The sequence below is a fragment of the Nicotiana tomentosiformis genome, chromosome 11 (assembly GCF_000390325.3).
Source record: "Nicotiana tomentosiformis chromosome 11, ASM39032v3, whole genome shotgun sequence".
Lineage (NCBI taxonomy): Eukaryota > Viridiplantae > Streptophyta > Magnoliopsida > Solanales > Solanaceae > Nicotiana > Nicotiana tomentosiformis.
Genome location: NC_090822.1, coordinates 102,007,105 through 102,078,617, shown reverse-complemented (window position 1 = coordinate 102,078,617; position 71,513 = coordinate 102,007,105). Strand labels below are relative to the sequence as shown.

Below are 71,513 nucleotides of genomic sequence, written 5' to 3'. Positions count from 1 at the left end.
TTTTTTCAGTCTATTCAGTATATGCATAGATTACAAGTACCCCCTTTTATAATAGAGGGTCATTACTTTATTTATAACAAAATAATAAAATAAAGTATGTAGTGGAAGACCCATGATGATTTATCTCTTCCTCAATTCCCGACAAGATTCTCTCTCTTGGTGCGGTTGTAACGGCTCTTGTCTGTGAGCTCGATACTGGATCGAACTTGTTACTGGGTCGGCCCTCCGGTCTTGGCTTGAATTCGACTTTCGGGATAGTCGTGGCGCATTTCCGGCCTCGAAGCAATGCCTTACGGATCGATTTGGTCACGGACTCGATAAGATTATCGAGCCATTCCTAGAGCAGCTTTCGGACTCGAGGCTCGTTTGTACTGTCTTCGGAGCTCACTCCCAAAATTCTACTCCGGTTTCTTGCCACTCGAACTCGATCAAACGTAGGATGGTCAAAATCTATTTTGACCGTATACAGATAGTCCCCTCGATTCTCATGAAGGATGCGGTGAGAATCGATATGATTTTTGACAGTTCGATCGGGTTATAAGTTGACGTTTTAACAGGGATCGATTATGACGTATGTGATAATTGTCCCATCGATTTAGTCTTTCAAGGTATTTAATGCTTGTCAGATGGCGGTCGGCCACCTCTGTTATTGAACCGTCATGATGCGAGCCTATAAATAACCCTTCTATCTAACATTTACCATTTTTACGCCTTCACTCTTCCAAACTTTCTTATTTTTTCTCTCTATTTCTTCGCTTGCAGAGCCATCTACACCAGAGTTTTGGTGCCGTAAATTTTTCACTTTCCTTTGCCTTTCTTCCTCTCATATCAATGGCCAAAACATCGAAAACTGTACCTCAGAAGGAGAAAGCTTCTTCTTCACGGCCGTCCGGCGATAAGGCACCGGTGGAGCCGTCCATCCATGACTATGTTCCCGGCCCGTGTACTCTGAAGATTGATTTTAAGGTCGAGAATCCTTCATCTATTCCGAGTTGATGCGAGCACGTGTCGATGTACATGTGCTCTATAACGGAGGATCATCTCGAGGCCGTTAGGAAAGACTGCAACTGGGGTTCCGAGGTTGTGTTACAAATTCCATCCCCCGAAGAGAGCGTCATCACCCATGTGGAGATGTTTTAAAGTGTTTACACTTATCCCTTCACGTTGGGTCCCGTCGACCCGGTAATCATTGATTTTTGCAAAAGATATCAGTTCACCCTCAGTCTAATTCATCCCTCTCTATGGCGTATAGTAATCCTACTTCGCTTTTTCTCCATCAAAGCCGGGGGCTGGATTTTTCCCTGAATCACCTCATACGATTGTATCGGCCTCAAATCTTTCGAGGATTAATTAGACTTCATTGTCGAGCATCGAAGTCTTTGATGTCGAGCACCGACGAAGACAAGGATCGGGGTTGGATGGGCTGTTATATTCGGGTGAGGACCCGTGACCTTATTCCGGAAGAGAAGATGCCATTCCCCGAGGAATGGAATTTTGACTGTAAGTGGTTCTCAAAAGACGTTGCTTTTCGTATCTTTTTCCGATTTTTTATGATGTCTTTCTCCGATATACAGCTGCCCCTTGGATGCCACAAGCGGTACCCGATCTCGAGGATTGGGTTCGGAAGTTAGCCTCGACTTCCTCTTATGCCAAACGCGCTTGGCGTGATTTGGCAAAAGGTAGATGGGAGGCCAAGAATCATGGTAAGGTTTTACTTCTCATTTCCTTCGAAGTGTTCTTTGTGCTCCATTTGTTACCGATTTCCTTTCATGCAGGTGTAACCAAGGATGCCGCTTTGAGGCCTTCGAGCGGTGAAGAAGGAACCAAGTCCCTAGTCCCGAAACCGGGGAAAGATAAGAAGCGAAAAGCCGCCTCTCGGTTAGAGGACCCCAAGCCCAAAACTTGAAGGGTGAGGAGGAAGGCAATTGCTCTTCCGATTAACTCGGTCCAACGACTGAGAGAAGAAGAAAAAGAAGAAGACGATGCCTCGGCTTTGGTGCTCCGATCTGCGAAAGCTATCGAGGTCACCAAAGCTCCTAAGCTGATGGCGGATGTACCGGTCGGGGTCGGTCCTGGAATCCCGAGTCTTGATCGGAGCACCCCGAGTGATTCGCTTGGGGCTATGACAGTGGGTCATTCGCCTTCCCTTCCAACCTTTTCTGAGGAGGTGTTAAAGGAAGCTCGAGAATTGAAGACCCCCAATATGGGCGGATGCTTTAGTGTAGGGGACCCTTTTCAGGATTGCTTTACTGGAGTCGATGATGCTTCCGATATTGGTGACGCTTCTCTTCTACTAGAGGAGGCCCAACGTTTCATTACTCGGGCAATAATTTTACTATACTTGGTTTCTTTGTTCTTTTCCAAACTTGACTTATGTTCTTTCCCTACTGTGCAGGCCATTAGTAGGTTTCGAGTCGACCTTAGCCATTGTGAGGTCGAGCTTCAGAAGGTCTCGGGGGAGAGAGACGCCATGCGGCTTCTTTGCAGCCAAAAGGACGAGGCTATAAAGGACCTCCAAGCGGATTTGGCTAAGGTTCGTGAAGAAGAGGTCGAACTCGATAAGCAGGTAAGCCTCGTTCTGTTAAAGTATGGGTTTGACTCAACTGTGGAAGTTAACCCTTCATTATCTCAGTTGCAGCAAAAGATTGAAAAGATCGGGTTACTTCGGGAAGAAGTTGATCAAATCAAAGCTGAATGTAATCGGTGGAAGGAGACTATCGACCGCGTGGCTGCGGAAAAAGAAACCATTTTGACCAAATTATTATCGGTCGATGTTCAGCTTCGAAGCGTTAAGCAAAAGGGTTCGGCTCAAGCTAAGAGGATCGAGGAGCTTGAAGCACGGCTTGCTGAGGCCAAGGCGGAGGTTGAGTCATCAAAATTCATGGCGGATAAGTCTAATATCGTGTATCAGGCTGATGCCGAGGCTGCTCATATGGAGGCACGAGAGGCCACGGATACTGCCGACACTCGAGCTCATTGGGTTGCCGAACTTGCTAAATATAGGTCTCAGAGGGAGACCCTCGAGGATATACACGCTCGAGGTTTCGACCTTACTGAAGAGATAAAAAAGGCTAAAGAGCTCGAAGCTAAAGCCTTGGCTTCTTATGGCGATGATGATGGTAGCAAGAGCGGATCCGAAGACGGGGAAGAGCCTGACAGAGAAGCAAACACCCCTGAGGATGACCAGGAAGCTTAGTTCTTAATTTTTTACATTTGTAATCAATTATGTAGACAATTTTGTATATAGACAACTTGGCCGACTTGCTTCTATTTCGTGAAGACTTTTATACGTGCCTTACAAATGTTTTCACAAGGAACTTAATAATTTAATCAAATTTGGACTTCGTAGTCTCTATGATTGATTGTTTTTTCAGACTCAAAGTGACATAGTCCTTAGGCTTACTAGTTGAGTCAATGATTCGAACTCAAAAAAATATAGCCCGTAGGAGTAATGGTCCAGTGAGTGCTTGCTCGAACTCGAAATAAAAGTAGCCCGTAGGCTTAGTAGTTGAGTGAATGATTCGAACTCGAAGTAATGTAGCCCGTAGGCGTAATGATCGAGTGAGTGCCTGCTTGAACTCGAAATGAAGGTAGCCCGTAGGATTAGTTGTTGAGTGATTGATTCAAACTCGAAGTAATGTAGCCCGTAGGCGTAATGGTTGAGTGATTGCTTGCTCGAACTTGTAATAATAGTAGCCCATAGGCTTAGTCGTCGAGTGAATGATTCGAACTCGAAGTAATGTAGCATGTAGGCATAATGGTCGAGTGAGTGCCTGATCCAACTCAAAATGAAGGTAGCCCATACGCTTAGTTGTCGAGTGATTGATTCGAACTCGAAGTAATGTAGCCCGTAGGCATAATGATCGAGTGAGTGCTTACTCAAACTCGTAAAAATAGTAGCCCATAGGCTTAGTCGTCGAGTGAATGATTCGAACTCAAAGTAATGTAGCCTGTAGGCATAAAGGTCGAGTGAGTGCTTGCTCGAACTCGAAATGAAGGTAGCACGTAGTCTTAGTTGTCGAGTGATTGATTCGAACTTGAAGTAATGTAGCCCGTAGGCGTAATGGTCGAGTGAGTGCTTGCTCGAACTCGTAATAATAGTAGCCCATAGGCTTAGTTGTCGAGTGAATGATTCGAACTCGAAGTAATGTAGCCTGTAGGCGTAATGGTCGAGTGAGTGCCTGCTCGAACTCATAATAATAGTAGCCTATAGGCTTAGTTGTCGAGTGATTGATTCGAACTCGAAGAAATATAGCTCGTAGGCATAATGGTCGAGTGAGTGCTTGCTCGTACTCATAATAATAGTAGCCCATAGGCTTAGTCGTCGAGTGAATGATTTGAACTCGAAGTAATGTAGCCCGTAGACGTAATAGTCGAGTGAGTGCTTGCTCGAACTCGTAATAATAGTAGCCCATAGGCTTAGTCGTCGAGTGAATGATTCGAACTCGAAGTAATGTAGCCCGTAGGCGTAATGGTCGAGTGAGTGCTTGCTCGAACTCGTAATAATAGTAGCCCGTAGGCTTAGTGATCGAGTTTATCTTAATTCTGATTGCATAATAAATCTCCAAATAGAGGAATTTTTCTTGGATATAAGATATCGGTAAAGAGGAGGACTTTCTTTGCAAGTCATTATACATGTGTTCATGTTTCGCGTCTGGGTTCGGGCCAACTACATGAGCATGGTTCGGTTTGACCATTCTGGCTCTTACAACTTTTCCTACTGGAACCCCGTTGCTGCGAAATAACTTTCTTGCATCAGAACTTGATATATTTGAGGGCCTAATGCCCCTCCCCCCAGTATTCGAGGTCGATTGTACAAAGGCCTCAGATATTATTGTAAGTCTAGCACGATCATTGGTTGCCTAATTAAAAACCTTACCGAAAAACCCATTTGGGATAAAACCGGTCTAAGGGAAAAAGAGTGCAACGCGTGCTTTCAAGCGAAGGATCCATCTTAGCTCTTGTTCGTACTTCTGCATGGGTCAGTTTTGAAATGTAAATGAATATGGAAGGGTAATACCTTAGCAGTAGTATCATTTTAGATGTGACACATTCCAACTGCTTGATAGTTATTTGCCGTTTATAATGTCGAGCTTATACGATCCTTTTCCGACGTTCTTGAGAACCTGATATGGTCCTTCCTAATTTGGTCCTAGTTTTCCTTCGTTCGGATTTTGGGTATTGATGGTGACTTTTCTTAACACTAAGTCCCCGGGCTTGAAATGGCGGAGCTTGGTTCTTCGATTATAATATCTTTTGATTCGCTGCTTTTGGGCGGCCAATTGGACGAGAGCAGCTTCTCGTCTTTCGTCTGATAATTTGAGGCTGGTATTCGTAGCCTCGCTATTTGATTCTTCCATCATGAATCGAAATATGGTGCTGGGTTCATCGACTTTAACTGGTATCAATGCTACATACCCATATACTAAGGAGAATAGGGTCGCCCCCATACTGGATTTTGACGTTGTCCGATATGCCCAAAGGACTTCGGGCAGGATTTATCTCCATTTTCCTTTAGTGTTGTTCAACCTCTTCTTTAGGTTTTGAATGATAGTTTTGTTGACTCGGCCTGTCCGTTCCCACTGGGGTGGTATGGTGTTGATAGTTTCTTTCTTATTTTGTGATCTTCGAAGAATTTTGTTACTTTGCTGCCAACGAATTATTTTTTATTATCACATACTATTTCGGCGGGTATCCCGAATCGGTATACGATATGATACCAAATAAAATCTATAACTTCTTCCTCTCTTATCTTCTCGAACGCCTGCGCTTCAACCCATTTAGAAAAATAGTCGGTCATAAATAAAATGAATTTGGCTTTACCTGGGATCGATGGCAGAGGGCCGACGATATCCATTCCCTATTTCATGAACGGCCATAGGGATAGGACTGAGTGAAGTTGCTCTCCGGGTTGATGGATCATTGATACAAACCTTTGACATTTGTCAGATTTACGAACAAATTCCTTCGCATCTTTACCCATATCGATCCAATAATACCCTGCTCTGATTATTTTTCGAACTAATGTATCGGCACCAGAGTGATTCCCACAAGTGCCCTCATGCACTTCCCGCAGGATGTAATCGGTATCTCCCGGACCCAAGCATACTGCCAACGGTCCATCAAATGTCCTTCGATATAGCGTTCTATCCGAAGCCAATGTGAATCGAGCAGCTTTAGTCCGTAGGGCCCTAGAATCTTTAGGGTCCGATGGGAGCTTTACGCTCTTTAAGTATTTAATATACTTATTTCTCCAATCCCAGGTTAAGCTTGTAGAATTTATCTCGGCGTGACCTTCTTCGATTACCGATCTTGAAAGTTGAACGATAGTCCCCGAGCTCAAGTCATCTACCTCGACCGACGATCAAAAATTCGCAAGTGCATCGGCCTCATTATTTTGTTCTCGTGGAACATGCCGTAAAGTCCATTGTTTGAAATGGTGCAAAGTGACAAGCAGTTTGTCTAAATACCTTTGCATTCTACCTTCTCGAACTTAGAAGGTTTTGTTTACTTGACTCACCACCAGCAAAGAGTCACAATTAGCTTCAATGACTTCTGCTCCCAAGTTTTTAGCTAGCTCGAGACCTGCAATCATGGCTTCATACTCGGCCTCGTTGTTAGTCAACCTGGTAGTTTTAATAGATTGCCTAATAGTGTTACCCGTGGGTGGTTTCAAAACTATGCCTAGCCCGGACACCTTCACGTTCGAAGCCCCGTCCGCAAAAAGGATCCATACCCCCGATGATGTACTCGATTTCAACAGGAGTTCTTTTTTGACTTCGGGTACGAGGGTTGGCATGAAATCGGCCACGAAGTCTGCTAAAATTTGAGACTTGATGGTCGTACGGGGTTGATATTCGATATCGTACCCATTGAGTTCGATGGCCCATTTGTCCAATCGGCCTGATAGTTCGGGCTTGTGCCAAATATTACGAAGCGGGTAAGTGGTCAATTGAAAGTACGGTCTTAACTTTCTAGAGGCGCTTATCAGTGCAAGTGCCAATTTTTCTAGGTGCGGATATCTAGTTTTCGCTTCCCCTAAGGTCCGACTTATATAATAAAGGAAAAATTGCGTACCTTGCTCTTCTCAAACTAGGACACCGCTTGCGGTGATTTCCGATACTGCCAAGTACAAGCAAAGTTTTTTGTCTGTTTTTGGAGTGTGAAGTAGTGGTGGGCCCGATAGATATCGTTTCAGTTCCTCTAATGCTTGTTGGCATTCCAGGGTCCAAGCGAAATCGTTCTTCTTTTTGAGTAGAGAGAAAAATTTGTAACTTCGATCTGATGATCTCGAAATGAATCAGCCTAAGGCTGCAATCCGTCCCGTTAGCCTTTGGACAGCTTTCATGCTGTCCACGATGGTGATGTCTTCGATGGCCTTAATTTTATCGGGGTTAATCTCGATTCCCCGATTTGACACCATGAAGTCGAGGAACTTGCCCGAACCGACCCCAAAAGCACATTTTTCGGGGTTGAGCTTCATGTTGTATTTCCTCAAAATCTCGAACGTTTCCTGCAAATGGGTCAAATGGTCCTCTACGCACATGGACTTAACTAGCATGTCATCAATATAAACTTCCATTGATTTACCTATTTATTCTTCGAACATTTTATTTACTAGGCATTGGTAAGTAGCCTTTTTTAGCCCGAAAGGCATCACATTATAACAATATGTTCCATATTTGGTGACAAATGAAGTCTTTTCCTGGTCCTCCGGGTTCATTTGGATTTGATTATACCCGGAATAGGCATCGAGAAAAGTGAGGATCTCGTTCCCAGCCGTGGCATCGATCATGCGATCGATGTTGGGCAGCGGAAAGGAATCTTTGGGGCATTATTAGTTCAAATCCTTATAGTCCATACACATTCTAAGTTTGTTCCATTTTTTAGGCACTACAACTACATTGGCTAACCATTCGGGATATTTCACCTCCCGAATGGACCCTATCTTGAGAAGTTTGGTTACCTCGTCCTTTGTGAATGCGTGCTTTTCCTCGAACTGGGGTCTTCTTTTTTGCTTCACCGATCTGAACCTAGGGTCCAAGCTTAGCCGATGTGTCGTTATGTCCGGTGGGATCCTTGTTATATCTAAATGGGACCAGGCAAAACAATCAATGTTATTGATAAGAAATTGAACGAGTTTCTTCCTGAGTTCGGGTCTCAACCCCGTTCCCAAGTATACCTTTCACTCGAGCCAGTGCTCGATTAGTGTGACTTGCTCTAGTTTCTCAATTGTTGATTTGATGGCGTCGGAGTCATCGGGAATCATGAAAGATCGAGGGACCCTTTTATCATCATCTTCTTCGATCTTATGGTTATCTGGCTGGGTCGAAGCCGACATCTGTGATTGCTATTTGGTGTCCCGTTCTCCTTCTAAGCCCGATCCCTTTATCGGCGAAGGCGAGGACATTGATTTTGCTTCCTCGACAGCGAACATTTCTTTTGCGGCCGGTTGTTCTCCGTACACTGTTTTGACACCTCTCGATGTTGGGAATTGGAGGACCTGGTGTAGGGTCGAAGGTACAGCTCTCATGTTGTGGATCCATGGCCTTCCAAAAAGGGCATTGTATCTCATATCGCCTTCGATCACGTGAAACTTTGTTTCCTGGATGGTTCCGACCACGTTTATTGGTAGGATTATCTCGCCTTTGGTGGTTTCACATACCATATTGAATCCGTTTAGAACCAGAGTTGCGGGTACGATATGGTCCTGCAGGCCGAGCTGTTCTACGACCTTCAATATGATGATGTTGGCCGAGCTACCTGGATCGATTAACACACACTTAATTTTAGTTTTATTCATGAGTACGGATATTACCAGCACATCGTTATGAGGTTGGATGACTCCTTCTGCATCTTCATCATCGAAGGACAAAGTCCTTATGGGTGCGTAATCTTGAATTCGAGATTGCTTTTTCCTCACAATCGATGTTTTAGTGCATTTAGGCACTGGTCCCTGAGGGGTATCGACGTCGCCGATGATCATGTGAATGACATGTTGCGGTTCTTCTTGCTCGTTTTGCTTGCCGAAATCCCTGTTTTTAAAATGATTTTTCGCCCTATCACTCAGAAATTCCCGAAGGTGCCCTTTGTTAAATAAGCGCGCTACTTCCTCTCTTAGTTGCCTGCAATCTTCCGTTCTGTGGCCATGGGTGCCATGATATTCGCACATTTGATTGGGATTCCTTTGTGCAGGATCAGTCTACATGGGTCGATGCCATTTAGTGTCTTTGATGCATCCGATAGCCGACATGATGGCGGATGCACCAACACTGAAGTTATACTCTGATAATCGAGGTGCTTCTATAGGATCGGCATATTTATCAAAGCCGCTCTTGCTCATAAGTCCCAGAGAATTTTGCCTTCGATCAATCCTTCGATTGTTCCGAACTGTATTACGTGCTGAACCGTTGTTCATATGATCTGCGATGTACGGTTGATATTGGTTTGTTCTCTGTCGATCTCCCTTTGATTTTTAGTAGGTGTCCTGTTCTGATGCACGGGTCCATACGGAGCTCCCAACTGGTCATCTTCGACCCTAATTTTTGATTGATATCGGTTGTGTATATCTGCCCAAGTTATTGCTGAATACTCGATCAAATTGTGTTTCAGCCGACGTGATGTTGTCGAACTTAGCTCGTTCAACCCTTCAGTGAAAGCTTGTACGGCCCAATCGTCTGTGACCGGTGGCAATTCCATGCGTTCCATTTGAAATCGGGATACGAATTCTCTTAGCATTTCATTACCCTTTTGCTTTACTTTGAAGAGGTCTGATTTTCTTGTTGCAACCTTTATGGAACCAGCATGTGCCTTTACGAACGAATCTGCTAACATGGCAAAAGAATCGATGGTATTTAGCGGTAAATTGTGATACCAGTTCATTGCTCCCTTCGAGAGGGTCTCCCCGAACTTTTTCAACAATACGGATTCGATCTCATCATCATCCAAATCGTTGCCTTTGATGGCACATGTGTAAGAGGTGACGTGTTCGTTAGAATCGGTCATACCGTTATATTTGGAAATTTCGGGCATACAAAATTTTTTGGGGATTGGTTTTGAGGCCGCACTCGAGGGGAAAAGGCTTTTGTATGAATTTTTTCGAATCAAGCCCTTTTATCATTGGTGGAACCCCCGAAATTTGATCGACCCTGGCATTGTATGTTTCCACTCTCTTGTCGTTGGCTTCGACTCGTTTTGTGAGTTCCTCGAGAAATTTAGTAATTTTGAGAGTGGTCCCCGATTCTTGCTCGTTTGATTTCACTATGGCGGGCTCCGTTCTAGGGGTGATTTCTCGAAACGGATTGGAATCCGGCCTGCTTTGTATATGAGTTTGGCTCTGTAACTAGGCTATCGCTACTTGTTGGGCTTCTAGCATCTCGAAGATCATACGTAAGCTGGCTCCGATTTCCCCCGCGTTATGGGTGTCTCGGGCTACGGATCGAGTACCGCCCTGAATGCTTTTTTTCGGTTCGGAACGCTGATTCGCCTCCAGAGCTATTTGTGAATTGACATCCAATGGCACTTCGGCTCGAATTTTGGGTACTACGATTCGAGCCTCAGTGCCATCGTCAAGTGGCCTTCCGCCCCCGGGTGCCAAGTTGTTGGTTTCATCTTGAAGGCCGGCTTCGTGGTCGATAGGTAAAGCCATTGATGATTTGAAGTTGTAAACTGGTGTGTACTACAGATTTATATCAAACAATTACTGTTATCCTTAGCCCCACAGTGGGCGCCAAACTGTTTATCCGAAAAAGCAGATAACGTTAAATTTATGTATGGTTCTAAGGATACGTGATACCCTTTGATACAAAGATAGCAATACGAGTATTCTTGACTATAAGAATGGGAATGATGAACAGAAAAAATGAGTAAGATCAAGTAAAACAAGCACAAGGAGATATCTTTGTATATGAGAAAAGATCTTTTTTTCCGGTCTATTTAGTATATGCATAGATTACAAGGACCCCCTTTTATAATAGAGGGTCATTACTTTATTTATAATAAAATAATAAAATAAAGCATGTAGTGGAGGACCCATGATGATTTGTCTTTTTTCTCGATTTCCCGTCAAGATTCTCTCTCTTGGTGCAGTTGTAACGACTCTTGTCTGTGAGCTCGATACTGGCTCGAACTTGTTACTGGGTCGGCCCTTCGGTCTTGGCTTGAGTTCGACCTTCGGGATGGTCGTGGCGCATTTCCGACCTCGAAGCAATGCCTTGCGGATCGATTTGGTCACGGGCTCGATAAGATTATCGAGCCGACTCCTCGAGCGGCCTTCGGACTCGAGGCTCGTTTGTACTGTCTTCGGAGCTCACTCCCAAAATCCTACTCCGGTTTCTTACCACTCGAACTCGATCGAACGTAGAAAGACCGAAATCTATTTTGACCGTATACAATATGTTAGTGAATAACGATCTCTAAATTATTCTATTTACAGACGACTCTTTAATTTTCAGTGATAAATTATAGTACCAAGAGTCATTTTTTTAATTTCCATACGTATAATTCCTACATGGACACACACACTCCCCATATTTGTATGTAATTTTCTAAAGTGTATTCCTCCTCCTTTTCTTTTTCTTCTTTTATATTGTCTTCCTTTCCTTCTATTTTTTTTTTTCTCTTCTCTTTCTTTCCTATCTGTTATTTGGTGGTTTTCTTTGACCTGATCAGTATTTTCAGTTTAGTGTCTGTTTTCTCCAGGAATATTCGAATGATATACTGATATGGTTTTGATTTTTGAAGACCGAGTAGATAAGAAAATGATTTGTTTTCTTTGGGCATATGTCGACGCAATTCGACACTCTCTGAAAGTCTGGGATTTGTTGTATAGTATATATATCATATATTAATAGTTTTTTATTTATTTTATATTTGTTAAACACACAACATATATAATGTAGAAATATTTTATGCATAGATGATAGAGTATTTAACCTTTTCGACCTCGACGTTGTGAAATACTCTCTTGGGATTATGCAACGAACACTATATGTTAAAAAATAAGCCAACAGTATATTTATAAGTTGATTTGCGGTGCATTATGTTTTGCAAACAAACAATGTGTCAAATAATCCAGTGCACTACTCGATATTGACACAATTTTCTCGGGTAGGTGCACAAACAATCATACTTAAGGATACTATTTCGAGATTAGTCAATACTTATTTTGTTCTAAAAATTTAATCTAAAAATCTTAATTTCAAAATAATTCAGGATAGTTTTATCCCGAAAAATTAAATTGAAACTGAAATTCGAGACGTACTATCTAATTTCTAAATAGAAACCTTTAGAAACGCATGTCATTTCTACAACTTTGGACAACCGAATTCATTGCATGCTCTATCATTTTTCAGGCTTTCATCTAGCTGCCAAATGAGGCAATGGAACTATAGAATTATATATATTCCCTTCGAGTTTAAGTTATATAATTATAACATAATGTTACAATTTAATTTTTATAGCAGATTATTGTTTAAGTATTTTCCTTTTAGGTGATCATATTAAACTTGATATGGAGATTTACCTTGTGCTGCTCTCTTCTTTTCAATTTTCCTTTAAAGCCGCTAATAAGTGGTACTTCCAAACTCCTCCTTTGTGCCTTTTTTTTTTCTCCTTTCTTTTCTCAACCCAAAAGTTAAAGGTAAATGGCGAGAGGACTCCAAGGCTTTTTTAGTTTATTTTTTTTTTTGTATTATATTAGAAAGTGAAAATGTACGAAGCTTTTTATACCTAATGAAATTATAAGACCTTTTGATTTTCTTTTGTGGGGATAATGCTAATCGCTCTTTATTTTGAAGAGTAGAAACTGTCTTAATAGAATACAAAATTATCGTGTTTAAATTCTGTTATTGCATGCGTTAAAGAAAATTTTTGAAAGATCCTATGCAGTGATGGATCGCCGGTATAGCCTGTTTAGCCAAGCTGGAAAAACTAGCTTATTGTGAGAAGTGTTTTTTTTAAAAGCGTTTTTTTCAAAAGTACTTTTGATGAAAAACAGTTTGTGTTTGGCTAATTAATTTGAAAAACACTTCTAAGCAACAATTTGTGTTTGGCCAAACTTTTAAAAAGTATTTCTAAGTGTATTTTTATCAAAAGTGCTTCGGGGAAGAAGTTACTTTTTTCTATTTCTCCAAAACTGTTTTTACTTCTACTCAAAAATATATTTTTTTTAAAAAAGTATTAACAGTCTACTAGAGCCAAAAAAGTCAAGACAAGGAATTAGGCAAATATAGGATCATGTTGTGCCTCTTGTCTAATAAAATATACTATGAAATTTGTGACTCCTCGTGATAAATGTGAACTATTAGGCTTCCTAATATATCTACTACAAATTTACGAAATGAAATAGATATGTTTTTCTCAGTTCTGGTAGAAAGTAGTAGTAACGTCTGGAAAAAGTGTGGTGTGGTGTCTATTCACCAAAAAATCACTAATATTTTATGACACAAAAAATCAATAATTTGAAGGTCTCTGTCTATAGACCTGACAGAAGTGAAGGAACACAACTTCTGCAATCAATCAAATCTCCTACGTATTTTGACTATGATCCTTTTTAAGTCAGAATTTTAATTTTATGAGTTCTGAATTTTAAAATGACGACTTCAAGTTTTAAAAATTGAGTTCTAAATTTAATATTTATACATATTTAATAAATTTTAAACACTATATATATTGTTTGAGCAAAAGTTACTAGGTTCGTCGGAACATATATCTCGACTTGTGCCTCCGCCCTGCCTCTATCTGAGCTTGGAGCTGAAAATGTAATATGCGCAAGCTCATACGTTACAACACATGTCTCTCCCCTTTTCTTTTTAGCTTTGAAAGCAATAAGTGTGATTACAGATTACGAGCATTTGAAATAGAAGATTGATCCATTTTCCTTGAAATATTATTAGTGGCAGTTAGATCTTTGAAAGATCCTGTCCAACCTTTGAAAACATTGATACATGGGAGATATCCAAGTTCCCCTGCAGCACGTTAAAGCGAAAATCCAGCCAACTATTGACTACTGAGACCAGGGTTGTTTAAAACCAAATCGTAACTCCGAACTCCAAATTTGGATTATTGATTTATTGGTATCGGATTATCGGAATAATGGTTGATGAACGGATTGAAATTTGATAACTAACGACTTAATGGTTTGAGGGCGGATTACTCAATTTCCTTATCTAATAAACCGTTAACCCGTTAAGAATTTTTATATATATACGTGAAATTCAAAAATAGCGAGATTTACAAGTGGTAATTGAAAAATAGTCATCTTTTCAAAAGTAATCGAAATTTAGCCACTTTTTATGTAAAGAAAAATCTGAACGAAAACACTGTTCAAAATCCGAAAAATATTCCAGCATAATATACTGGAGTTTCAGTATAACATATTGGACTTCCAGTATAATATACTGGAGTTCCAACATAATATACTGGAGCTCCAGTACAATATACTGATCCATCATAATATACTGGAAGTTCATACACATGTGCACCAATCTCCAGTATATTATGCTGGAACTTTTCGTGCTGTACCAAAATAGTGGTTATTTTTCAATGACTTTACAAACGATGGCTATTTTTTAATTACCAGTTCAAAAACTGACTAGTCCGTGCTATTTTCACCTTTTACCCTTATGTATACCCTAAATCCCTAATTCTCAATTCTAACACTAGCAGCAATTCAGCTCTTCAAAATTCAAACATGGATTTGGTCAGACAGGAATTGCATGTCAAGTGGATTTTTCTATGAGACAGGAAATTTGTTTGTGCATTAGTTAACTAACTCGTTTTTTTTTGTAAGAAATATTTTTTTTTTCAATTGAGTTGTCAATTTTTTTTTATCCATGCTATATACTTATTTACTCTCCCTTGTACTTGTATGTCACATGGATTAGAAAATATTATATAAATAAATCTGGACCTAAATTTTTCCTAATCTCTAGTTCTCTATTTTTTTATTATCTATTTGATTTAGCCGATAAACCGCCCGATAATCACTAATTCGATACTAATCCGCCCGATGTCTTATTAGTTGGCTAGCGGATTACTACATTTATAAACCGATAACCGATAAGTCGAACCATTAAGAGTAAATATTCGCTGATCCACCCGATAATCGCTAATCCGATACCAATCTACCCGATATCTTATTGGTTGGCTAGTGGATTACTATATTTATACACCTATAACCGATAAGCCGAACCATTAAGAGTAAATATTCGTCGATCCACCCGATAATCGATAATACGATACCAATCCGCCTGATGTCTTATGGGTTGGCTAGCAGATTACAATATTTATAAATCAATAACCGATAAGTCAAATCATTAAGCGTAAATATCCGCCGATCCATCCGATAAGCACCCCTAATTGAGATATAAAAAAATCAATTCTTTTTTTTTTCAAAATATCTCGGGACCCGGAACTCGGCCCTGTTTATTTAGTGCACATCTGAATTATTTTTAGTCCTAATTACCTTTAATTGTTACTCCCTCCATTTACTTCTATATTAAAAATACATTTTCACTTTTTCTTGTCCATTATACTAAATCAAGAGAAAGATAATATCTTTTTCCTGTTTTACCCTTATCATTAACTATTCATTTCCCATATCATATCCCAAGACTTATGGAAATGCTATCATTATTAGAGGTAAAATTGTAAAATACATACTTTATTCTTATTTTCTTAAATAGAGTACAAAATCAATTGACCTCAAAAGCAAAATAAAGCATTAGTCATTCTTCAATAGGCCAACATCACCTATAACATTTTGAATTACCACCACTTTTTTCTAACATTGAAAAGGTTGCCAATTGTGAATTGTATCATATAAAATAATACTTAAATTCATAACCTCTTTATCCTTATTTTACACTTCACTGCCTCATTTCCTTATAATAATTTTCGTTTACTTACTCCATTAGAATGTATAAATTATGAATGTAACTTGATCATTCCTTATAAGTTTTTGTTTATATTATGGCAATTATGAATTTTTAATAGTCGTTTGGTTTGAATTAAAATTGAATTTGATACCATTATAAGTAGCTACTAGGTAATTCGATATAAAACATTAATCAACTTTACAGGAGAAATACAGGGGCATGGTTCAGCAAGTAGTTTTCTCATGCCATAACCACATTAAACAAAATTCGTTTAAGTACTAATATGCAATTATGCACACTCCACCCACAATGAGCATTTAGCAATCTAATCTGCGATTCATTTAGAAAGATCATCGATCCAGTTCAGCAACTTCCAAACTACTTTTTTCCAGAACTGCTTAGTAGCTGGATGTGAAGGGGAACCTTGGCGTAACTGGTAAAGTTGTTGTCATGTGACCATGAGGTCACGAGTTCGAGCCATAAAAACAGCCTCTTGCAGAAATGCAGGTTAAGGCTGTGTACAATAAATCCTTATGATCCGGCTCGTCTCAGCGACCCCGTGCATAGAGGGAGCTTAATGCACCGGACTTAGTGGCTAGATGTGTTGGAAAGAAAACAACAAGTTGATGTGGATAAAAATGGTTATGTAATTCAGCATTCTAGTGCAGTTCGTCAAATGTATATGATCTGGACAATAACTCACATGGAATCTGGGGTTAGTTTTCACCAAGCTGGTCGCTTGAGTCTATAGGCTTCTGTTCCAATTCACTTTCCTACAAGGTCTACTTTCAGTCAAGCGTGCTAGCTGCAATCAGAAAACATAGAAACAGAAAGTGCTCTGTATGGCACCGGCGGCTACCTTCTTAGTGATAGTATTGGTAGATGTTGGCACTCAATTAGTAGTGTTGACACATCACCCGACTCCTGTAGAAATTCATCCATCAGTTGCTTACAGAACAGGAAGGAACTGCAATTAATGTAACTGTATTTTTGTACTGCCCAGCACTATCTTACTGCCTGGCAATTTAAGGTAATGAAATCCTTTTTGTATAAACTTGACCTCTGGTGGTAACTTTTTTAAGTGTTGATCTATTTGTCATAACACTTACAGGAAGCATGTCAAATAATAAAATAAGAGAAAGCGAGGAACAACAACAACAATAACAACCTAGTATAATCCCACAAGTGGGGTCTGGGGAGGGCAGTGTGTACGCATACCTTACCCCTAACCTGTGGGGTAGAGGTGTTGTTTCCGATAGACCCTCGGCACAAGAAGATGGAAAGAGACAATAGAGCAGTAACAGCAACAGAGGCCAAAAAGATTAGAAAGTTTTTGGTATGAAGATGATAAGTACAACTCTATCTTGATAGTTTATAACTGAAGTCATTAACATGAAGATACAAAGCTACAAAGATGGCAAGTGATGATCCCACCTTAGTATTATTAACATGATTTTATTGAACACTTAAAAGTGAAAATTTCAGAAGCACAAGTGGTGATTCAAATACTAGAAGTGCAGCAATTGAAAGGACGCAAACAGGGGGAAAAAAAGAGCAACAAACCTGTAGCTAATTTCTTATATACTGCATATCTGTTTTTACCATCTGAGCGATGCATTTGCAGTTCTTCACCACGGTACTGGACGATGGAAACAGAGCACCCCCTAGCTTTCAGCTGTGGCTTCTCTGAAGCACATTGCTTAGCAAAAATATGAATGTGTGCACTTTCTTGGTAAAACATTGAGCTAAAAATTTTAGCACATTAGAGTAATTCACAGTTGCAGTTAAAGTTTGTAAGAGATTCTGGAGATCCGTTAAATTGCAGCATATTAAGTTCAGGAAATCTCTCCGTTCTCATCTATTTTTCCTCGATGGAGACTTGAGTTCAGCTGGCTGCATTAATCAACAAAGGAGATTGCTGAGTGTTAATTCAGATGCAATGAACACGTCAACTATTAAAATCCTCATATCTTCCTTCCTATGAGAATGTATATCAATTTCACAAATTATTGCAATGAAAGAAAATCTGAGTTCATTGAGTTAACTTAAGATTCATAGAACCGATTAGGTACAGATTTGAAATGCCACTGAAAATTCTGAAATTCATGCAACACGAATAGAACTAATAGGGTACTGTTCTGGAATTGTGTTACTTCACTAAAAAGAAACAAGTGAAACACTGCATGATTTCCTTTACTAGACCTCTTAGCAGATAATCCAGCTAACTACTTGAAAACCAATCCTAGGATGGCCACAAGCATAGTATTAAACATGTTTGCCGAAGCCCATTATTCTATTCTTGCTAGATCTACTTGGAAATATAAAACAAGGCACAAAAACGTTGGACATAACAACCTTTTTTTTAGGTATTAGGCAAAACACTATATTCATATGGAAAAAGTGCAGCCCGATGCACGAAGCATCCCGTGTTCATGAAGGGACCGAGGAAGGGCCACACCCCAAGAAGTGTGATGTAGGCAGCTTACCCGGACGCAAGCACCAGCGGCTGATTCCACGGCTCGAACCCGTGACCTATAGGTCACACGGAGACAACTTTACCGTTGATACAAGCTCCCCTTCTATTTTCATATGGAAAGATCAAAATAAAATTGTAACGCACTATCTAGACATGGAAATCAAAATGGATGCATGAATATGGCCTTCTGCATCTACAACAGTTTTTTTGTGACAATCTCCTGCTAATTGTGAGAACCTTAGGTGATCAGATGTAAACAGGAACGAATCTCTTGAATTCAATCATGTTCCTTCATAATATACGAATTACCTATCTGACATAAATACAAGCCTTCAACTTATGCATCTAGCAGCTCTTCAAGACGACAAATTTGTTCAACCGGTTAAACCAGTGTCATTTGATTACCCGCAAATACAAAAAAATAAAAAATAAAAAATTAGAAGTACACCAATTGGCTATGCAATACGGAAGGCGGGCCAGAATAAATCAGATCCAGAAACCAAGAAACACCTCGGAAACCACTGTCTCTGCCAAAATACCCAGAGAGAGAGAGAGAGATAAGTTTCTCTTACAGGGTACTTGATGATGGAATCATATCCACCTTCTCTGGTGCCGTTGCTCTTACAGCTGCGGCATATCTAAAGCTGACTAATCAAACTGTAGAGATGGCTTAGAAACACATGGGAAAAAAAGAAAGTAGATATCTTGGGCACATTATAGCAAGTCACAGTGGCAGTGAAGGAGTGGAAAGAGACATTGATGATCTGTCAAATAGCAGCCTATTAAGTTCAAGACAGCTCTCTGCTCTTAACTTCTTCACTGCCTTATTCTTATCATCTTTTTTTCCCTCGCTGGAGACTCGGGTTTCTAGACTAGCTGCATTAGTTAACAAGAAAGATTGCTAAATGCTAATTCATATGCAAGAAACATGTCATTAACAAAGAAAAAATTCAATGAAATCCTCTCTTCCTTTACTATGGGAATAAGCATCAACTTTCACTATATAATTGCAATGAACAAAATCCCGAGTTTCATAGTACTGATTTGGCAGATTATGATATGACACGGGCAATTCTTAAGCTAACATACCCCCACCTCAATAACAAAATTACATCCTTTTATAGTTAAAAAAATAAAATGTTAGTGATTCTACCGTCATCCTCAGCTCTGAGAAAAAGTGCTCAGCACTGTATTCATCTCAAACTTGTGATTTTTTACCACAAAAAATTTCTCACATAGCAAGAACTTTGCACCAATTTGATTGACTCGGCATCTCTGCCCAGACAGTCATTCTGCTTGACTGACAACGTCAAGAGATTATAGCAATGAAACATATATAACACATGTAAGGATCGATATAAAGGCATATAATGGAGTCAGTTGTTTCCCTAGACCTAGTTGCAGTGCACAAAAACATTACACACATGACTATTTTTTAGAGGTATTAGGCAAAGCAGTTTATTAAAATAAAAAACATAAATAAGAGGTATAAAGAAAGCACTATTGCCATATGGAAGATCAACATGAAACAAGGTAAGCGCTATCTAGACATGGAAATCAAAAGGAACGAGCAAATGTAGCCTTCTGCTGTGACGTCAGTTTTGTTATGACAATTTGCTGCAACTTACGAGAATCAAACGTGATTAGGATTGTGTACAAAGAAAGTAAAAAGAATCTCTTGAATACAATAAATTGTAACTTGACAATATATGATTTGCCTTATACCCTACTTCTGTTTAATCACGGTGGTGTTCGGGCTAACTTGCACCACACTAATTCATCGGGTACTTGCTACCTTCTACCAGCACATGCACTAGGTAACTCTACCTGCCAAGGCTTAGCAGAAGGAAAGAAACCTAGTATTTTTTGTCTCTGTTGGGATTTGAACCAATTGCCTTATACCCTCCTAGTTTAATCCATGCTTTCAATTTAGGCATCTCGATTAGTTAAAACTACACATTTCCTCTTCCATTTAAGAAGCTGTAATTGATTACTCATAAGTACAAAAATAGAATTACACCGATTGTCTATGCCATACAAAAGGAGAGACAGATTAAGTCAGATCTAGAAACCAAGAGGCACCTCGCAAAAACCTCTCTGCCCCGAGAGAGAGAGAGAGAGAGAGAGAGAGAGAGAGAGAGAGAGAGAGAGAGAGAGAGAGAGAGAAGGAACAGTAACCCACACCAATCATTGGAATGAAGAAGATAAAATCTCAACGAATGTGCTGTACCAGAGGAATCTACAAGGTCATTCTAGAGCTACTTTATATTTATGTTTTTCACCCACCACTATACACATCAAAGAGCTAGTAATGAGTTAACAATACCTATCAAAAGAAGGCACTAGAGCACCTTATCATCCAGAATTCTGCAGCAACATTTTAACCTCAAAAAACCTATTACACCTTGCAATAAAGGCATAGAGAACAGTACATCAATCAAAAGAGGCCCTGTGACGTGTCAGCATCGTTGTAATCAGAATTCTTCTCGTCAGACTCCGACCCACTGTCAAAATTCACACTTTGGATTTCTAGGGATCCATCTGACTTGCCACCTGCTTTAAGGAGATCCTTTAATTTATCAAGAATATAGGGCTCTACCACTTTCCAGAACCATGTAGCATTGTCCCCCAGAAAACCAATCCAAAAGACCCTCCCCCTCTTTTTTACTAGGCTGTCTAATGATTGGGCTTTCAGCACTTTAACAATATTCGCAACTTCCTCTCGACTTCCCTTTACTCTCAATAGAATATCACCAGAAGATGTCCTGTAACCGCCATACATATACCAATAAGCAAGAACACAAGGTGACAGCCATCTATGTATAAGTTTTGGTATACCAGGACATCCGTTGGGCCAGAATTGATCAGCATAGAAAGTAAAACAAGAATGTGAGATGGTAGTAAAGGAACTAGGAATGTCATCAGTGCCATCCCCCGTCAAATCATGAGAGCCTAACCACTCATGAAATTCATCGTGTACGTGTCCCTTTAAAATGGCATGGATCCTCGACTCTTCATTGAAGTCAAAATGGATTGCATGTACTCTCCTCCTCCTCTCTCCATATGATCTCATTTGCAAACCCCCAAGAAGTAACCCCATCAAAACTTCTCGTTGTTCTTTTGTGAGCTTCGGCCTAATAGGTTCTTCAACTACTTTCTCTCGCAAGCTTAAAAAATAGTCAAGTTTTTCCATCAATGAAGATTCAATCTCAATGTCGTATTTCTTTTGGTGCATCAAATGATATATCTTTTCTGCCTTCACATACTCTCCAGAGGTCAGATAGCCTCTCAACATACTGTTGCAAGAACGAGAATCGAGACTAATTGCAACATCATCACGCATTTCATTGAATATTTCTTCAGCCCGGTTCAGATTGCCAGTATGCACCAAGGAATCCAAATAAATATTAAAAACCGTCTGATTTGGAGCACAGATTTCACGGCAACGGAGAAAGGTAGACTCCAATTTCTCATGTAAGCTTGCAATGGAATACATTCCCATCAAATCGATGAATGATGGAATCAGCGGCTTCATACAACTGTTTATGAACTCGGACATGATAGACTCCGCAAGATCTAGTCTTTGAGATTTAGACAACACCTTTATTATCTTATGGTATGCTGCAACGGAGGTAGAACTCAGTTGTTTCTGCATCCTCCTAAATACTTCCAAAGATTTCATAGGCTCTCCGATCTTTGCATAGACTTCCATTTTATATACAAAAGCTTGTGAAGGAGGACTAGGATCAACGGAGAGGAGTTTTGACCAAGTTCGTTCGGCTTCCTCCAGATCCCCATCCTTTGAGCAAGCTCTCAAGACTGACACGAGTACCTCTTTGCTCTCTTGAATTCCTCTTGATCGCATCTCTGCTCTTAGCGCAGCAATTCTTTCCATATCCACTACATCCTGATAACTGTGAAGCCATATAAGACCACCAAAAATATCTTTGTGTATATCCAATCCAGAGGAAATCAAATTCTGATATATAAATTCTGCCTGTTTCAGAAAGTGTTTACTGGAGCCCTGTGTCTTCCCCAAAAGAGCTTTAAACAGAGAATTGTGTAAGTTAAGCCGAGGCTTATAACCTCCCAAGTGCACCATGCGGTTATAGATGCGACACGCTTCATCTAACACTGATGGGCCAGGTGAACTAAGATAGGCGATGATGAGAATATGGAATGTAGATTCAGAAGGCACTCGTCCCTGATTAATAATGTCATCAAAAATCTCCTGGCACTTCAAGTGCTTTCGTTCCTTACCCAAGTAATCTGCTAGTTTCGTAGCTAGAGCAAAATCAAATCGAAACCAATGTTGCTGCATCATCCATTTGTAAACCTGTTATGCGCAACAGAAACTTTTAGATCTTTGTGATTTAGAGTTTAGACTCTACTATTTTAAATAGCTAATAAAGAGTAATTAGATCCCTTATGTGATCAACCAAAACACTTTTACCAACATAACCAAAAACACAAAAAAAGACAGCAACTTTTTTAAGAATGACTAATCTAAAGGAAATTTATCATGAAAGCAGCTTCATTTTCGCGAATACGCATACAGTAACAGCAATATAAGTTGCGTTAACAGTTTTCTCAACATTCTCCAATATTTCTAGTAACTTTCTTCCACATAATAGCTAATGATAAGTCAGGCTACAAATGATACAACAACAACAACGCCTCAGCTCCGAACAATTAGAGTCCGCTATAGGAATCCTCACTGATTAATTTAAGCTCAACTCATGTCATCATCATACATGATCAAGCTAACAAAGAATGATCAAAAACACAAAAAGACATCAAATTTTCTAAAAAAAAGAATGACTAAACTAAATGAAATTAAGACATTACCCTGAAAGCAGCTTCATTTTCACGAATACGCATACAATGAACAGCAACGTAAGTAGCATCTTCTTGTTTAAGCCATTTCCTCTGTGCATTAAGAATCCGAACCATAGTAGGTGTTTTATGTGCTGGAAGTTCCTTACAAAGCCAAGCTAATCTTGACCTGCGCCATTGGTCAGGAATGTCCTCTAGTTCACTAACCTCAACGGCCGGTGTTTCGAACTTTTTCAGCTCAGTAGAATCAAAAGACTCGTCAAAATTGAAACTTTCAGGAAACCCAGTTGAAGAAATGTCACATTTGTTATTGTCTTGGGTTTCATGTGATGAAAACAGAACTTGTTGGGGTAAAGTAGATAAGGGAGAAAATGAAAGGGGTTTTAAGGGAAGGGAAAAGGGTGATGAGGTCGATAAAAGGCGGCGGCGGCGGTGACGGTGGTGGAAAGGGGAGGAGGAGAGAGAGTGGAGGAAAGTGCGGGCTGTGCTCATGGGATATTTGACAAAGGAAATTATCATCATAAAGAAGCAGAGTATTATGTATTTGCCATTTATCCAGTCTGCACTTCTTCAGATTAGAATATCATTGGCCTATTCTGAATTCATTCAAAGTTAGGTATTACAAACAAATTAAATTGAACTGTTACTTATACTTAAATTGAAAGTTGGGTATTACAAACATATATATATTAATTACCAATCAGTTAATATTAAAACAGGCCACTGTTTCACCTTGCTAAAGGGTCATTTGGTTGGAAAATAAGTTATATCATGATTAATTATTCCGAGATTAATTATTTCATCCTCCATGGGAATAAAAAAATACTAAAATCCCGAGATAACTCGAGATTAGTTATACTACAATTTTATCTCAACCAAACGTGTGATAAACTCACCTCAAATTTAATCAAGGGATTAGTCATGCAAATAATAATCTCGGGGTAAAATTTGGGATTAACTTTATCCCATATTTGGTTTGGGATATTAACTAATTGATGTCGTACTATAATTTCATATATTTTCACGTTATTTACCCTACTTGCTTGTTGTTTGGATGCTAATTTGTGCGACAATTACGCTTAATAAAGCTTACTTCACGTGTAGGAATGCCTGGGCATTAATTGAAAAAAAAGTTGCACGGAATGGTACCTCAGAGCTAAAAATGGAGCAAAAAAAGAAGAAATACAAGGCAACGAAACAAACAGTGCCATAGACAGTGCAAGGCATTATCCAGGGCACTATCATTGGCGCCCCAGACAGTGCCTTGTGCAGAAACAACAGTGCCATAGACAGTGCAAGGTATTATCCAGGGCACTATCATTGACGCCCCAGACAGTGCCTTGTGCAGAAACAACAGTGCCATAGACAGTGCAAGGCATTATCCAAGGCACTATCATTGGCGCCCCAGACAATGCCTTGCGTCGAAACAATGGCGCCATAGACAATGCCTCGTGCCGACGATGACATCCGAGCAAATTTAAATTACTTATTAGTTTTGGACATGCAGAATTCGGCCCCTACCCTATAAATACCCCTTAAAGTTAGTTTTTTTTTTATGGCGAGACATCATTAGAGTTAGACATCATTAGAGGGAAAATCATAACCCTAGACCTACTTAATCTTTTCTCCAACCCTTAGTATCCCTAGTTGTTAATTTACTACTTTAATTTGTTAGTTAATTAGTTAGACATAAGAATCGTAATATTTATAACTTTGGAATTGTTCGAACTTGTCTTTTTAGTGATATTGAACAGTTATAGTGAAACCTTAGTTCTCTGTGGGATTCAACTCCGGACTTTTAGATCGGATTATATTTGCAGTGACAGCTTATCCTTTTTAGGACTAGAGTTGGGCATGATCAAATTTTGGCGTCGTTGCCGGGGAACTAACGGTGTAGTTATAGCTGTACATATTGCTAAGTTTCAAGTTTGAACTTTTATTTTATTTTATTTTATTTTATTTTACTTGTTGATTTGAGAAACTTGACATCTTGGAATTATAGAAGTTTAGGTATTGATAATTTTATTTTGATCCGTATACATATTGTGAAGGAAACCACCCATGACAAAATTTTTAAAACATTCCTGAGAGCGAGTTATGTGCACCAACTCAATTTTATTTGTGGAATGTGTGTGATGTGTGTAGTGGTCAAAATGATCACTTTCATGGTTGTACTTATATTTTTTATCCTCTTCAAACCCCTTACTATGATGGTTCTACTTTTTCTTGTGAAGTTAATAGGAATAAATAACATGGGGATGCGGACCTAAAGGAGACCAAGGATATGTTAAAGTGTGTTCTTGAACAAAATAATGAGAAACAGCTGTAGATAGAAAGGTAAGAGGCAACTATTCACAACTTGAAGGCTCAAGTGAGTCAAGTGGTTGAAGCTTTTAATGCTCAGCAAGTCAATTTTGGGGATAGTGGCCAAGAAAAGCGTGAATTTGAGGTGCTAATTGAGGAGGTAAGAGTAGGACATCAACAACCTAGCCAACTACAATTTGAGGATCAGTGGCGGACCCAGGATTTTATACAAATGGGTTCAATCTTAGAAGTACATAACTTTAGTCGTAAAATAGTAGTTGTCAAGTGGGTTCAAATAAAATATTTATACAAAATTTATGCAGCTTTAATCGTAATTTATATATATACACAGTATTATTTTTTGACGAAGCGGGTTCAGTTGAACCTGCTTTCCACCACGTGCGTCAGCCGTTGTTGAGGATGTCGATGTTGAAGAAGTGAGACTAGAGTCAGCCAAGGACATTGAGGATATATATTTTGTTGACTCTAGTACCATTGATGTTGAGGATGTTGAAAGTCTTGAAGTTCATGTGTTTAAAGCGTATTGGTCCTCGCTCCGAACATTTTTCCACATTGTACTTGGATGATGATATAGAAATAGAGTCATTCGAGCCGATTGAGGAGTCAAGGAATGAGGAACAAGGTGCCTACATTCTGGAATTTTTCTTGCCAGAAAGACAGGACTACATACCTCATCTGAAAGCCAAAAAGTGTAGAATAGTACAATTGTTGCTTGAGTCAATTAGATCTGTTCCACCACCCCTGGAGCATAATCGAAAACTTGTCGCCAGATTGAGGGTTAAATTCATAAGCTCGAGGTGGAGGCATAAAGTGGTTCAGGTCGTGCCGCGATGTTAAATCATGCGCTTGTTGGGAGGCAACCCAACTTTACTGCTTTCTTTTATTTTTAGTTTTTTTAATTATTTTCTTATTGTATTTTTTTGTAGTGTCATTTTTGATTTTTTAGGAGCATGGGAAGCATAGCTATTGGAATGATGCAATAGCAAGCCAGATGGTTAGAACTAAGTGTGGGGTGCCCGCACAAAGAAAAAAAATGGGATAAGTGTGAGTACCCCATGAGCTGCTAGTGGTTCGGCCTTTGGCCTACCAGGGAGTTTCTTTTACCCTCTTATTATTTATGTTGTGCATTGGGGACAATACACAATTTTAAGTGTAGGGTAAGGAGATTGTCTAGGTGACTTTCTATGGTATTTTAGTTGTGTTAGTTTAATTGATATTTTTTTTAAAAAAAAAAAATTGGACTTTTCCCAACGATGGACCTCCTAGACAGTTTTCTTGAGGGATTTAAGTCTAAAAAATATAAAAAAAATACAAAAAAAATACAAAAACATGACTTTTATTTTTCTTAGGTAGTAATAATCCCCAGTGATTTTTTTTAGTGTTTCGGTTCTTTTTCATAGGATGTAACTTGAACCGGATAGTAGTTTTAATTATTATTTTTTTAACTTTTGGAGTAGTATGTATGAAATAAAGGAGAAGGACTGATGTGATTTGAACCTTTTGACTTATTTGATGGTTGCATACGTAGGTTCTAGCATGTGTTTCATCTTCCCTTAGCTTTAAATATATGATGATGCCTTAGTAAAAATGAATAGCATGTGGTATAACTCCTATGTCTGTGTTGCTTTACTTGTGTTCACTTTATGCTTTATGCTTAATATATCTCTTGGCTTTGTGAATTCTTATTTGATTGAGAGTTTGAATGGGACCGTCCTTAGGGAGTCATGTGCCATATGTGAAGTGAGTTATTTGTATAGTCCATGTTATTGCATTTGAGTCTATAACTTGTACGGAATGTGAATTGAAGCAAAATCCTAGGTGTTACCGGTTTGAAAAGTGATGTTAGGCTTTCTTTGATCTTTTTGAGTTTTGTTGCTTATCACAAATAAAATCATCCCTAGATATCTTTTTGAACCTATGAGCCTTTATTTTGGCACCCGCATTATAAGCATATCCCCTTTTGTTCTTAATTGAATCATTTTGACCCGTATACCTCTTAAAGCACTTGAATTATAAAGAGATCATTAGAAGTAAGTAATAAGGAAACTCGGGGTAGCTTTTGAGTGGAACCAATAGAAGGAAGAAATATGCACTTGTGCTTTAAATAAAAATCCACCAGCGGCAAGGTAAAAGTAAAAAAAGAAGAAGGAAAGAATAAATGAATAAATAAAGGTTTTTTATTTTTGCTAGTGGATGTGATATGAAGCAGTGTGTACAGAAGAACGAAAAATATTCTGGGGTGAGCTATCTCGTGATGATTGAAGTGGATTGAATGAATTTTGTGCTTAAAGTTGAATACGTGATATGTTAACGTACTTAGAAGGGTTAACCACTATATCCTAAATATATCCTACCCGTCCCTTAGCCCACATTACAACCGTAATAAAGTCCTAGTTGATTTCGGATCGAGCATGCCTACATTAGTAGAGGTTTATACAAGGGACAAGCCTATGGTACCTTTTGCGTGCATGCGACTTCTTTGAGAGAGTGAGTGATTTTTCTTCATATATGTTAGTCCTTAAAATATATTCGATCATGTGATTTGGATGTGTTGATTGCTTACTCTTTATTTTATTGTGAGGGCACATGATTTCACAAATGATAGGTAACATTATTAGATATCTCTGTTAGATTAAGTATTCAAGCCTCGGGTGCATTGTGATATTGAGTTAGTTTTCGAGGTTAGGACTGTTATAATCATGTTGCTCCTGGGTTGGATGTTTTGAAATTGGGCATGAGTATGGGAAATGTTGATATCATATGCTATAACTTAATTGTTACTATCAACCATAGTCATAGGTGTAGTGTGCTATGAACGTATGGCTTGTTGGGTCCTTGAAGAGGAAGTGTTTGGTTGGTTGACTTGAGGGCGAGCAACATTTAAGTGTGGGGTGTTGGTGTCGTGCTATAATTCCATATATTTTGACGTTATCTACCCTACTTGCTTGTTGTTTGGATGCTAATTTGCGCGATGATTGCGCGTAATAGAGCTTATTTCCCGTGTAGGAATGCTTGGACATGAATTGGAGAAAAGTTACACGGAATGGTACCTCATAGCTAAATAATGGAGCAATAAAAGAAGAAGTGTAAGGCAATGAAACAACAGTGCCATAGACAGTGTAAGATATTGTCCAGGGCACTGTCATTGGCGCCCAAGATAGTGCCTTGCACCGAAACAATGGCGCCATAGACAGTGCCTCGCGCCGACGATGCCATCCGAGCAAATTTTAATTCCTCATTAGTTTTGGACATGTAGAATTCGGCCCCTACCCTATAAATACCCCTTAAAGTTAGTTTTTTTATGGTGAGACATCATTAGAGTTAGAGAGGAAATTATAACTCTAGACCTACTTAATATTTTCTCCAATCCTTAGTATCCTTAGTTGTTAGTTTACTATTAATTTGTTAGTTAATTAGTTAGACATAAGCATCGTAATATTTATAACTTTGCAATTGTTCGAGCTTGTCTTTTTAGTGATATTGAACAGTTATAGTGAAACCTTAGTTCTCTGTGGGATTCGACTCCGGACTTTTAGATCGGATTATATTTGCAGTGACCGCTTATCCTTTTTAGGATTAGAGTTGGGCGTGATCACTAATTCAAGGATAACTTTTACACTGAGAATGTGGGATTAGTTATCCCACATAGAAGGTGGGATAACTAATCCCATGGGATATCCCACCATTATCCCAAACAATTCCGTAGAGATTAATTATGCAGGGATTAATGTTAAGCAGGAAATAGTTATGCGAATATTGGTTATGCAAAGATTAGTAATATAAAAATATAATGTGGGTATTATTTGTTGTTAGTCTAGTTTATTCTATTAAATTATTAATATTTTCTTTAAAAAAAATTAAACAAAAAAATATAAATTTGAATATGGGGTATTCTTGTTATTTTGTGTTTTGTATACGTATTGATAATACATGTAAAATAAGGGCATTCATTGGAATTTCAATGCATTAAGCAAGTAGTTAGTTTAGGTCTTTTTGTATGAGAGATCTCGTTCCAATAATTTTTTCCATGAAGGTTCTATTTTATTTTCAAGATGGGGCCTTTTATTCCACCTTCTACCCTTTTCTCATAACTTATGCGTATATAAGTTATGCAGAAAAGAAAAACATGAACCAAATATACATTAGCAATGTTATGTTTTATGTGAAAAAGAGATCAAACCAACCAAATATTTTATAACTTATGATAAATTCTATGTGGAGATTATTTTTCTTTATTTTCATAGCTAAACAATGTATAAAGTTATTCTAGTTTTAATACATGAATAACTCCTCTATAACTGAGTACCAACCGCCCCCTTAAGGTGTGGCATGCAAGCCAAATTTTCTGTGAGAAAGCATGAGATCTTCAAAGAATTTATACTTAAAAATCTCAAGGTCTCAAAACTGCTATCTCCTTGTATTTTTATTCGATGCAGGTCATTTGTTTACAAATAATAAAACATGCTCAACATCAGAATTCATATTGATTTTAAATCCCCCCCTCAAAACATGTATTCAAGGAGAAATTAGGGCAAAGCGCACAAATAACCGTTTTTATGATCTAAAATAGTCGAAGTTTACCAAGTTCTTAAAGTTCAGTTGCATAATAGGTAAACTTCAAATTGGGTCCTGAAGTTTCAAACTTTAAATTCAGACCTTCAGGCGGAAGTTAGGCTTTTGCATTATCTAACTTTAAACTGAAGGTCTAGAGTTTTGGTTTTGACAGTTCGAATTTCACACCACGAGTTTTAAGTTAGTAATTGACAGTTCAAAATTTTAAACCTATGGTCTAAAGTTCGAACTATCCTAAGTTTTTTATCCAACATCTCAATTTAGTTTCTTGTTACTTAATAAGAATTTCACCCTTAATTATTAGACTTATGTCTCAAAGCCCGTTTGGATTAACTGATTATAAACAGTTGATAAGCATGAAGTACTGAAAAATATTTTTAAGTGTTGAAACTGATTTTTAAAATAAATATTTACGTGTTTGGATAGACGCGCTGAAACTAATAATAAGCAGTTGATATGTTTGGTAGAAAAGTCTTGATAAGCTGTTCACTTGTTAAAAAGACTAAAATACCATTAAAGCTTTACAAAAAATTATGAATTAAAATATTTCTTTGTAGAGAAAATGATAAAAAACGAATATGGAATGAAGAGAAAATTAAAAAAATTATTTTGGAAAAAATATTTTGTAAATTAAAAAAATACTATTTAAGGATAAACTAGTAAAAGTCTTGGTCAAACTAAAAGTGCTTATAAGCTGAAAAGTCATAAGTTGAGGGTGACCAACTTATGGCTTATGGTTGATTTTAACTTATAAGCACTTGACTTATAAACACTTTGGATGTTTACCAAACACGTAGAAAAGCCAAAACGTGCTTATAAGCCAGTTTGACCAACTTATAAGCTTAGCGAAATATCCTCTCAATAAGTACCTACATTATTGTAAAGAACAAATTTTGAAGGTTTGAATTTAAAGCATATAATAAACCAACATCTAACAATTCAAACTTGCTATTTTGAAGGTCTGAATTTAAAGCATATAATAAACCAACATCTAACAATTCAAACTTGCTATTTTGAAGGTCTGAATTTAAAGCATATAATAAACCAACATCTAACAATTCAAACTTGCTAAGCAATTCTAAATGGAAGAAGAAGAAACTTGCAATCTAAAATTTTAAAAAACTTACTAAATTTTAAATATTGTTATAAACTACATATTTTTTAAATAGAGGTGCTCAAAGCGGCTACTTGGTGCCATTACTCAAGAAATTTGCATATATGAAAGGGATTTTTATACGAATAGCCTGTCAGATTTATTGTTTATTTTTTCTAGTCGATATATATAGATTATACACTAATTATATATAGTTATATATATACCACATATGAATTATACATATATTATATATAAACTAGCTATTTTTAGTTTAAGCGGTCAGGTAGACAACTATTTAGGTTAATTACTCATATGAAAATTGTTGATAATGAGTTCAAATGAAGCCCATGATGAGATGTTGGGGTGCCTCAAAAAGGGCCCATCGGGTTTTCAAAGTACAGAAAATTTAACGGCGGAAAAACAATACTACTATTTTTTGCTGTCAAATTTGGGAACTCAAAAACCCTAGGTTTACAAAGCCTCACGGCAACTATTGCTATATAAACCCTTCTAAAACCCCTCTTTCTTCCGCCCTCTCAATTCTTTGCTCTTTGCATATCAGTCTTCCGTCTCCTCCTTCCTCCCCTTTTCTCTGCTCCAAAATTTAAGCTTCCACCAACAATCAGCAATGGAGTTTTGGGGTAAGCTTTAAATTCCATTTATATGTATTTTTTTTTGTTTCCTTTTGTCTCTGTTGGTAATTATTTGAAAAGAAAGCATGTTGCTCAATCTTATTGCCGTGTTTCTGGTAGGATGTCTTTTTTTTTTTGTGTTGAGGTTGCATTAATCTTGTTGGGGTATGTCTAAAAGCTATAAACTTTACCAGGTTTTATTGCTATTATTGTTTTAAAGGTTTAATATTTGTGATGAAATTTATTACCCAAGTTATGACATAGACAAGAGAATTAAAACTGTAAGCTTTCCTCAAGGTTTTGAGAAAATTGAATGCCTGACTTTGAAATAATAATTCTATGACATCTCTTTTAGTTTTTGCAAACTATAGCCTGGTTACTTGCTAAAAAAGGAGTTTTCGAAATTTTGGTGTGAAATTGCTAAAACCAGTAGTAATTTTTTATTTGATTTGGAGTTAAAACCTTGAACCAAAACCAACCAAACCGACTTTCTTATCAAATATAGTATATTTGTCTTTTAGATATATTGAAAGTAACATGATAAAGGATGTAAACTATATACAATGTAAAGATTTTTACACCATCAGTGTTGTTTGACTCCACTGTAGTAGTTTAGTTACCGATATTATGAGGTAATCACATAATGCGTGTTATAGAGATTTACCCCTAATTACTTGTAGTTTAGTGCATAGAACTTAAACTCATACATAAATTGAAACTCAAACACCTGTGCTTATTTGTTCAAACTTGCACCTCAATTTCTTTGTTACTATTAACTGTTTCCGTGGTTGTAGAAGTTAGTTCTGACACCATGTGCCTTGGAACTTGTTAAAGTGATATCTCTTTTATATAAATTATGTGTAGGTGTTGAAGTGAAAGCAGGAGAATCTCTAAAGGTCAGGCCAGAGCTTTATAAGCTCATTCATATTTCCCAGGTTAGTGTTTTTTCTTTTGTCTTTGTATTTTCTCTCATACTAGCTTAATGTCTACAATTGCATATTCTTTCTCGGGCATTTTTGAATGCTGAAATCTTGGTTTTGCAGGCAGCTTTAGGTGAAGTGAAGGATGCCAAAGAAGCCAAAACTGTTCCACTACGCGTCACTGTCGGAGAAAATAACTATGTCATTGGAACTCTATCAGCTGAAGAAAGACCTCAATTGATGTTTGATTTGGTTTTTGAAAAGGAGTTTGAGCTTTCACATGGCTGGAAAAATGGGAGTGTCTACTTCATTGGATACACAGCTGATGACCCAACATATCCTTTGCTTAAAACTATTTGATTGTTTGTCAGCACTTTTTAATACTAAATATTACTCCACTGTTCAGTCAGTAACATAAAAGCTTATTAATGTTACCAAATGATAATAGGGATGCACGACTTATTCGTTTTCTTCTTCATATCATTTTCCTTGACTCCACCTGTTTGGTTGTTTCTTCTGTCTCCACTGATGAGATTGACTCTGGTGAGTTTTTGGACGTCAAGTTATGTTAGAGATACTTGTCTTTGTAACTTTAATCTAATGTGTTTTTTAAATCTCACCAGAAGATGAAGATTCTGAGGATGAAGAAAATGTTTTAGCTGCTCTAAATGGTTAGTTCCTCAAATCTCTTCTCATGTTGTCACTTTGTACTCTCTTTTCTCAAATTCTGCTCTCCTATTTCTTATTTCTTAATGTCTAATCAACTATCAAAATTCTTAGGAAATCTTGAGGAGAAAAAGGCCGATGTGAAGGATGTAAAGCCTGTGGCAAAAGAGGCTGCACCTACTAAGGCAAAAGCTGCAGTAGCTGAACCTAAGAAGGCGGAGTCTGATGATGATGACGACGACGATTCTGATGATGAAGATGATAGTGACGAGGCAGAAGATGGCATGGTATGATTCATAATGACTTTTATGATGCTTATTTTGCATATTTTATTTATTTACTATGAGGAAAAATGCATTACCTCATGATTACCAACTTGTTTTAACTTTAAGCTGCTTATTTGCAAACGTTTGTGTACTTTGTATTCTGTCTGTGTATTGAGCTTTTTTCTTCGCTTTGGTTTTTTTAGGATTCTGATGGTCCAGAAGGAATGGATTTTTCTGATGATTCTGAGGATGATGATGATTCGGAGGAAGATGAGTCAGAAGAAGAGACACCTAAAAAGGTACTATTACATTTAGCTTGTTTAATATTTGTGCTTTTTCTTGTTTTATACTTTTGAGTTGGAACCATTTGGCTTAACTTGCGTTGTGTTTTTGTCTAATTGAGTGTTTTATGATGAAGTCTGCGCAGAACAAGAGGCCTGCTCCACCTGCTAAAGCTGGTTCTGCCAAAAAAGTAAAACAAGCTACACCCGACAAGTCAGGTTTGATATATTTTTCATCCTTCAGTTCTATTGTCATTGAATTATGGAAGGCAACTTAATACTGAATGCTGATGTAGGAGCTCGGTTCCATTGACTAATATTGTCTTTTTGCAGGTGGCAAGAAAGGTCCAGCAACACCTGCCTTTGCTAAGCAAAATGGTAAACCTGCAGCAGCCAACGGTAACAAGGGAAAGGGTCAGAGTCCAAAATCCGGTGGCCAGTTCTCTGGCAAATCTCCCAACAACAGGTATGTACAAACTCATTCACAAAGCCCATTCCTGTTTCTTGCATCCTTCTCTGCATATAGCTAATTTTTATTGACAAAATTTGTGTTGCAGAAACTTCAGTGGCCAACAGAAAGGTTTCAAGGGTAAGCATGGGAAGAAGTAGGCTACTAATATATGAAGTCGTTTTGAAGAGGAAAAAGTAATTTATTTTTAATTTAAAGGGAAATTATCCGTGCTTTAAGCTATTTTCCCCTCATAGTTACAGTAGGTCAATTTTGGATGAGTGTTTTCCTTACCAGTAAGTTTTGTCGCTATATTCATTTGGTACAACACCTTTTGTGATACATTTTTGGGATCTTATATTATTCGCATTCTTTGTTAATTGGAATGTTGCAGCATAGCTCATTATAACTGTTGCTTGTACTCATTATCTTACTGTTACAGACTGCATATGCTACTATTTAAATTCTGTCATCGAAAATAATTGAATTTTGTTTCAAAATTTTAAAATTATGTGAACCTTGATTAACTGTCATATGGAGACCCTTTGGAGTCTTGATTTGCTTCACAGAAAAAGAATTGTCATTGAATTAAGAACAAACAGGCTTCTCCTGACTAGTGTATTTTGAAAAGTCTCTTTAGAATTCTTGATTCTTTTGTTCATGAGAATATTCACGCGCTTCGGTCAAAATAGTGTAGACATTTGGTTGGTTTGATCAACTTTAACCTTGGTTTATGATTATTCATCTCTATTTTAATTTATATAAACAAATAGATGAGTGAAAAACTATAGGAGTAATAATTATGACTAGTTGGTACAAAGCATATAACTTCATATAGTATTTATTTATATCATAAATTGTCTTCTAGTACCATATTAGTCTCTCCCTATCAATTTATGTGAATCTATTTCTTTTTTAATTCGTGTAAAAAAGAATGATCTTTTTCACTATTTGGAAACAAACCTTTATGCAATAATTTATAGCCACACAAAATATATGCGGGTTCACATAAATTGAAACTGAAGGAGTATTAAATTCTCTTAAATCGACATGTACAGTTAACTTTTAGAAATAGCAAATTGACTTACTGAGCAAAGCCATATCAAGAAAAACCTTAAATCATCAAATTCAGCCAAGAGAGAAAGAGTAAAAGAGCCTTTCAATTGGCTACTGGAAGATGACGGAGACAAACATTTATACATTACACATACAGAGAGTTCCGACCGATATCTCTTAGTAGTTGTTGGAACTACCTCAGGATAAAACTAATTTGTGTTAAAAGTAATGCTTATTCTATTACACACGTTTAAGGAATTACTTAACGTCAATTATTTTTTTCCAAAAAACAAAAAATATTAGGAAGTGTTTTAACTTAAAATAGCAGATGACCAAATACTGATATGTCTCTTGGGGATGCGAATTATGTTCTTTGTTGTTTCTGCACCACAATTTTATCAAAAGCTGCCCACTATGTCGACTCCCTTGCAGGGCCGGATCCGGAGTGTTGGTTACTGGTTCAACTAAACCCAATAGCTTTTGTTCACATCCTATAGTAGTTTTAAGTCCGCTTTGCTCCCTTGAAATTTGAGACATCAGTATTTGGTCATCTGCTTCCTATTTAAACTTACCTCAAACATAATTCATGTAATGACAAGAAGCAAGGGGTACGCAAAAGAAGATATGTCCAATTAGCACTCAGAAAAGATCAAATGTTATCGCAATACAAGCTTGCCATTTAAGTTATTGCTCAGGAAACTTCAGATGACCACGCCACAAGAAAAAAAATTATTTAGAACAAATGGATAATTGTACTATTAAACGATTGCAAACATAAAGCCAACTGGCGAAATATCATAATTATTACTCCCTCCGTTTCAACTTAGATGAGGTAGTTTAACTCAGGACGAAGTTTAAAAAGAAAGAGACTTTTGAAACCTGTGGTCTTAAAAGGTTAAAGAGGTAAAAGCTTTGTGAGGCCATAACATTTGTGTGGTTATAAAAACTTTTCATTAAAGGTAAAATGAATATAACGACGAGTTTTAAGTTGAATTATTTTCAAATTTAAAAATGTATCATTTATTTTGAAATAAACTAAAAAGAAAAATACCTCATCTGAATTGGAACAGAGTGAATACTATCTTTTAAAAGCAAATTTTCCTTTCAACTTCTGCTACTACTCTTTCAGACGCCAATTAACACCCAATCAACCAAGTTCTGATATTCTCTATATATTCTGCTCCGACCTCCAAAGTGATTTAGCTTAGTTAAACTGAACACATCTTTCAATACTGATTCCTAAAAGCAATTAGAGCAGGAATCACCCAGGCACAGTGCCTGCTGCCAATCAAGATCAACAAGTAAACGGTGAAATGCCTAGATAACATCAAGATTCTCTTCCAGAAAAGTTACAAACTAGGCATCCGGAACCTAAAGTAGTCTCGTACAAATTGGTCACCATACATAATACTAGCAAACACAAGTCCAGAGAATGAAGAACCCGCAGTACCCTATTCCGAAACTGCATTACCCTAAAAAAAAAAAACAAGAATTTCAACATCACTGTTTCGAGCAGCAGACGAGGGCGCAGTCATCGTTCCCTGCAAATGCCTGTCAAACCGAAACTGCCGAGATAAATCCTCTGACTTGGCTCCAGCACCTGTACACATTTCATGGTAAGCTGTAATTAAAATCAAAGTCTTGGTCCTTACATGCAGGGAAACCTGGACCTGCAAAACTCAATAACTGTAAGACCAATATCAATTAATAAATTCAAAACCAAAGAACAGTTTGAAAACTACTAGCCTGGATGAGCTCTGGTCATATAAACCTGTCTGCACAAACAATCGAAATGCATTTCCAAAATATACAAGTATAAATGATGCATGTAGTCATCTGCAAGGCAATCTAAACCTAGGGGTGAGGGAAAAAAACATTTGAGCTGAACAACCTAGATAGACAAATCTATGGCCAAGAAATGGTATTAAACTGGAATGTTTGATAAAACAAAGAGAATTTCGTCATTTTCTTACATAATCTAATCCCACTTAACAATAAGGGACAATTTTATATGACGGACAACGATGTTATAAAAACATTAAAAGGAAAAAGTATTTTGGAAATTAATGAATGAGCATTCCTGTGATGATAGTTATCTGCTTCAAAAGATCAAATCAAGGTAGAAACGGCACAAGTAGAAGTGGTAGGAAATTCAGAAAATAGATTTTTCCACCAGTTTGACAAGTTTTTCAGACATTGTGCTCCGAAGTTCCAGTATATCAGGACAAGAAAAAATATCGCAGCACCTTAGATTTCTGGCCCTCCATCACCTAATTTTAAAATTTAATTCCTACTTTGTCAGAGAGATATTACACAAATATGTTCTGAAATATGAACCAAGAAACAAAACAAAACTACATGCATCAGTATTATTTTCACTCAAACAATAAAACAATAGTTTGTGGAATTTGAACAAGCTATCATAGGGAAATGTTGAGGAATTTCGGTTCATAACAATAAAATGTCAAAGAGATGTGTTTACGCCCTATAATGTTAAAACCTTAGAAATATTTTTTTCTGTACTCAGACCAAAGTTCAAAATAAAAAAATAAAAAAATAAAAAAATGAGACAAGCATTTAGGGCCCATTTGGATTTTTGGTAGTTGAAGTTATGTTCCTGTTGTTGTTTTTTGGAAAAGAAGTTTGTGAAAGTTAAAGCCTGGGGATCGAAAGGAAGTCTGAAAATTTTCACTACAAAATATGTTCAAACTTCAAACCACTATTTCAATTTAAAAAAATTCCCTTGAAGTTCAAATAAACCTAAGACTTCACAAACAAACTTCTACGTACAAATAAAATAACTCAGGAAGCATAGTGTTGAGACAAACAATACTTGTCAAGTTAAAAAGCGGGGAAAATGATCTCAGAAGGCATACAAAGATGACAGTAGATCATCACAGGACTAGAAATAAAAAGGGATTTCAGAAAGAAGTTCTGTCAACAGAAGAAAAAGTACGGCTAAGAAAGACAAGAGTCTGGAAACAGGAATTAGAAGGATGGTTTCAAGAGTCGATGCGATAGTAAACAATGAAATGCACAGAAAATGTGTGTCAATAGCCAAAACACCATAAAAAGGATTTAAAGAAATTCAAATTGGTTATCAAAGAATCGAAAACCTGCACCACCTGCAAGTGGAAAATGGGCAGTAAGCTATGGCAGGTGGCTTTTCTCAATAGAAAATATTTTAGGACAAATCAAAAGCATCAATCATAAGGGATAAGGACACAAACCACTGCACACTATTTTCATTAGTATCCATATGCACTTTGTAGTCATTGCTGATTGTAGTACTGATCTGGGTTTTGGACATATCCATTCTCGTTGTTTTCATTTTTGTTACTACTGTCTTCATTACCCCTGTTAGCCAGTTCTTTTTCCCGGTTCCACTGCTCTATTCGTGCACGCCTTTCTTCACTGCCATCCCTAATTGGACTTCTGTCTCTCCTGCCACCAGGACTCCTGCTCCTACCCCTCCTACGATCAGGGCTTGTACTTCTGTTCCTCCTGCTACGACTCTCATAATAATGGTCCTTATCATCATACTTTCTACTATGACTCCTGCGAGAGCGCTCATCATAGCTGCGATGCCTATAAGGACTTCGGCTTCTGCTACGGCTATGCCTTCTCCTATACCTTCCAAACAACTGTTGTCTCAATTCCCTAAATAGTCAGCATAAAAGACAGGTCAGCCACAACTAAATTTCTAGGACTACCGAGTTTAAAGTTAAAAGAGTTCTATTTTTCATTTTACATAAGTGGCAGTAACCTGCTGATCCTTTTGAGGTGCATAAAGTTGCAATATCCACCGCGGTTGCAAACATTTTCCTCGTACTGTCTACAGGTGGCTTCACGAAAATCAGTCACAGGAGAGAAATCAACAATGATGGGCCTTCCTGCAGAGTTTGTTACCAAAGGAAGCATAAGGAAATAATCATAATATGAACTACTGGTGACAAGCCGAAAACCTTGAGGTTGCTGATCCTTTTGAGGTGCATAAAGAGGCCAATGAAGCTAAATATTATGTTATAGTGTGCAAATTTGGAGCCAGCAACCTCAAGGTTGTCTTGAACACCCATTGCCGCAGTGCTAAAAGTCTAAAGTTGTGTCAAGGGTGCTCAACATTTAAGTGTATATTGATAATACAACAGAATTTGACCTATTACACAGTGTAGATTTCAAAAGAAGGGTGTTCAATACAGGTTGGTTGTAGCTTCACCGCGGGTACTGATAACACTAATCCATACTTGACATGCCCTTTGGCCATTTTGAATTCTTTTCTCCTCTATTCAAAACTTTTTAACACTGAAATGGTGGTTAGTGTGGAGTAGAAAACTTACCAGCATAGAATCTTCCAGTAAGATTCTTCAGTGCATTTCCAGCCTGCTCTTCCTCTCTAAACTGAACATAAACATTACCAACCTGCACAGAAGACATCATGACATAATTATACAAATCACCAGCCCCGATCAATGGATAGATCCAGCAAATAACACAGAAATCTTACCATGTGATCAGCCAGATTGTCACAAACATTCAAGCTCTCAATCTCTCCATACTTGTTCAGTTCTTCAAACAAGTCTTCATAAAAATCCTGCAACAGTACCATCATAATATCATATTCCAAATTTTCGATTCGTCACCTCTCGTCAAAATATTCTCCAAGAACATGAACCACAAAGCTATTTGCGAACTATGGATTAAAGTTACATACACAGACAATATAAAGATTCTTTTACATTATGAGTGAATTTAAATAAGAAGTTAGTACCATTTTTACCTAAATTTACCTAATAAATTAGATACAACTTTTACACCGTCAATGCATACCATCATAAATCTTATTCCAAATTACCAATTAGTCACCTCTCCCCAAAGTATTCTCCAAGAACATAACATGGATTAAAGTTATATATACTAACAATGTAAAAATTCTTTTACACTATCAGCGAATTTTACCTGCTGTGATAGCAAATTAGTTACTCCACCAATTTTACCAGATTACCAACTAATGCTTATAAAGAGATTTACCTGTAATTAACTAATAAATTAAATAATTTTTAAACTTAAACTCCTTAACTACTATGTTCACTAAAAGGCCACATAAAAGAAGCAATCATCCTATAACACATGTAGAATCACGACTATTTGATGTATACCTCAAAGTGTTGCTGGATTTTGTGAGGATCAATGGGATGGCCTTGAGGATCGACGCCAGGGGTAATACTGTCAGGTCTTTGGTACATGTTAGAGAGGAGAATGGTAGGGCTAATACTGGGTTTAGTGTGAAGCCTCGAACAGCGATCGCCATGTCTACAAGCTCCGATTTTGAAGTAGAATGGGCAATTCACTCTGTCTTTTTCAGTGCCGAAGATCGAAGCCAAGTGCTCTGCCATTGCGAATTTGCGATTATCGGAAATCCCTTTCTGATTGTAGAGGAAAATATGAATGAAGTGGAAGAAATTAAGAGTAATTATATGGAAGACTAAAGAGGCTTCTAGATAGTTCGAATATAACAATTTCTATTTATATTATTGGAATGTGCTTGGGAATACAAAGCGGTGGTTTGCCCGAGTGGTTAAGGGGGAAGACTTAAGATCTTCTGCACATAAGTGCGCGTGGGTTCGAACCCCACAGCCACCATTCTATTTTACAGTCTTTTTCTGTTCATTCTTCGGATTTTTAAAATTTCCTACTTTTATCTATTTTCCATATGTTTAAAAGACCTCAGGTTAAGAGGGGATTCAAATGGATGTTGAAAATTATATTGTTACGTTAGAGCTCTACCACAACTTCCAACTTAATCATTTTTATTCCCATGTTTTTAATAAATGCCCATTTATCGTTTATAAAAATATTTTTCTCTCTTTATTTAATTTTTTCTATTACACTAAGAGACCAGGTAAGGTGAAAAGGTAAAGGATGACACTGGGAATCATTTTCCGTTTTCAGATGTTTTCTTCTCACTTCTCCCCCTTTTTTAAAAGAAAAAAAAGATACAAAAACCTTTCCTAGTTTTTCACCTTTTCGTTCAAAACTCTTTTTCCTTAGTTTTGATTGTTCTCAGTTTCTATTCCCTTTATAGTCCCATTTGACCTTCAACACATCACCATTTCAGAAATAAAAATATTCAATTCCTGAAGAAACTACATTGGATGCGTCTGCCGGGAGTCGAACCCGGGTCTATTGCTTGGAAGGCAATTATCCTAACCGTTGGACTACAAACGCTACTGTTGACAGATAGAACAAGCAAAATATTCTACTCGGTGAACTTTTTGAGGCTTATTAAAATACAAATACAAACCCAGTCTGACTCAAAAGCAGTCAACTGATCTCAACCAAAAGACACCAAAACTCCAACTAACTAGAAAATATCCTAATATGCAGGTGTAAGATGTAGAAGCACAGTGTCAACGGATATTTTAAGACCGATTAAATCGACCGAATCGTACCGAATCGAATTTTGGGTTTTCTTTAATAAAATCGTAGATTTTTATGTAAATCTATAACCGTACCGATAATTAGGGTAGGTTTTTTATTTTATGAAAATAAACCGAAAAATATCGAACCGTACCGAATAAATTTACAATGCGAATAATATATTTATATATTAAGTTTAAAAATAATAAAGCATTGAATTTTTTCTTGGGCCTTGGAATTATGAAACAGTTACAAGCCAGCAAGTAATTAAACTCAAAATCCTAATTCCCAAACCTATTATGATACTCTTATTGAAACTAAATTATTTTCAGCATGTTCACTAGCAAGACACATGGTATTGTAGCGATTATGAATAGCAAACTATAATGTATTGAATATGTTTCTTTTCGTATGTTTTTTATTTATACTTTTGAATATTTAATCTTCTATAGACTTTATTCTTGAATCCCAACTTAGTTATTGTTGAGGTTTTGTTTTTAAGATGAAATAGTCTTAAAATGAGGGTGAATGGGAAATGTCTTAAAATGAGGGTGAATGGGAAATGGAGGAAAAATAAAATTTTGAGTAAAATTTTAAGTTTTCCCCTTCCCTCTTGACAATGAGACATTGTCCCATATTGGAAGAGGAAGACATTTTTGGTGGGTATATATATAATTGCTCTTCTTGTAGCTCTTAAAGAGTTAAGAAGAAAGCAAGCCTCGCGCCGTCGTCGCTCGCTCGGCTTCGGCTACGACTTCGGCTCGGCTTCAGCTTCGGCTACGGCTACGGCTACGGCTTCAACTTTGGCTTCGGCTTCGCCTTCGCATTCGTCGTCGTCGCTCGCTCGGCTTCGGCTTCGGCTTCGGATTTGGATTTGGATTTGGATTTGGTCAAATGATCGATTGATTGATTAATTTTATGGACCAAATTTATTTGTTAATAGTAAATATTAACGTAAGATTATCCGCATTTGTAACGGATATTTTCCAATTCGTGTATTGACCATTTGGCAGCCGCCTAACGCTCTTTCTACCATGAATGTGCTTGCTCCACAAACATGAATGTGCTTGCTCCACAAACAAGCTAATGCTTGCTCCACCATGGAGGGTGGACGTTTGGTATTCTTCAACACTGGCTGCTATATATATGTGCATCAGATGTTGAAGAAAGACACTCAACACTCAACGCACAACACACAATTCGCTCAACAAATTGGCTATACATTGCACTCCTTCATCTCAGCATTTCCATACGATTTTATGAGTATCTACTCCTTCATTCTACATTGTTTTAACTTCAAACAAAGCAATTGTAAGTGTGATTTGCTACCGAACTTTGTGTTCTCTGAAACACTGGAGGAGCGATATCTTCGAAGTCGTCCAAACAAACATGTATTTCCCGCTCTACAATGGAGGCTGAATTAATAGCCTTAGATAAAGCCGATGAAGAAGCTGAATGGCTCCGGAATTTCTTGGAAGACATTCCATTTTGGCCCAAACCGTTGGCACCAATATGCATACATTGTGATAGTCAAGCAGCAATTGGAAGGGCTGGGAGCATTATGTATAACGGTAAATCTCGTCATATACGACGAAGACATAAAACCGTTAAGCAATTACTCTCTAGAGGAATTATCACGATTGACTATGTAAAGTCAAGTGATAATGTGTCGGATCCACTTACAAAAGGCCTAACTAGAGAGGTAGTTGAGAAATCATCAAGGGGAATGGGGCTATGGCCGAGAACAAGTCATTGTGGCGGTAACTCTACCTAGAAGACTGGAGATCCCAAGATCTAGGTTCAAGGAGATCAAACAAAGTCATTAATGACGGTTCAACATTGTCAAATAAAATTTTAGTCTGTTCTCGTGATGAGACAATGTTCAGTACCAAGGATAAAGCATTAAGGCTTTTTAATGATTTCTAAATTTGATACGGGGTATATCAAATAGTGTATCTACAGGATGACACGTTTAGGAATCACCTATGTAAGTGTGAAGTGTTAGCCGCTTCAAGGAGAACTTTGTAAGGCCAGTTCTCTACGCACTTATGAAACTAGGCGGTATTCATGGCTGAAACGAACACAACAATAAAAATCAAAGACGGTTAAGGGTTAATTGTATGACTTATGGTTGTCTAGGTATACACCAAAGATCGACGGTTCAAAGATATCAAATCTACCGATTGACCGAGTATATCCGACATAAGTTTACTACAGAAAGTTCAAAGGGAAACCTACTTATCCAGATGCGATTAATCCTTGCTTGTAAATCACACAATTTTTCCATGCATACTTTCGTGATATAGTCATTCCCCATTCATGTGGGGGATTATTGAGGTTTTGTTTTTAAGATGAAATAGTCTTAAAATGAGAGTGAATGGAAAATGGAGGAAAAATAAAATTTTGAGTAAAATTTTAAGTTTTTCCCTCTTGACAATGAGACATTGTCCCATATTGGAAGAGGAAGACATTTTTGATGGGTATATATATAATTGCTCTTCTTGTAGCTCTTAAAGAGTTAAGAAGAAAGCAAGCCTCGCGCCGTCGTCGTCGTCGCTCGCTCGGCTCGGCTTCGGCTTCGGCTTCGGATTCGGATTTAGATTTGGATTTGGTCAAATGATCGATTGATTGATTAATTTTTTGGACCAAATTTATTTGTTAATAGTAAATATTAACGTAAGATTATCCGCATTTGTAGCGGATATTTTCCAATCCGTGTATTGACCATTTGGCAGCCGCCTAATGCTCTTCCCACCATGAATGTGCTTGCTCCACAAACATGAATGTGCTTGCTGCACAAACAAGCTAATGCTTGCTCCACCATGGAGGGTGGACGTTTGGTCTTCTTTAACACTGACTGCTATATATACGTGCAGCAGATGTTGAAGAAAGACACTCAACAATCAACACACAACACACAATTCGCTCAACAAATTGGCTATACATTGCACTCCTTCCTCTCAGCATTTCCATACGATTTTATGAGTATCTACTCCTTCATTCTGCATTGTTTTAACTTCAAACAAAGCAATTGTAAGTGTGATTTGCTACCGAACTTTGTGTTCGCTGAAACACTGGAGGAGCGGTATCTTGGAAGTCGTCCAAACAAACATGTATTTCCCGCTCTACAATGGAGGCTGAATTCATAGCCTTAGATAAAGCCGGTGAAGAAGCTGAATGGCTCCGGAATTTCTTGGAAGACATTCCATTTTGGCCCAAACCGTTGGCACCAATATGCATACATTGTGATAGTCAAGCAGCAATTGGAAGGGCTGGGAGCGTTATGTATAACGGTAAATCTCGTCATATATGACGAAGACATAAAACCGTTAGGCAATTACTCTCTAGAGGAATTATCACGATTGACTATGTAAAGTCAAGTGATAATGTGTTGGATCCACTTACAAAAGGCCTAACTAGAGAGGTAGTTGAGAAATCATCAAGGGGAATGGGGCTATGGCCGAGAACAAGTCATTATGGCGGTAACTCTACCTAGAAGACTGAAGATCCCAAGATCTAGGTTCAAGGAGATCAAACAAAGTCATTAATGACGGTTCAACATTGTCAAATAAAATTTTAGTCCGTTCTCGTGATGAGACAATGTTCAGTACCAAGGATAAAGCATTAAGGCTTTTTAATGATTTCTAAATTTGATACGGGGTATATCAAATAGTGTATCTACAGGATGACACGTTTAGGAATCACCTATGTAAGTGTGAAGTGTTAGCCGCTTCAAGGAGAACTTTGTAAGGCCAGTTCTCTACGCACTTATGAAACCAGGCGGTGTTCATGGCTGAAACGAACACAACAATGAGAACCAAAGACAGTTAAGGGTTGATTGTATGACTTATGGTTGTCTAGGTATACACCAAAGATCGACGGTTCAAAGATATCAAATCTACCGATTGACCGAGTATATCCGACATAAGTTTACTACGGAAAGTTCAAAGGGAAACCTACTTATCCAGATGCGATTAATCCTTGCTTGTAAATCACACAGTTTTTCCATGCATACTTCCGTGATATAGTCATTCCCCATTCATGTGGGGGATTGTTGAGGTTTTGTTTTTAAGATGAAATAGTCTTAAAATGAGGGTGAATGGGAAATGGAGGAAAAATGAAATTTTGAGTAAAATTTTAAGTTTTCCCCTCTTGACAATGAGACATTGTCCCATATTGGAAGAGGAAGACATTTTTGGTGGGTATATATATAATTGCTCTTCTTGTAGCTCTTAAAGAGTTAAGAAGAAAGCAAGCCTCGCGCCGTCGTCGTCGTCGCTCGCTCGGCTCGGCTACGGATTCGGATTCGGATTTGGATTTGGATTTGGATTTGGATTTGGATTTGGTCAAATGATCGATTGATTGATTAATTTTTTGGACCAAATTTATTTGTTAATAGTAAATATTAACGTAAGATTATCCGCATTTGTAACGGATATTTTCCAATCCGTGTATTGACCATTTGGCAGCTGCCTAATGCTTTTCCCACCATGAATGTGCTTGCTCCACAAACATGAATGTGCTTGCTCCACAAACAAGCTAATGCTTGCTCCACCATGGAGGGTGGACGTTTGGTCTTCTTCAACACTGGCTGCTATATATATGTGCAGTAGATGTTGAAGAAAGACACTCAATACTCAACACTCAACACACAACACACAATTCGCTCAACAAATTGGCTATACATTGCACTCCTTCCTCTCAGCATTTCCATACGATTTTCTGAGTATCTACTCCTTCATTCTGCATTGTTTTAACTTCAAACAAAGCAATTGTAAGTGTGATTTGCTACCGAACTTTGTGTTCGTTGAAATACTTAGGTTTGAAGTACCGCTATACCAGTGTGTGATTCGTTCTATCCTGGGAGGAAATAATCCATTACCTTGGGTACTAGGAGGGGATTAAATTTATTAAGGAAACACTGTGAATTCAGTGGGCTCGAATTAATTACTGTTTCATTATGTTAACTTATATTTTACAGAATTATTATTTACAAATACAACAATATTTGCGGGAATAACAATCTTAAGGAATTTAATATTTATTTCTATATTTGTGTTATTCTTATTATTCTGCAAACTAAAACCTTTGTGATTTTGTGTACTCCCGTTTTGGAGAGTAAAGCCTTCGTGGCGGTTTGTTGGACATTAAAATCTACGTGATTTTTACTCTATTTTGAAAATATTTATTAAACGTTTGTTTGTGTCATTCTTTTATAGAAAAAATGACGACTGAAAGCGAAAATCAAGCTGTTCCTATGGTGACTGCCAACGCATCGACAAGCCGAACACCGGCGTTGGCACCGACAGAAAAACCCGAAAAATTTTCCGGGATTGATTTCAAGCGCTGGCAGCAGAAGATGTTCTTCTACTTAACTACGTTATGTCTACAGAAGTTCATCAAGGAAGATGTTCCTGATCTGCCAGATAAAACTCCAGAGAATGAACGCTTTCTCGTGATTGAAGCGTGGAAGCATTCTGATTTTTTATGCAAGAATTATATTCTTAGCGGACTGGATGATAATCTGTATAACGTATACAGTGGCGTGGAGACGTCAAAAGAACTGTGGAATGCGCTTGAAAAGAAATATAAAACTGAAGATACCGGGATGAAGAAATTCGTTGCCGCAAAATTTTTGGACTACAAAATGGTAGATAGCAAGTCTGTTATTACCCAAGTCCAGGAATTGCAAGTGATTATTCATGATCTACTTGCTGAAGGTCTTGTCATCAACGAAGCATTCCAAGTAGCAGCAATGATTGAGAAGTTGCCTCCGTTGTGGAAGGACTTCAAAAATTATTTGAAACACAAACGAAAGGAAATGTCCCTTGAAGATCTCATTGATCGGTTGAGAATCGAAGAGGACAATAAAGCTGCTGAATGGAGAAGCCGTGGAAATTCAACAATAATGGGAGCAAATATTGTTGAAGCTAACAAAAAGAGGAAGAAGGCTTCTGGTCCGAAATACAACCCAACCAAGAAGCGGTTCAGTGGAAACTGATACAACTGTGAGAAAATTGGACACAAATCTACGGAGTGTCGTGCTCCGAAGAAAGACAAGAAAAAGGGTCAAGCAAACATGGTAGTAAACCATGATGATGTTGATAACTTGTGTGCCATGCTTTCTGAATGTAACTTGGTGGGAAATCCTAAACTGTGGTGGTTTGATTCAGGAGCCACTCGCCATGTTTGTGCAGTTAGAGAAGCTTTTGCTACTTATGCTCCTGCTGGACCCGGAGAGACAGTTTATATGGGAAATGCTTCAACAGCAAAAGTTGAAGGATATGGGAAGATATTTCTGAAAATGACTTCTGGCAAGGTCATGACTTTGAACAATGTCCTTCATGTTCCCGAAATGAGAAAGAATTTAGTCTCTACTGGACTTCTTGTTAAGCACGGTTTTAAGTGCGTTTTTGTGTCCAACAAGGTTGTCATTAGTAAGAATGAAATATTTGTAGGAAAAGCTTACCTCACCGAGGGCCTTTTCAATCTGAATGTAATGGTTGTGGAAAACAATAATAATATTTCAGCTTCTTCTTACTTACTTGAGTCAAATGATTTATGGCATGTACGTTTGGGTCATATCAATTATAAAACCTTGCAGAAAATGATTAACTTGGAAGTACTGACCAAGTTTGAATGCGAAAAATTAAAATGTCAAACATGTGTGGAATCTAAGTATGTTAAACATCCTTATAAGTCAGTTGAAAGGAATTCAAATCCTTTAGACTTAATTCACACAGATATTTGTGACATGAAGTCAATACCATATCGCGGTGGAAAGAAGTATTTCATAACTTTTATTGACGATGGTACTCGATATTGCTATGTTTACTTACTGAATAGTAAAGATGAAGCAATAAACGCATTCAGGCAATACAAAAATGAAGTTGAAACGCAACTTAACAAGAAAGTAAAAATGATAAGAAGTGATAGGGGTGGTGAATATGAATCTCCTTTTGAAGAAATATGTTTATAATATGAAATTATTCATCAAATAACAGCCCCTTACACGCCCCAATTTAATGGGATTGCGGAAAGAAAGAATCGCACATTAAAGGAGATGATGAATGCGTTGTTGATAAGTTCTGATTTGCCACAGAACTTGTGGGGGGAAGACATTCTTACTGCTAATCGAATATTAAATCGAGTGCCCCATAGCAAAACACAATCCATTCCATATGAAAAATGGAAAGGAAGGAAGCCCAACTTGAATTATTTTAAAGTGTGGGGGTGTTTGGCAAAAGTGCAAGTTCCTAAACCCAAAAGGGTAAAGATAGGACCGAAAACCGTTGATTGTGTTTTCATAGGATATGCGACAAATAGTAAAGCATATCGATTTCTGGTTCATAAATCAGAAAATCCCGACATTCATAATAATACGGTTATAGAATCAGATAATGCTGAGTTCTTTGAAAATATATATCCGTATAAAAAGGAATGTGAGTCGTTTGGTGAAGGATCTAAACGACCTCGGGAAGAAACAAAAGAAAGTACATGTAATCAGGAGAATCCAAGACGTAGTAAACGTCAAAGAACGTCTACTTCATTTGGACCAGATTTTGTGACTTTCTTATTGGAGAATGAGCCTCAAACATTTAAAGAAGCTATGACTTCTTCGGAATTATTGTTTTGGAAAGAGGCAGTCAATATTGAAATAGAATCCATATTGAACAACCATACATGGGAATTGGTTGATCTTCCTCCTGGAAATAAACCTTTGGGTTCTAAATGGATTTTTAAGAGAAAAATCAAAGATGATGGCACTATTGATAAATTCAAGGCAAGGCTCGTAGTCAAAGGGTATAGACAACGAGAAGGTCTAGACTACTTTGATACATACTCTCCAGTTACAAGAATTACGTCCATACGGATGCTAGTAGCATTAGCTGCAGTATATGGTTTTGAAATTCATCAAATGGATGTTAAGACGACCTTCTTAAATAGAGAGTTGGAGGAAGAAATTTACATGGAACAACCTGAAGGGTTTATGGTTCCAGGTAAAGAAAAGAAGGTATGTAGACTTGTTAAGTCTCTTTACGGACTAAAACAAGCACCCAAACAATGGCATGCGAAATTTGACCAAACAATGTTGTCAAATGGTTTTAAGATAAATGAATGTGATAAATGTGTGTACATTAAAAATGTTCCAAATCACATAGTCATTGTTTGCCTATATGTGGATGATATGCTGATAATGAGTAATGACATTACCAACATAAATGCTACTAAGCGTATGCTCAATAGCAAGTTTGATATGAAAGACTTGGGAGTTGCTGATTTAATTCTGGGAATTAAGATCCATAAGACTCCTCAAGGTCTGGCATTGTCACAATCTCATTATATTAAGACAGTACTTGAAAAATTCAAGCACTTGGGCTTTAAAGTTGCAAAGACTCCAATTGACGTGAATCTTGCATTAGCAAAGAACAAAGGCCAAAGCATATCACAATTGGATTATGCTCGTGTGTTGGGATGCTTAATGTATATCATGAATTGTACACGACCAGATATAGCTTGTGCTATAAGTAAACTGAGTCGATATACGAGCAATCCAGGCCAATCTCATTGGATGGCAATGAAACGAGTTTTGGGATATTTAGAACATACCCAGAACTTTGAATTGCACTACAGTAATTTTCCTGCGGTGATTGAGGGATACTGTGATGCAAATTGGATCACCGGTTCAACTGATTCTAAGTCCACGAGTGGATATGTATTCACTATTGGTGGAGGAGCGGTATCTTGGAAGTCGTCCAAACAAACATGTATTGCCCGCTCTACAATGGAGGCTGAATTCATAGCCTTAGATAAAGCCGGTGAAGAAGCTGAATGGCTCCGGAATTTCTTGGAAGACATTCCATTTTGGCCCAAACCGTTGGCACCAATATGCATACATTGTGATAGTCAAGCGGCAATTGGAAGGGCTGGGAGCGTTATGTATAACGGTAAATCTCGTCATATACGACGAAGACATAAAACCGTTAGGCAATTACTCTCTAGAGGAATTATCACGATTGACTATGTAAAGTCAAGTGATAATGTGTCGGATCCACTTACAAAAGGCCTAACTAGAGAGGTAGTTGAGAAATCATCAAGGGGAATGGGGCTATGGCCGAGAACAAGTCATTGTGGCGGTAACTCTACCTAGAAGACTGGAGATCCCAAGATCTAGGTTCAAGGAGATCAAACAAAGTCATTAATGACGATTCAACATTGTCAAATAAAATTTTAGTCCGTTCTCGTGATGAGACAATGTTCAGTACCAAGGATAAAGCATTAAGGCTTTTTAAAGATTTCTAAATTTGATACGGGGTATATCAAATAGTGTATCTACACGATGACACGTTTAGGAATCACCTATGTAAGTGTGAAGTGTTAGCCGCTTCAAGGAGAACTTTGTAAGGCAAGTTCTCTACGCACTTATGAAACCAGGCGGTGTTCATGGCTGAAACGAACATAACAATGAGAATCAAAGACGGTGAAGGGTTGATTGTATGACTTATGGTTGTCTAGGTATACACCAAAGATCGACGATTCAAAGATATCAAATCTACCGATTGACAGAGTATATCCGACATAAGTTTACTACGGAAAGTTCAAAGGGAAACCTACTTATCCAGATGCGATTAATCCTTGCTTGTAAATCACATAATTTTTCCATGCATACTTCCGTGATATAGTCATTCCCCATTCATGTGGGGGATTGTTTAGGTTTTGTTTTTAAGATGAAATAGTCTTAAAATGAGGGTGAATGGGAAATTGAGGAAAAATGAAATTTTGAGTAAAATTTTAAGTTTTCCCCTCTTGACAATGAGACATTGTCCCATATTGGAAGAGGAAGACATTTTTGGTGGGTATATATATAATTCTCTTCTTGTAGCTCTTAAAGAGTTAAGAAGAAAGTAAGCCTCGCGCCGTCGTCGTCGCTCGCTCGGCTTGGCTTCGGCTACGGCTACGACTTCGGCTTCGGCTTCGGCTTCGGATTTGGATTTGGATTTGGATTTGGATTTGGTCAAATGATCGATTGATTGATTAATTTTTTGGACCAAATTTATTTGTTAATAGTAAATATTAACGTAAGATTATTCGCATTTATAACGGATATTTTCCAATCCGTGTATTGACCATTTGGCAGCCACCTAATGCTCTTCCCACCATGAATGTGCTTGCTCCACAAACATGAATGTGCTTGCTCCACAAACAAGCTAATGCTTGCTCCACCATGGAGGGTGGACATTTGGTCTTCTTCAACACTGGCTGCTATATATATGTGCAGCAGATGTTGAAGAAAGACACTCAACACTCAACACCCAACACACAACACACAATTCGCTCAACAAATTGGCTATACATTGCACTCCTTCCTCTCAGTATTTTCATACGATTTTCTGAGTATCTACTCCTTCATTCTGCATTGTTTTAACTTCAAACAAAGCAATTGTAAGTGTGATTTGCTACCGAACTTTGTGTTCGCTGAAACACTGAGGTTTGAAGTACCGCTACACCAGTGTGTGATTCATTCTATCCTGGGAGGAAATAATCCATTACCTTGGGTACTAGGAGGGGATTAAATTCATTAAGGAAATAGTGTGAATTCAGTGGGCTCGAATTAATTACTGTTTCATTACGTTAACTTATATTTTACAGAATTATTATTTACAAATACAACAATATTTGCGGGAATAACAATCTTAAGAAATTTAATATTTATTTCTGTATTTGTGTTATTCTTATTATTTTGCAAACTAAAACCTTTGTGGTTTTGTGTACTCCCGTTTTGGAGAGTAAAGCCTTCGTGGCATTTTGTTGGACATTAAAATTTACGTGATTTTTACTCCAGTTTGAAAATATTTATTAAACGTTTGTTTGTGTCATTCTTTTACAGAAAAAATGACGACTGAAAGCGAAAACCAAGTTATTCCTATGGTGACTGCCAACGCATCGACAAGCCGAACACCGGCGTTGGCACCGGCAGAAAAACCCGAAAAATTTTCCGGGATTGATTTCAAGCGCTGGCAGCAGAAGATGTTCTTCTACTTAACTACGTTATGTCTAAAGAAGTTCATCAAGGAAGATGTTCCTGATCTGCCAGATAAAACTCCAGAGAATGAACGCTTTCTCGTGATTGAAGCGTGAAAGCATTCTGATTTTTTATGTAAGAATTATATTCTTAGCGGACTGGATGATAATCTGTATAACGTATACAGTGGCGTGGAGACGTCAAAAGAATTGTGGAATGCGCTTGAAAAGAAATATAAAACTGAAGATGCCGGGATGAAGAAATTCGTTGCCGCAAAATTTTTGGACTACAAAATGGTAGATAGCAAATCTGTTATTACCCAAGTCCAGAAATTGCAAGTGATTATTCATGATCTACTTGCTGAAGGCCTTGTCATCAACGAAGCATTCCAAGTAGCAGCAATGATTGAGAAGTTGCCTGCGTTGTGGAAGGACTTCAAAAATTATTTGAAACACAAACGAAAGGAAATGTCCCTTGAAGATCTCATTGTTCGGTTGAGAATCGAAGAGGACAATAAAGCTGCTGAAAGGAGAGGCTGTGGAAATTCAACAATAATGGGAGCAAATATTGTTGAAGCTAACAAAAAGAGGAAGAAGGCTTCTGGTCCGAAATACAACCCAACCAAGAAGCGGTTCAGTGGAAACTGATACAACTGTGAGAAAATTGGACACAAATCTACGGAGTGTCGTGCTCCGAAGAAAGACAAGAAAAAGGGTCAAGCAAACATGGTAGTAAACCATGATGATGTTGATAACTTGTGTGCCATGCTTTCTGAATGTAACTTGGTGGGAAATCCTAAACTGTGGTGGTTTGATTCAGGAGCCACTCGCCATGTTTGTGCAGTTAGAGAAGCTTTTGCTACTTATGCTCCTGCTGGACCCGGAGAGACAGTTTATATGGGAAATGCTTCAACAGCAAAAGTTGAAGGATATGGGAAGATATTTCTGAAAATGACTTCTGGCAAGGTCATGACTTTGAACAATGTCCTTCATGTTCCCGAAATGAGAAAGAATTTAGTCTCTACTGGACTTCTTGTTAAGCACGGTTTTAAGTGCGTTTTTGTGTCCAACAAGGTTGTCATTAGTAAGAATGAAATATTTGTAGGAAAAGCTTACCTCACCGAGGGCCTTTTCAATCTGAATGTAATGGTTGTGGAAAACAATAATAATATTTCAGCTTCTTCTTACTTACTTGAGTCAAATGATTTATGGCATGTACGTTTGGGTCATATCAATTATAAAACCTTGCAGAAAATGATTAACTTGGAAGTACTGACCAAGTTTGAATGCGAAAAATTAAAATGTCAAACATGTGTGGAATCTAAGTATGTTAAACATCCTTATAAGTCAGTTGAAAGGAATTCAAATCCTTTAGACTTAATTCACACAGATATTTGTGACATGAAGTCAATACCATATCGCGGTGGAAAGAAGTATTTCATAACTTTTATTGACGATGGTACTCGATATTGCTATGTTTACTTACTGAATAGTAAAGATGAAGCAATAAACGCATTCAGGCAATACAAAAATGAAGTTGAAACGCAACTTAACAAGAAAGTAAAAATGATAAGAAGTGATAGGGGTGGTGAATATGAATCTCCTTTTGAAGAAATATGTTTATAATATGAAATTATTCATCAAATAACAGCCCCTTACACGCCCCAATTTAATGGGATTGCGGAAAGAAAGAATCGCACATTAAAGGAGATGATGAATGCGTTGTTGATAAGTTCTGATTTGCCACAGAACTTGTGGGGGGAAGACATTCTTACTGCTAATCGAATATTAAATCGAGTGCCCCATAGCAAAACACAATCCATTCCATATGAAAAATGGAAAAGAAGGAAGCCCAACTTGAATTATTTTAAAGTGTGGGGGTGTTTGGCAAAAGTGCAAGTTCCTAAACCCAAAAGGGTAAAGATAGGACCGAAAACCGTTGATTGTGTTTTCATAGGATATGCGACAAATAGTAAAGCATATCGATTTCTGGTTCATAAATCAGAAAATCCTGACATTCATAATAATACAGTTATAGAATCAGATAATGCTGAGTTCTTTGAAAATATATATCCGTATAAAAAGGAATGTGAGTCGTTTGGTGAAGGATCTAAACGACCTCGGGAAGAAACAAAAGAAAGTACATGTAATCAGGAGAATCCAAGACGCAGTAAACGTCAAAGAACGTCTACTTCATTTGGACCAGATTTTGTGACTTTCTTATTGGAGAATGAGCCTCAAACATTTAAAGAAGCTATGACTTCTTCGGAATTATTATTTTGGAAAGAGGCAGTCAATAGTGAAATAGAATCCATATTGAACAACCATACATGGGAATTGGTTGATCTTCCTCCTGGAAATAAACCTTTGGGTTCTAAATGGATTTTTAAGAGAAAAATCAAAGATGATGGCACTATTGATAAATTCAAGGCAAGGCTCGTAGTCAAAGGGTATAGACAACGAGAAGGTCTAGACTACTTTGATACATACTCTCCAGTTACAAGAATTACGTCCATACGGATGTTAGTAGCATTAGCTGCAGTGTATGGTCTTGAAATTCATCAAATGGATGTTAAGACGACCTTCTTAAATAGAGAGTTGGAGGAAGAAATTTACATGGAACAACCTGAAGGGTTTATGATTCCAGGTAAAGAAAAGAAGGTATGTAGACTTGTTAAGTCTCTTTACGGACTAAAACAAGCACCCAAACAATGGCATGCGAAATTTGACCAAACAATGTTGTCAAATGGTTTTAAGATAAATGAATGTGATAAATGTGTGTACATTAAAAATGTTCCAAATCACATAGTCATTGTTTGCCTATATGTGGATGATATGCTGATAATGAGTAATGACATTACCAACATAAATGCTACTAAGCGTATGCTCAATAGCAAGTTTGATATGAAAGACTTGGGAGTTGCTGATTTAATTCTGGGAATTAAGATCCATAAGACTCCTCAAGGTCTGGCATTGTCACAATCTCATTATATTAAGACAGTACTTGAAAAATTCAAGCACTTGGGCTTTAAAGTTGCAAAGACTCCAATTGACGTGAATCTTGCATTAGCAAAGAACAAAGGCCAAAGCATATCACAATTGGATTATGCTCGTGTGTTGGGATGCTTAATGTATATCATGAATTGTACACGACCAGATATAGCTTGTGCTATAAGTAAACTAAGTCGATATACGAGCAATCCAGGCCAATCTCATTGGATGAAAATGAAACGAGTTTTGGGATATTTAGAACATACCCAGAACTTTGAATTGCACTACAGTAATTTCCCTGCCGTGATTGAGGGATACTGTGATGCAAATTGGATCACCGGTTCAACTGATTCTAAGTCCACGAGTGGATATGTATTCACTATTGGTGGAGGAGCGGTATCTTGGAAGTCGTCCAAACAAACATGTATTGTCCACTCTACAATGGAGGCTGAATTCATAGCCTTAGATAAAGCCGGTGAAGAAGCTGAATGGCTCCGGAATTTCTTGGAAGATATTCCATTTTGGCCCAAACCATTGGCACCAATATGCATATATTGTGATAGTCAAGCAGCAATTGGAAGGGCTGGGAGCGTTATGTATAACGATAAATCTCGTTATATACGACGAAGACATAAAACCGTTAGGCAATTATTCTCTAGAGGAATTATCATGATAGATTATGTAAAGTCAAGTGATAATGTGTCGGATCCACTTACAAAAGGCCTAACTAGAGAGGTAGTTGAGAAATCATCAAGGGGAATGGGGCTATGGCTGAGAACAAGTCATTGTGGCGGTAACTCTACCTAGAAGACTGAAGATCCCAAGATCTAGGTTCAAGGAGATCAAACAAAGTCATTAATGACGGTTCAACATTGTCAAATAAAATTTAGTCCGTTCTCGTGATGAGACATTGTTCAGTACCAAGGATAAAGCATTAAGGCTTTTTAATGATTTCTAAATTTGATACGGGGTATATCAAATAGTGTATCTACAGGATGACACGTTTAGGAATCACCTATGTAAGTATGAAGTGTTAGCCGCTTCAAGGAGAACTTTGTAAGGCCAGTTCTCTACGCACTTATGAAACCAGGCGGTGTTCATGGCTGAAACGAACACAATAATGAGAATCAAAGACGGTTAAGGGTTGATTGTATGACTTATGATTGTCTAGGTATACACCAAAGATCGACGGTTCAAAGATATCAAATCTACCGATTGACCGAGTATATCCGATATAAGTTTACTATGAAAAGTTCAAAGGGAAACCTACTTATCCAGATGCAATTAATCCTTGCTTGTAAATCACACAGTTTTTCATGCATACTTCCGTGATATAGCCATTCCCCATTCATGTGGGGGATTGTTGAGGTTTTATTTTTAAGATGTAATATTCTTAAAATGAGGGTGAATGGGAAATGGAGGGAAAATGAAATTTTGAGTAAAATTTTAAGTTTCCCCCTCTTAACAATGAGACATTGTCCCATATTGGAAGTGGAAGACATTTTTGGTGGGTATATATATAATTGCTCTTCTTGTAGCTCTTAAAGAGTTAAGAAGAAAGCAAGCCTCGCGCCGTCGTCGTCGTCGCTCGCTCGGCTCGGCTTCGGCTACGGCTACGGCTACGGCTTCGGCTTCGGATTCGGATTCGGATTCAGATTCGGATTCGGATTCGGATTTGGATTTGGTCAAATGATCAATTGATTGATTAATTTTTTGGACCAAATTTATTTGTTAATAGTAAATATTAACGTAAGATTATCCGCATTTGTAACGGATATTTTCCAATCCGTGTATTGACCATTTGGCAGCTGCCTAATGCTTTTCCCACCATGAATGTGCTTGCTCCACAAACATGAATGTGCTTGCTCCACAAACAAGCTAATGCTTGCTCCACCATGGAGGGTGGACGTTTGGTCTTCTTCAACACTGGCTGCTATATATATGTGCAGCAGATGTTGAAGAAAGACACTCAATACTCAACACTCAATACACAACACACAATTCGCTCAACAAATTGGCTATACATTGCACTCCTTCCTCTCAGCATTTCCATACGATTTTCTGAGTATCTACTCCTTCATTCTGCATTGTTTTAACTTCAAACAAAGCAATTGTAAGTGTGATTTGCTACCGAACTTTGTGTTCGCTGTAACACTGGGGTTTGATATACCGCTACACCAGTGTGTGATTCGTTCTATCCTGGGAGGAAATAATCCATTACCTTGGGTACTAGGAGGGGATTAAATTCATTAAGGAAACACTGTGAATTCAGTGGGCTCGAATTAATTACTGTTTCATTACGTTAATTTATATTTTACAGAATTATTATTTACAAATACAACAATATTTGCGGGAATAACAGTTATTTCCACTCGTGTGATTTATATTATTTTTGTAGTTGCTTAATTTCTTTTACGCTGATGTAGAATAGTTGATTGATCTATACTCTAGCCATCTTTCATATTTTCTTAATTCATCACCTTTTAAACTGTAAAAAATATCTAGAGAGTTTTGCTAAGTCCTATAAAAGTACGTATTTTATTGCATTTTACTTATACAAGTGACTTTTACATGACATTAAAAAAAATACCGAAAATTTACTGAACCGTACCGATACCCGAAGAGAAACCAACATGATTGAGACGATTTCAAAAAGTCTAATTTTGATTATACATAATAGAATAATCGAAAAATTGGTATAATATAAATTTTACAAAATAACCGGTAGAACCGAACCATTGACACCCCTGCCTCCTAGGGAGGGTTTTAGTATATGTTCCAATTTCTTTGTGATATTGATTGTTTTACGAGTTCTGCGGCAATGAAAATTGCTTTTAAGTCTTAAGAAAGCTTATGGCCAAATATTTTTTGTTAATACTCTTATACAAATAAGAAGCTTGATACTCTTCATAAATTTTAAATCCTCTTTTCAGTTAAAAATGTCTAAAAGCTTCTATTTTACGTAGTCACAAACTCACAATATCTTATTTATTACATCTTGAAAGCCCGGTCCGTCTAAAAGTTCTCCTAGCCCAGCTCCACTAATGCTTGCATCAGGCCTTTCTCGTTGCTGCCTACAACCTAAGGGCCAAGACTTCGAAGGAGAAAGAGCCTAGCGCTCTTCGTGCCTGGCCATAAAAGAACCACTTTATCTCATTAATAACAAATCCTATGAGAATCTAAAATACAAGTACAGTAAAACTATACAACAACCACATATCCAATAAAATTCAATAAGTAGGGTCTGAGAAGAATAATGTGTACCCAGTCCTTACCCCAACATTGTGTAGGTACAGAGGTTGTTTCCGATAGATTCTCGGCTCAAGGAAAGCAAAGTCACAATAGTAACAACAACAATAACACACCCAGTAAAATCACACAAATGATATCTGAGGAGAGTAGTATGTACACAAACCTTACTTCTACCTTCGAAAATATGGAGGAGCTATTTTCGATAGACCCTCGGCTCAAAGGGAAGAAGCAAAAGAGAGCAGTAACATAAGTAATAACAACATCAAGTTAAGAAGATAAGATAACCAAAGAGGAAAGAAACAACAAGTATTGATAAAAATCTAGGAATAAGAAAATATGAGTATATACGGATAAAACCGAGGCTAATGAGCACCCCGATTTACCGGTAGGGTAAACGAAGTTAGGAGCCTCTCGTATCAAGGTCCGAACAAAACACATGCCCTCGAATCCATCAAGACCACGCCCCTCGAATCCGGTTAGAGTTCCAAGACCTCGGAAAGCATTACCAAACGCCCGCACATGATTAATAAAGGACCGTGATATACGTGCCCAACCGGATATCACGACGTGAATCTCGGCCTGTATCGGCAGCAGATAAGTGATTAGCGAAAAGGAAGATTTTTACCTCTCTTAGAGTTGTACTTAGGGTAAAATTCTCCTACTATATAAATGAAAAGTTTATTATTCAATTAACACAATGTAACACGCATATCAAGACAATCTAAACTTGCTTTCTCTAAGCTATTCGAAGGTTCTTATTCTTGTTCATAACTTTTCATATACATTTTGGCTATGAATCGAAGGGAGATAAATTGTTAAGCTCAGAACCGAGCCCGAATTCAATACTATTCTCGGTTTGGCTATTTATTCTATCTTTCATTTGCTTATCTAACATTATTAATCACTTGTATTAGATTAATCCACATATCCTTAAAAACAATGTATAAATTCACTTGTTATTCATTTTAAGGGTAAATGATGAGAATATTCCAAATACTACTAATGTGTACAAAAGAGACGCTCGATAAAATATATGGAATAAAAATAGCAATAGCAATCCTTTTAGAAATTTCACTAGTTAAATCTTTTACGTGTCCTGTAACATCATTACACGTTCTCAAAATGTTACATGATTTCGTGAAAATAGTAGTATATCTTAATACTGTGCATCATAACATACGTCATTTCTTTTAGGGGTTAGGAGGAAAGAAAGCTAAATCTGGTCCAAGGAGCTATAGTTACACAAAGGATAAGATATGTACTAGGTAGTTCTACAAAAGATAAGATATATACTAGGTTTCCAAACCATGTTATTCACTAGAAAAAGACAATGTGCTATGGACATAGTATGCCGCATATTACAACAAATTAAGGCTGTCCTGTGTCTTGGATGGGGTTTGGTTTTGATCGCTAAATGGAAGCCAGTGAGAATAATTGGATTACTTTGTAGGGTTGAAACAATAGACCAAAAAATGACTAATTTCCATGCAAAATAACAAAGACAACAAAAATAAGAGGCCCTCAACCAATGGAATAGTATGGAGTTGTATCTCCTTGTGATCCATGGTTTTGGACCACCTTAATTTGTCCAATCAATTTTTTTTTCATTTCTTACTGAAACTTACTTTCTACAGCCAAACATGTGAATCGAAACTTTATTTTGATCTTGGTAGTTGTCATACTTATTGTAAACGAAGAAATGTTCGAAATAGATTTCATTTTGAGAGAGTTGAAAAAAGCATTATCTCATCGTCGGGGCAATGTCCTAAGTAGCAGGAAAAGCCAAGCTTTTAGTGAAATTGTAAGCAAAACGTATAGCTTAATAAGTTGAGATAAAGTGTAGTCGGGTGAATCTGATGATGTTCATATCCTCTGCTAAAGGAAAAGTCCCCTTTTATACTAGAGGGTAGCATATACATAGATTAGTAAAAAAACAGTGGACCATAAAATAGTAAAATACATACAACATAAGAAGAATTTCTCTTGACAAAATCATGAATCACGCAGATAATGCAAGTTATGCATGGCGGCAAATTACTTGTCTGTTAGGTGCTATTTGACTGACTGAACTAATGTAATTTATGGATGGCCTATTTGTTGTTCTTGATTTTTTTACGTTGTAGGATCAGAATATTAGAGCAGATAAAGATTGTTTTCGAGTTCTACTGCAAATTGTATTTTCAAACGATAACACTGATGCTGCAGTTAATTGGTTCTTGTGAATCCAATAATTTTTGCTCAGACCATGTATGTTGTTATACTTGAGTTCCTTATAGGAAATCATAAAATTTAAATTCTGAATCCGTCGTCGTATTAAATCAGTTCTAAAGTTTATATCATCCACTTACTGTATTTTTTCTTAAGAAATGGCCAACAATTAAAATGTCGAAATTTACAAACACCAAAACAAAATCACTACATTTGGCGATAAGCTACTTACTGTTTTCTCTCATAACAAAGATGTTGTAGACTTTGCTTAGCCGTTAGAGTAATTCCAAATAGTCAAAAAGCCAAGTTTTCAAGGTTGATACTTTTGGATTTACATTTCAGAATATGTCCTATTCAACTCCTGACAAAATTGGCAATGATTGTTTGGTCCAGTTCCTACTGAAAATTAAATCATAATGTAGTCATAAATTTCCAGGTAACTTCAAATTAGAATCCAAAGCCTTTAGTCTGCCGACATTTATCAAGCCTATCACTTTGTAAATTCATGTTCCTTTTTCTTGTTTTGTCCTTTTATATATATATACTTGTTCTGGCATTAAATGAACTTCTGCATAATTTTTCTAACTTTGACGGATATAATTTGTGACATGTATTTTCGAACTGTTACGTGTATTCTTGAAAATACTTTACCAATATGATACTTGTTCCATAGCAACAAGGGCTTGGGGAATGGCCTTTAATTTAATTTTACCCTAAAACTTTAGTTCTAAATGAGGTTGAGATCATTCCTTTTTTAAAAAAAAAAAAAAAAAAAAGAAGATGAATACCAGTGGGCCGGGGTTAATTGCATTAATGTCTTGGGTTGGAGCAATAGACAAGAAAGACCAATTTATAATACAAAAAATAAAGAAATAAAATCATGAAGAGACCCCTCAACCAAAAAAATTCAAATTCTGCCCAATACTCATTCACAGTGTGTGTGTGTGTGTTAAAACTGCGTAAATTTGTAATCCATGCCTTTGGACAACCTTTCAATAATCAATTTTGTTCATTTCCTTAATTTCCATGTTCGTATGATTCGAAAAGAGGTTATGGCAGAAGTTGTAGCGGTTGTGAATTTCCCTCTTACCAAAAAAATTTGATTCGAAAAGAGTAGTCCTGTTTTTAACTTCTCTCCTTATTAGCTGTCACAATTGTGAATGATAGGAAAAAGTTAGTGAATTAATTATTTTTGTATCCAACAGTCAAAAGATTGCCATTAGAAGCCTTTCTCCGTTTTCAGATCCTTGAAAGCATATTTTTATATCAAATAGCTATCCAAAACACTTTAAATTTATAATTTGTCCTTATTTAACTGATTAAGAGAGTACACGGACTTCATAAAATTCCGGAGATATAGAATTTGCTAACATTTCTTTTCTTTTAGTGGCACCTTCTCATGTATCAGCTTTATTCTGAACAAATATTTACATTCAGATTATATGCCATGAAAATTTAACACCATAATAGTCTTGATTTTTCTATTCAAATAATTCCATTATATCTTTACTAATAAAACTTATTCTAACTACTATGTCATACCTAAAAGCAACCAATGAAAAGTAAAATGATGGTTGTTAGTCCATCTTCCTGCAACAGTACAATTTAAATAAAGTGATTGCCTGCAAATATAGATAGATAATTTAACAAATAAAAGTATTACTATGTGACTAATATCCTTTTTATTTTATTTTTGTGCCCGCATATTTCTCTTTGTTTCACAACTTTTTGTATGAAACTGATGAATATCTGGTGCTACAGGTCAGGTAACCAAAGCTCAGCTGTAGCACAACCATAGGATATTACTAATCGATTTGAAACTTTACCAAGGGGAATTAAGTTCCTAAAAATTTACTAAAAGATGTGTAACTATTAAAATAAAAATTAGCTGTCATGATTGTGAATGATATGAAAAAGTTAGTGAATTAATTGTTTTTTGATCCAATAGTCAAAAGAATGCCATTAGAAGAGTGACATAAGCTTAAAAAAAGATTGTGAATGCATGATTGGAAATCTTCTTTCTTAAGTATAAAACGTAACGGTTAATACATGTATAGTGGACCCAATGGAAAAAACTTAGTTGTACCAATTGTTTACATTAAACTATACCAACTTATCATGATTAATTAAGTGATTTAATGAGGTGATAATGTATATTAATTAATTACAATTAAGCAAAATAAATCTACATACAAGCACATATCATATATTTATTAGTTTGATGTAAACGTTGAATACCGGTAAATTTGGACCAACCACGTGAGATCATTTATGTGTTCATTAGAGGGGAAGCTGGTAGAGCGCCCATGTATCAGTGGCGAAGCCACATGGTCACAAGGGTGGTCAGTTGATCATCCTTCGTTGAAAAATTGCACTGTGTATATAGATAAAATATTATATTTTAGAGGTATATATAACACATATTGAATACCCTTTGTCGATTTTTTTTTTTACGTCTTTTAAATTTGAATACCCTTGGAAAAATTTCTACGTTTGCCGCTACCATGTATAACAAGTTACTTTCTTTAGACAAATATACTGATAGGTGAAGAAGAAATCACATATGTGACTTAATCTCTTCTAGCTAAACCCTAAAGGAAGTCATCCTAGATACCTTACCTAGAAACCCCTTCCATAAAAGGTTTTCCCGACTTTAAGTTTTCATCAAAATGTCTCTTGTTCTTTCTTTTTTTAAATTCAAAATTTAATATTCCGACTAATATGTTTGGGAGAAATTCAAAAATTAGCTTGACTTATAACGGCTGATTGAAAATTAATCATTTTACTATTAACTAAAATTTAGAAATTTTTTCATTCGAAAACAAAATCTAGATAAAAATACACATAGTTAAAATCTAAAAAAATTCTATCATAATATACTAGAGTTCGAATTTCTTACATATGAAATTCCAGCATAATATGCTTGAGTTTTATACGCATAAGTTCTATAATCCTAACATAATATGTTGGATTTTTTTCAGTGTTTTAGCTAAGGATATTTTTGTTTAAATTTTATTTCTGCATTAAATAGGGGCGATTTTTCAATTACTTTACTGATATATTTCAACAATCTAAAAAATGGTCTGCTCAAGCTATTTTGACAATCCGTTTTGGGTAAACTCACGGGGGGTTTCGGGGTGTAAAGTGTTACTACTCCTTATCAAGAGATTACATTTTAATACTCGAAATCGAGATCTCTAATTAATAAAATGTGGAGATCTCAATCATCTCGCTCCTCCTATACATGTTACTACTAGTCCAACTTTGTTCCTTTCCCGAGTTCTTTCACCAATAACAATAGCCTAGACTTTGATTGCTTGGTTGAGAGCCTTTTTTGGGGTAATCGTTGCTCATTTTCTTGCAAATTACGGTTAAGCTAAATTTAATTAGCTTGAATGTAGGAGCAGTTAAATCTATTTTAATTTTTTATTATCTACTTTTCCATTCTGAAAAAGAAAAAGTGTCCGAGGCAAAATCCAATTACTGAAGACAAGACCCAATGGCACGTCGAAGTAGAGACAAAGGCCATTTAGACATTTATTGTAGGAATTAACAAGTTTTACATACATATACTTTCTTGCCATGTGCTATTAGCCAGAGATTTTATGAATAAGTTCTTTTTACTCTTTTCTTCTGATTTCTTTACTTTTGTTTCTGACCTTGTCGTCTTGGTGGCATGAAAGTGACTAAACATAACTGATATCAAACCTTGTCTCAAGTAAAGACACCATTTATCTTTACTTCTTTGTAGTATAGTTTGTGATTTACTTTTTCACTTTGCTAACTTTCTTATTGTTTGTCTATGTTATTTTGCCCAATAGACGACAACGTACACCAAATGCTGTAGTTTCTAGATGAAAGTGTGAAATGAGTGCCAAATATCAGTTAATCAAATTGCTAATAATATCCTTTGTCTGAGTACCCAATTTCTGTGAGTAATATCTAGTCTAGTGTTACTAAGAAGAAAGGTGAAAGGTGCGCTAATCCTCTTCTTTTTCATTGGTAAGAGCAAAAGGTAACCAATTAGAAACGTTTTTATAGCTGTGATCTCTTTTCTTGAAAGGTGGAATAATGCTGAATTTGTTTAAACTCTTGTTGCTTATCTAATAAAGTACCTTGCGTATTTGCCACTATACCACAATATCAGCAATAATTCAAGGGTCTCAAAAGTAGGAAATCTAATAAATTAATATAGTAGTAGTAATAGTAACCATCACCAAAGATTTCTTGGAAAATGACCAAGAATACATTTATTGTCATATTTCTTTAACAATGCCTAATAAATTTCCATTGTCTAAACATATATAGAAACTCTGCTTCTAACTCAATTATTTCACTTGAGTGTATTTCATACGTTAATATCTAGAGTAGATGACTCGCTACTATAAACTGAAAACCAGAAAATTAAAGGAGAGTGACAAAAAGATCGAATAGAGCTCAAACACTTTATATACGTTTCTTATCTCACAACAAATAAAAGACAAATAAACTGTTTAAGTCCTAACAAAGGACTTCAACCAAAGAGAAAAAACAGTAAATCACTGAGACTCTAAAGTTCATTGAATCGCTAACTCCTATATATTGAAAGAGTCTTGATAATACACCCATGACCAAAAGTAAAGAATTTAGACTAGAATAACAAAAAAAAATCTGATTACAAAGTTGGCCCCTTTTGCCATATCTTGAGGTTATTCCACTCTCTCAGGTAAGCAGAGAGATACAATAAGCAAAAATGACTTACAAGCGAAAGAAATATAATGTCACACAACTAAAATGCACTCTAACAAGTAAAAAATATAATCTATCTATTGGCTAATCCGTCTGCTATTTTCTGCTTCAGCATCCGTTGCACCTTTAACAACTGATCCATTTTAAGTTGTCGTCGTCCCGAGTTTTCTGCCCAAAGATGGATGATTTTCTTGAATTTACCATCCAAATGGTTGCAGGGAAAGTACTTCATATAACTAATATTTCTGTGTAGACGAAAATAAACAATTGCTGGCGATAAAACTCTTGCCAGTAGTGGAAAAGCTGCTGCTGCTGCCGCTAAGAGGGGACTATAGTGCCAACATAGCCAAATCCGGCAATGGTAAAGGTAATGACTTGCAGGAACACATAGATAAAGTACACTCGCTTCCCATAAAGAACATCATATAAACCACAGAAGAAAAGGAACACTGCAAATCCCAATTCTTGTGGAAGAATCCTGTACAAATTATAACAAATTGACTGTTAAGATAGAGGCAGATTTAAAGGGGGCTATCGAAAATGTAAACATATAATAAGATCACATTCATTCTGAACCCCGCTGTAACGAGATGACATATTACAACCATTTAGTGGTATTAAGGAGTGGAGTTTTCTCACCTGTCTCCAAATAGAGGTCCTCGAGCTTTCTTGGCTGGTTTAGACTTTTCTTTGTTCTTGAGAGTATCACCTAGTTTCTCAGTCACAACCCATTCGTTAGCCCTCTTTGCCTCGAGCAAACCAATGAATGTAGCCTTGGTTCGGTGGAAAGCCATCACGTTCTCGAAGAGAATCCAATAGAACAGTAAATGAATTGACCTGCAAATCCCATGAGCATATTAGAACATTGTGGCAGAGTTGGGGGAGAAAAGGGACAACTTGTTAGGATATGATGTTAATAGTAGACCTTGGAGTTCCGACAGAGTTGAGAGTGGTGATGATACAAGGGATGTAAATGGCACCCCATAGTGGGACTTCAACTTCAGGAACCAAAAGGGTCAATGGAAGGACAACACAGAAGAAGAAAAATGTAACCATGTGAGCTATGATCTTCCGGACGAAAAAGAAGCTGTAGATAACATAAAACTTCTTCCAAAAATTCACTCTCTGCAAACAGAAGACAAAAAAAGATTGTTCTTATCTTAGTCATGTTCCTTTGTTTCATATTAAATGTAATACTATATTAGACAGACAACTTACTGACCTTGTTCCTAACAATCTCCATCACCATTTTCCTGAACAAATTGGCAGGGCCACAAGACCAACGATGTTGCTGAAAACGGAAGGCTTTGAATGTACTGGGGAGTTCACTTTTCACCTAGAGTAAAAAACCAAAGAAAACACAAAGGAGTTTATTCAGATTATTCCCTCAAACTAGAAAGTTTTCAAGCATTGTGGTCCAGTGAGGAATTTTATCAAATACCTGGAGGTCACCAAGGTAAACAAACTTCCAGCCCTTAAGACTAGCTCTAACAGCAAGGTCCATATCCTCAACAGTTGTTCTGTCCTTCCATCCACCAGCTTCATTAATTGCTGCTATTCTCCATATCCCACCAGTCCCTGTAAAATATTGAATATTTTCTGGTTACACATTTGCCTAATGAACAAATGCATTACATAATGTGTCAAATTAAGATACTTAAGGCTAGATTTTGATTAATGTTTTTATAACGATAGTGTAATGGCCACTTTTGCGCACCTCAATTGTTTCATTAACTCCGCCCACCAAGATGTGCACCGATGGAAAAAAACACCTTGTATTTTTTTTTTTTTTACCTCTTCTCGGTATTAAACCATATTTTCCCATAACTTTGATTTCAATTCATCAATAATTAGGCTACACCCTTGAATGCTAGCTTGATTAGAGTTATCTAAAGCTATTCAAGAATATTCATATTTAAAAATTCTGACAGATACAGGTACTCATGATTAATTTTCTTATTAAAACAAATAGAAATGAATTTTAGCTTCTTATAGTTAAAAAAAAAAAAAGGAACAGTTTCCAATTCAATTGGTCATAATTACTTGGCATTAGAACATGTGTGACTACTGCTATGTTTCAATTAATAAGGGGGTCATTTATTAACTATAGATGGAAGTGAAGCATGTGGGTATCAGCTTGATTCTTGCTACAGCTGCAAATGAGTTTAATTAATTTACCCAACTCACTTTTGTTATTAAATTCAGTAGGTAGAATAGTATTGCCAACTGTGAAATATCATAAGGTAATTTTAAAAGCCAATAAAGTAATAGTAGTAATTCTTTTTCATCTCACCATTGAAACCAAAGAATGCATGAGTAGATGAGCCCACTTCTTGCTCCACTGTAAAATGGTAATCTAGTGACATCTCTTGCATTCTTGTCAATAAACACTCATTTGCATTCACTGCAATAGCCATAAAATTAAACAATAAGCTCAGTCCTTTTGTTAACATAACTAAGCAGAGCATTTACAAAGTTATTGAGCTTCGACAGTCCACTATAATTCTAATTATAACATCTTAATCGCTAATTATTTCAATTAGGAAGGTAAAAGACAGGCTCCGCATGTCTAATTAAACTTGTTACTTTGGACTCGAACTATATATATATTTTTCCCAAAAAAAACTTGATGCATAAATAAAAGGGAGTAAAATCTTACTACAAACGAATTAAAAAAAAAAAGAGAGAAAAAAGAGAGGGCTGTAAACAGCAAATAAAGTGTCGGTGAGAGCAGTGGAGTAAGGGAACTGAAAAGCCACGTGGAACTGACACAGTGGGAGTCCACGAAGTGGACCCTGAGGCTCTGAGCAGAGCATATTTGCACGTGGAGCCACTTTAAATGACGAATCTACCCCTCCTACTATCTCACCTCACTGTTGACCGTTACGCAAGTAAAATCCGATTTCGTCCACGTTGTTCAACAAAATGACAAACCTACCCCGGTTATCTAGCAATTCCTCGCCGCTAACTCCGGGAGACTTCGACAAACGGACAGGATAATAACGTCATTACACCACTGCTGATTTCGCCACCGATAAGGATGCTTCATTAAACTAGTATTTTCTTATTTCATTTTAGTATTTAGGCTTCTTAAATGCAAAAACCTTAATTTTGGTGAACATGCATATAATGCTGAACATGCATATAAAGCACTATTAGGAATCATGGGGTCCTCGCTTGGTACTACAAATCATCATCATGTAAGCTACAAAGGGTAGTCCGATACATAAAATATCGGGCAATTACCCAGGGTCAGGAAGGAACGTATTTCGAGGGCATGATGTAAACAATCTATCCCGATATAAACATTAATAACTAATTCCATGATTTAAACTCGCGACAGGTCATATAGAAATAAATTGACCGTTACTCCAAAACTTCAATTCATAATATAAACTATGGAACATACAATTCCAGTATTAATTTCATCATAACTAATTATGTCCTTATCTTTTTTTTTTTTTTACCTCGACCATTACTAGAACAAATATCAAATAATTTGCGATTAAAAGCAATTAAAATTGTATATGTGAATTTGTTATGGTCTAAGCCCGTGATGTACGGTATGTCAATGGAGAAAGTTAGCTATAAACGTCATCCCAACTCCCGTGACTAATGGAGTATTAATTGGACCCACAGAAAATATGCAGCAAATCTTTCCACGAAATATAGTAACAGTATAATTTACACTTTTTTTTTTAAATTTAGCGTCTTAAAATACATATGCTTAAACGTGCACTACTTAAATTAGCAACAGTGACACTGAACTAGGACCACCGACACTTTCCTATAGCAACAACAAAATGTAGTTAATGAACAACAATATCTCAATTTCAAGTTAGTCGAAATCAGCTTAAATGCAATTAACGGTAATTAGAAGATGGATTCAAGTCTTACCAAATCGCCATCGACCTTGAACGAGGGCGATTTCCCGGTTATGTACAAGAAACGGGATGGATCGACGGAGAAAATCGGGTTCGGGTCGGAAATCGGCGTCGAAAATTACGACGTACTCGCAATCTTTGACATAATTATGCTTTAATCCTTCTTTAAGAGCTCCAGCTTTGTAACCACCGCGGGATTCTCTTATTTGGTACGTTATGTTAAGTCCTTTGCTTGCCCACCTTAGGCATTCTGTCTCAACCATATCCTATCATAATAATAAATGTTCAATTAAGGAAAAATAAATCAATAATAATCATTATTAAATGAGTTATATATCTAGTGTAAGGAGACATTTAGGAGAAATAATGTCGGTTTTGGTAGGTGAATAATGTGTCATAAAAGATCGATATTCTCAATTAAATGCTTTACAAAAGAAATGCCAAAATTCAACAGTTGTAAGAAATTAGAGGGTTGGAATATATAGGAAGAAGTGTAAACATTAAGTAAAGGTCAAAACTCCAGATCTTATATAAGGATTACATTACAATGATCAAGGTATCAAACTTGAAATCCAAGCATTTTCTTAAAAAAGCTGTGATTAAAAAATATTTTTCGATAAGTACACTGTTAAATGTAGTACCATGTGCATTGTTGCTTGTATTTCGCAATGATTATGATTTAAATTGTAAAAAAAAAAAAGATGCTTACATAATTACATTGGAAATGCAGTTTTAAAGGACTGTTTGGATTACCTTAATGATAGGATCAGTAGAATCATCAAGAACTTGAATCACGAGACGATCCGACGGCCAAGAAAGGTTACACGCAGCTCCAATAGAGATCTTATACACCTAAAACAAACAAGCCACCAGGATTTCAACAACAAACAAATTAAACAAATTTCTACTTATTTTTAAGCTAATCGAGAAATGAAACACATACAAAATGATGAATTAAGTTACCTCTCTTTCATTAAACATGGGGATTTGAACAAGAACCTTAGGAAAATCAGCACTACCAATTTCCAAATCATCATCAGCCATTGGTTCCCATTTATACCTTTTATCTGGTTTTTTCATGAAAAGCTTAACAATAATAATTACTATTCCCATATAAAGCCTCTCAATAAAAAGCATTAACTCCATTACTAAACAAATGTACACAGCTGCCCTCAACAATGGCACTAACAATGGCGCCTTTAACACTTCCCACATCATCCCTATTTGCCCTGCTATATCAGAAGCAGTCGCCTGAAAAGTTGATTCCGCCATTTTTTCAAATACAGAAAAAAAAACCTCGATAAACAGATTAAATTATACTGATAATGTAATACTGCTCTGTTCGATTTATAAAACAGAGCAGTATTGTATCATTGTAGAGAAACAAAGGAGGCGAAGAGGAGAAGTGGAATAGTGTAGAGAGTGTGAGTGTGTAGTGAGTAATTGATAGAGAGAGAGTTGGGGGAGTTTTATAGTCAGTTTTTGGACTTAATTTGGACTTTTCTATCTCAAAATAATCCTCTCTACATTTTTTCCTTTTTTCTTTCTTTTAACAAGTG

The 71,513-nt window shown here is 37.0% G+C and overlaps 4 protein-coding genes, 1 long non-coding RNA gene and 2 other non-coding genes across 14 annotated transcripts; 3 read left to right on the top strand and 4 right to left on the bottom strand.

Annotated features, from left to right (window-relative positions):
* Positions 1-16,031: 16,031 nt before the first annotated feature.
* On the bottom strand, positions 16,032-23,783 carry LOC104109229 (pentatricopeptide repeat-containing protein At2g15820, chloroplastic). 4 transcript variants are annotated; one of them, XR_004510246.2, is made up of 5 exons: positions 23,203-23,783; positions 20,681-22,690; positions 17,442-17,771; positions 16,738-16,802; positions 16,032-16,651 (listed from the first exon to the last, which is right to left on the bottom strand). XR_004510246.2 is itself a non-coding variant. In XM_009618454.4 (2 exons), the coding sequence occupies exons 1-2, from the start codon at positions 23,710-23,712 to the stop codon at positions 20,792-20,794; spliced, it is 2,409 nt and encodes an 802-aa protein (XP_009616749.1). In that variant the 5' UTR covers positions 23,713-23,783; the 3' UTR covers positions 20,524-20,791. The 4 variants fall into 4 exon arrangements, 1 of the variants encoding a protein (XP_009616749.1); XR_689187.4 differs by having other exon boundaries at positions 16,032-16,802; XR_004510249.2 differs by lacking the exons at positions 16,032-16,651; positions 16,738-16,802; positions 17,442-17,771 and adding an exon at positions 17,791-19,011.
* Positions 20,258-20,528, top strand: LOC138900694 (uncharacterized). Its single transcript, XR_011411847.1, has 2 exons — positions 20,258-20,379; positions 20,417-20,528. It is a non-coding gene; the product is annotated as an uncharacterized lncRNA (long non-coding RNA).
* Positions 23,784-31,652: 7,869 nt separating the features above from the next.
* On the top strand, positions 31,653-34,776 carry LOC104109230 (histone deacetylase HDT1-like). 3 transcript variants are annotated; one of them, XM_009618457.4, is made up of 10 exons: positions 31,653-31,824; positions 32,680-32,750; positions 32,859-33,070; positions 33,262-33,278; positions 33,359-33,406; positions 33,516-33,688; positions 33,871-33,966; positions 34,095-34,167; positions 34,282-34,414; positions 34,506-34,776. In XM_009618457.4, exons 1-10 carry the CDS (start codon positions 31,812-31,814, stop codon positions 34,555-34,557), a joined length of 888 nt encoding a protein of 295 aa, XP_009616752.1. In that variant the 5' UTR covers positions 31,653-31,811; the 3' UTR covers positions 34,558-34,776. The 3 variants fall into 3 exon arrangements, with proteins under 3 accessions (XP_009616752.1, XP_018630755.1, XP_009616751.1); XM_018775239.3 differs by having other exon boundaries at positions 34,086-34,167; positions 34,282-34,411; XM_009618456.4 differs by having other exon boundaries at positions 34,086-34,167.
* Positions 34,777-36,754: 1,978 nt separating this feature from the next.
* On the bottom strand, positions 36,755-40,901 carry LOC104109231 (splicing factor U2af small subunit B-like). 3 transcript variants are annotated; one of them, XM_009618459.4, is made up of 6 exons: positions 40,609-40,901; positions 39,957-40,043; positions 39,790-39,871; positions 39,219-39,345; positions 38,683-39,112; positions 36,755-38,577 (listed from the first exon to the last, which is right to left on the bottom strand). In XM_009618459.4, exons 1-5 carry the CDS (start codon positions 40,843-40,845, stop codon positions 38,725-38,727), a joined length of 921 nt encoding a protein of 306 aa, XP_009616754.1. In that variant the 5' UTR covers positions 40,846-40,901; the 3' UTR covers positions 36,755-38,577; positions 38,683-38,724. The 3 variants fall into 3 exon arrangements, with proteins under 3 accessions (XP_009616754.1, XP_009616755.1, XP_009616753.1); XM_009618460.4 differs by having other exon boundaries at positions 36,755-37,052; XM_009618458.4 differs by having other exon boundaries at positions 36,755-39,112.
* Positions 40,902-41,009: 108 nt separating this feature from the next.
* Positions 41,010-41,092, top strand: TRNAL-UAA (transfer RNA leucine (anticodon UAA)). Its single transcript has one exon. It is a non-coding gene; the product is annotated as a tRNA-Leu (tRNA).
* Positions 41,093-41,605: 513 nt separating this feature from the next.
* TRNAG-UCC (transfer RNA glycine (anticodon UCC)) lies at positions 41,606-41,677 on the bottom strand. Its single transcript has one exon. It is a non-coding gene; the product is annotated as a tRNA-Gly (tRNA).
* A 24,282-nt stretch (positions 41,678-65,959) lies between these two features.
* Positions 65,960-71,398, bottom strand: LOC104088072 (glucomannan 4-beta-mannosyltransferase 2-like). Its single transcript, XM_009592688.4, has 9 exons — positions 70,918-71,398; positions 70,708-70,806; positions 69,968-70,220; positions 68,364-68,474; positions 67,512-67,648; positions 67,293-67,406; positions 66,996-67,195; positions 66,710-66,907; positions 65,960-66,548 (listed from the first exon to the last, which is right to left on the bottom strand). Exons 1-9 carry the CDS (start codon positions 71,224-71,226, stop codon positions 66,389-66,391), a joined length of 1,581 nt encoding a protein of 526 aa, XP_009590983.1. The 5' UTR covers positions 71,227-71,398; the 3' UTR covers positions 65,960-66,388.
* Between the last annotated feature and the right edge of the window lie 115 nt (positions 71,399-71,513).

Bases quoted from the DNA above. Each gene is read 5' to 3' on its own strand.
- LOC104109229 (XM_009618454.4), bottom strand. From the start codon at position 23,712: ATGATGATAATTTCCTTTGTCAAATATCCCATGAGCACAGCCCGCACT. The intron at 22,691-23,202 runs GTAATGTCTTAA...TGCGCATAACAG, and splicing joins AAAATGAAGCTGCTTTCAGG to GTTTACAAATGGATGATGCA.
- LOC104109230 (XM_009618456.4), top strand. The intron at 32,751-32,858 runs GTTAGTGTTTTT...TTGGTTTTGCAG, and splicing joins AGCTCATTCATATTTCCCAG to GCAGCTTTAGGTGAAGTGAA. The intron at 33,967-34,085 runs GTACTATTACAT...TTTATGATGAAG, and splicing joins AAGAAGAGACACCTAAAAAG to TCTGCGCAGAACAAGAGGCC.
- LOC104109231 (XM_009618458.4), bottom strand. From the start codon at position 40,845: ATGGCAGAGCACTTGGCTTCGATCTTCGGCACTGAAAAAGACAGAGTG. The intron at 39,346-39,789 runs GTAAGTTTTCTA...CAAACTCTGCAG, and splicing joins TACTGGAAGATTCTATGCTG to GAAGGCCCATCATTGTTGAT. The intron at 39,113-39,218 runs GTTACTGCCACT...CTGACTATTTAG, and splicing joins CACCTCAAAAGGATCAGCAG to GGAATTGAGACAACAGTTGT.
- LOC104088072 (XM_009592688.4), bottom strand. From the start codon at position 71,226: ATGGCGGAATCAACTTTTCAGGCGACTGCTTCTGATATAGCAGGGCAA. The intron at 70,807-70,917 runs GTAACTTAATTC...TGTTTGTTTTAG, and splicing joins CCATGTTTAATGAAAGAGAG to GTGTATAAGATCTCTATTGG. The intron at 68,475-69,967 runs GTAAGACTTGAA...TGGCTATTGCAG, and splicing joins TCAAGGTCGATGGCGATTTG to TGAATGCAAATGAGTGTTTA.